Consider the following 72,089-nt stretch of genomic DNA (forward strand, 5'->3'; position numbering starts at 1 on the left):
AATTAAAAATAAAAATAATTTGTTTTTCATAGTTAAACAAACTCTTTATTAATCAATTGATCTTGGAGGGAAGGGAGTTATAATTGAAAGTCTTAGGATATAAAAGTAAATGAGTGTTTTTCTATTATTTTATCTTCTTTTCTAATCATTCATTTTATACAGTACAATCCAAACAGGTGAGATCATATATGATGAGATGTTGATCTTTAGTACATGCTTAGAATTTTTTGAAAATACTAATAAATTATTACAATTGACTTTGACACGAAAAATATGAGTATTTTGATGTTATTTGGAAATTCGGATCATAAGAAATTATTATAATTTGATTATTTCTTCGAAGAAGATGCACAAAGTGTTTAGTTATTTTGATTGAAATTCTATTAATACTCTATTAGTTAAAACTATATAATAATGTTGTCTGAGCCATAAGTCAATTAGAATACGCTAGAGTTATTAGATGTCTTGTATGTGACATGATAATTACTAACCTAATGTTGCATGCATTTAACATTAGTAAATTTAGGTTGTGTAATAGTAATTCAAATCATATTCATTGGATTGTTGTGAATGGAATATTGAAAAAATGAAATATAATTTAAGCCTACACAATTTGTCACCAATTGCTACTCTTTAAATTTTTTTTTTAATATAGCTTGGTTCTTTTTATTATTCCGAATCTCTATGCTAACTAGATATAGGCCTCCTAGCTATGTTATTCCAATGTCGAGCAAAAGTTCGAAATTAAAAAATGAAAAAAAAAGGCATGAATAGATTGAAAAAATAGTTTTAAAAGGATTTACAATTGCTACGTAGGTGACAACAAAATGATCATACATCTACTATTAGTGAAAGGATTTTTAACCTTGTTGGGAAGCTCTAGCTTAGCAAACCCAAAAATAGTAATTAAGTTGAAAGTACGGTGTAGTCCCATGAGTGGAGGGAGGGGGTGAATTGTGTATTTTAAATGTTATTACGCGAAAGCTTGATTTATTTTAAACCTTTTAAATAATCTCAATCACCACAAATCAACTAATCAGCGAACGAGTGTACCAATGAACAATCCTAAGTATATATGTAATTTGAAACACAAGTTGTATTTTACTTTCAACTGATTCAAATATCAACCCTGAATTTAAACAATGAACAAGAATATATATGAAACAAGATTCAAAAATATTAATCAAGCAAACATCCTTCTTATACTTGAACAATCAATCAACTAAAATAATGTAACCTTAGTCAATTAAATTTAATTCAAAATTTCAAAAATCATCTGATTTTCAACCAAAGTATTAAACCATCCAAAGCATTCACAAATCAATTTAATAATTCAAGGTATTTTAAACTCAATCTCAGCATTTAAAAAATTTTCCAATCAATTTAAAACATACACAGCAGTTAATAAGCAAGTTATCAGTGTAGAAAATTAAAGAGATTTAGGTAAAGAAGATGAACATGTAGATTTTTTACAAGGTTCGGTGTCTTGCCTACTATGTCCTTACCCCAAGCAACTTGTTGTGAGGATTTTCCTTACTCTCTCTGTTGGTAGGTGGAGACCCCTCTTTAGCAAGAACAACCCTTTCGCTAGGCAACAATTCTTTTGAATTTTTGAGTCTGATTCCTATTTTGATGCTGACAAAGCACAAGTATTTTATATGTGTATTTAAGTGCGTAAATAGGTTTATAATTCAGCACAAACATAAGGGAATGAAACATGGAAGGCTAAAGGACTTAAAGCTTATATAGTCTGGTGTATTCCATGAAGAATTTGAAGAGCAAAATGAAAAAGAAGACATGTTTTCACTTGTAATGCATTTTGTTTAAAATTGTCTATAATAATGCATACTTGCATGATGTGGATGAATGCTCAAACATAGACCATAGACTCACCATAGGGAACCTCAAATTTTCATGGAAAACCTGCTGCTGATAATTTCAATCTCATACACATAGGGCTGAAAGGTTTTTAGGTCAAAAACAGGGCTAAATTAAAACTTTTATTGATCTCGATTGACTGACCCTTTTCTGTTTTAAACATCTTAGCCGACCGACCATATTTTTGCCTATTTTACAAAGCCTCAGTCGACCGGCCATATTTAAAGCTTGAAAGCCCCACCCGACGGACCTTTAGATTTGACCTATTCCCAAAGTCATAGCCGATCGACTCTAATAGAACTAGGGAAGCCTAGTTGACTGGCCACAACCCCACCCGATCGGCCACTTGGACCGACAAACCAGCTTGTGAGCCTGGTCGACCAAACTACCGAAGGGCTAGAGAATTGCCTAAGGTCAGCCGACCAGGACCTTCCCTAGTCAACCGAACCTCTCGGGTTGGACCATTTTTCAGTGTTAAAACGCAAATAATCTTTCATTAAACATTTTTTAAATGCCCTTTGTGTCCCTAACAGTCATATTTTGGGAGATGTCTATAAATAGCCCCTCATAACTCATTTTTTAAGGCATGATTATCTTGCAATTCCTCTCAAATTTTAGGGCTTTATTTTACTCTCATTCTCTCATTATTTTGAAAAATCATTTTTGAAAGAGAGCATTTAATTTGGGGCATTTATTTTTATCATCAATAGCATTTACTCTATTTCAATCTTACATTTTTGAATATCATTTCTTGAGAATAAATCAAGAGTTTTTCCCATATATTTCTCTTGATAAATATTTTTGGGGAAACTCTCTTCTAGCTTGTGAATCTTTTTGCACATTCATTGCAAGATTCAAAAGCTCACTTGTGTTTATTTACAAAAATCATTTTGAACTAAAAACCCTAGCTTCCCTTGAACTATATTTTTTAATATCTTTATTTGGGAAAATCTCTCGAGGGTTTAAGATCTTTGAAAACACTTATTGCATACTTCATTTTTTAAATCAAAGATCATATACACTTATTTGTGCAAAAATCATTTGAAAGCAAAGCCCTAGGTTCTCCTACTTTTTATTGAAATATATTTTTAGAGAAATATTTATTTGTGTTTAAATCTTTAAAGTTTGTATCATATACATTTTATTCAAAGATTGCAAAAAAATTTTATTGAGAAAATTACCCTTACTCTATTGAACATTATTTCATATTATACGAGAGTGCATGTAGAGTTTCATATTGTACATCTCTACTTTTTAAGAAGCATTTATATTGTACAAAAATCTCATATCTGAGAACTGGTTTGGCGTAGCTCGATGATTGAGCTGGGGAGACTTCTCCCCGTAAGGAGAAACGATTTGGTTCTGCCCAGTAAGTGAACTAGGGAGACTCCACCCTGCAAGGAGGAACTAGTTTGTCTCAGCCTGGTAAATTGAGTTGGGGAGACTCTGCCTCATAAGGAGAAACGATTTAGCTTCGCCCGTAAGTGAGCCGGGGAGACTCTGCCCAATAAAGAGAAGTGTAAACGGTGTCGCTTCGCTTGGTTAAGTGAGCATATAGTAGAATCATTGGGTTGTTGGCCCAAGGTGGGGACATAGGTTGGTTTGGCCAAACCTCAATAAAAATATCATGTTTGAGCTTTCTCTTTCCTTATCTCTTTAACTTCCACAATTGAATGATATATTTGTTGGCCTAACCTGACTTACTAATCGTATTTTGATAATAACAAATCAAAGGTAATTTAACATGTTTTGGTGAAAGTGATGACACTTCAGGAATCAGGTCTTTAATCATGAAGCTCATTACAAGACTACAAAAGGGAATAAAAGCTTAGAGGACATGAAAGCATAAATTCCAAAGATGGCATGATGAAAGCTTAGAGAATTGAAGCTCAAAGGCAAGATGGAATAAGCAAATGACAAGCATGAAGACTCCAAGCTTAGAATATGTTTAAAGTCTTAAAAGAATCTCTATGTAAGTAATTCATTCAAATGATGATATAATTGGATTTGAAGGTTTTTTAAGAAACTCATTGACTTAGAGAACATATTTTGAAAAACCCTAGAAAATATTTTTCAACAGTATTAAATTATTTTAGGGAAAGAAAAAGAGCAAAAAGAATTTGGAAACAAAATGAAAATTCAGTTTTTTGGTCTGCCCAGGTGCCTGACAGTGTTGATCTAGGCGACTGACAAATAAAAAGAATGATTTTAAGAGAACTCGAGAGGACCCAGGCGACTGACTTGTAATGATCCAGTTGACTGACTCCTTACGGCCTTTGAAATTTTTAGTGTTTTAATGATCTAGGAGATTGACTCCTCGTACCCCGTCGACTGGCTCTTCGAGAATTCAAATTTTAAAAATAACGGAAAGTTTCCAAAATTGAGTTTTTGAATTCTTAACCTTATGAAAACTTGGGAATCACTCCAAGTGACTTGGGGAACCTGAAATACTCCTTTCTAAACATCTTAAATACCTCCCAAGACTAAGAATTCAAAACACCAAATAATACATAGCAATCAAAGCACTTTTGCGCTCAAAACTCTCAATGCTCTTTTGCTCTCAAACTCTCCGAAGTTCCCTATTGAGTTTGGCTGAGAAACTCTCACAAATTTCTGAGCATATTCTAAATTCTTTCAATCAAGAAAGAAAGCTCATGGTGATATACTTCTAAGGCTTCAAATTCTTTCTATTATTATTTTGAATTGAAGCATATAGTTGTGCTTTATTGTTGTACTAATCAGTTCTTGTTGAGAGTGTCTTTGTACACCAAATTTGTTCTTGTTTTTGTAGATAGTTCAGGTCTTTGAATCGTTGTTGGACCAAGCGTGGGGTATCATTTGGAGAGGCGAACTCTAGCCTATTGAAGGAGAGATTGTAAGGTTGCTTCTGCTTGTAAAGGAGTGTAAGGTTGATCCTACCCGTAAAGAAGTGGTATAGTGGAATCCTTAGGTATGTTGCCTAAGGCGAGGACGTAGGCAGGTATAGCCGAACCTCGTAAAACTGGTGGTGTCACTCTTTTTCCTACTTTGATTTAATTTTTTGCTCATATAAATGTGTGGTTGTATTTTAATTTTCTCCTCATATTAACTACGTGGATTGGATAATAAATAAACTAAAAAATAATTTGACTTTGGGATTGCGGAAACCAAAAAGGGAGTACGTTGGTTGATCAATACTTATTGTGGAAATCATAAAGGAGTACGTTGATTGATTAACACCCAAGACTCTTTAATTGAAAGTTTATTTAAATTCTGAGTTTTGGAAGAGTGTTGGAAATTCCAATTGTGCTTCCTATCAAGAAATCAAATTTATTAATACAAGGATTTTTATTAGCTACATACTTAAACTCTGCTATGAGTTATTCAATTGCAAAATCTTGGAAGCATTTTTGGAATCATTCCTTACTGTGAATCTTGTTTTTGGTTATCTTGGTTGGATTAAGTTAAATTGCTGAAAGGGATATTCAAATTGGTATGTTCATTCATAAAGGTTTTAACTAAATTAATTTTCCGTTAAACTTGTGATTGTATATCAACTTTGTATGTGTGTTTGCTGAACTTAAAAAGAATTAATTAAATAAGGTAATTTTTTTTAAAATCCCAATTTACCCCTCCCTTTTGGGAATGCATCTTACTTTTCAATATTTATTTTGTTGTGCATAATTTAAATATTTGCATATTTTTTATCTATGGAATTGGTGATTGCTTAGAAAGACCTTAGGTTGTGATATACTGATTGCGGGTTTTTAAATTAGGGAAAAAGTGACCTAACATTTTTAAATACCCAATTCACCCCCCTCTTGGGAATACACCATTCCTGTCAGATTTTATCCCCAAATCATCAGCTCACAATCAGCAAAAGCAATATGTGCGTATAAGTAGATTATTACGCTCATAGTAGAGCAAATTTGTGTAATATTAAAATCACTATGAACTCTTAACAACAAATTTGCAATAAAGCTTAACAATTAATCAATGGTTTTATGATTTGAAGAATGAAAAAATAAAAAGAATAAATCAGAAATCAATTTTGGGCTAAGGATTGCACATAACAGCTTTTCAAAGAATGAATCAAAGTATGATTGTTGTACTTTGGTGCCCTAATGCGCATATAATAAGCCTTCTATAACTAGGGAGAAAATCTTACTATTTGCCCCAAGTTTAAATCATGAGCTTGAGTCACCTGAACCATCAAGTCCTCTGCCTCCCAACCCTCACCCAAGAGCCCCAGCTGGATGAGCCCTCGGAGCTGCAGCCGCCGCCGCCGCTACCGTCGCCGTTGAGTCCTCTGCCTCCCGACCTTGCCTCCGGCTGCCCTCTCCTGAGTCGGGTATGGTTTTTTTTTTTGTTTTAATATTATATTTGGGTGATTTTTAAGTTTCTCAGTTGCAATCTGAGGATCTACATCATGCTATGGTTTTATTGTGTTAAATTCTTCTGATTTTTTATTTTTCTTACAATTATTTATATTTCCAGAAATCCTTTTATTTATCAAGGATTTCAATTTTCCCATGTTGTACAAATTGTAGGAAAGAGATTACTAAAATAGCTGGATTCAACAGCAAAGTTATAGAGTTGTTATTACTATTATTTAGCATTTGCTATAGAGTTAGCCATGCTATACATGGGTTTATTAATTAGTAAATTTGAAGAAAAAAATCGACAATATCAGAACCTAACATACCTGTACTACTACTACTACTACTACTACTACTACTAATAATAATAATAATAATAATAAAATTTGAGTGTTGGAAACAGATGAGAAGAGGAATGAACTAAAAAAGTTTTTGGGATACTTGCAGCCGTCAAAAGATTTAGGGGAGGTTTGTATCCTTTTGGAAAACCTTAGGCGGGTATGTGAAATTCTAAAAATCTCAGGTGGTTCCTAAAATATTTTAAGCCTCCATGGCATATCAACGTCTTTTATCCAATTAACTAACCAGAATAAGAATCAATTGAAACAAAATTTTTCGTACGCTACCTAATCTTCTGTAAATATCAAGCAAAACCGAGAAGTAAAAGAATCCTCCCTTGTGCATGCCACAGCTAGCCTTCATTATAGTTGCAGTGGTACTATCGTTACCAGCAATAGCGACACTATTAGTGTTGTTTCTAGGATTTATCCTCATCCTATCTTTTGAAAGTAAGACCAAATATTATTAAAAAAATTAGTAAATTTATATTATAATATAAAGTAAATTCGACAAAAATTAGATAAAATTATTTTTAAAATGTCTAAAAGTTTGTTTGAACTAAAAGAAAAAAATACTGTTTGGTTAAAAAATAAAATAAGCTAACATTACATATAAATATCTACATTTATAGATCATTTTGTAGTAAAAATATTCCAATATCTTAAAAGCAATACATAACACTCCTAAAAGAAAATATATTCAACCAAATTTTGTTAGATAAAATTACATTTATAAAATTTATTTTTAGGTGTGTTAAAGTTTAAACTTAAAACGAAAAATCTATTTAAATTTGATTTTAAATAGGTCAAGATTTGGACTGAAAAAATCTACTTCTTTCAATAAAATAAAATAATTGCAAAGATATTACAAATGTTAGATAAAATTTTTACCCCAAACTAGAATAGGTGAACTCCTCTGATGTCTTTTAAAATTATATTTGGGCATCTCCTCTCATCATTCCGCCAAGAATTTTCTCCTCAACAAGAAATGTAAAGAGTGATCCTCTATATACATATATGCATAACAAATATTTACTATCAATAGACATTCAGTCATACAAGTTAAACAGGCATTAGATGATAGTGTCAACGGGCCATGTTCTACACCATGTCAAAATAAAAATCTTTAGCCCATCATTTACTCCATTAGTGGCTAGGACTAGATAGCATTCTCCAATATTAAAGAGTATTTAGAAAAGGAATTATGGCACAATGAAATGAATTGTGATGCCTTGACTTTGTGCACAAGGGAAACCATTGACTTCCTATTGATCACCTATTTCATTTAATTTAATCTCCATTGTCAATTGAACTATTGAAATACATGCTTGTAATGAACGCCAACTGCATGACTGATGCAAAACATTGTGAATTACATACTGGTAGTGGATTTAGGTTCTCGCATGCTCAAACTAACTGGTATCTGCATGATGCATATTATTGTGATTTGTTTGTTTGAATATATCAAGTTTTAGTGTAGGAATTTTTTGGGATATGTCCAATTTACAGACGGCATGCTGCCGAAATTTCGTTAAAGTTTTTCCATAATGAAACTATGTACAAAGAAATGTATGCATGATCAGTTAAAACTTAAAGTCATTTTAACTCGCGCATCTCACGTGTTGAAATTCATAAGAAAAGAGGCAATCTTAGGCTTATAATTGAAAATGTAAAACACTTGGCTAAGAACAACAATCTTAAGTGTATAGTGAAAGGTCAAGAACTAAATGTCATATGAAGTAAAATGCCAAATTAATTACTGCCATTTCATGTATTCATTGAAGCTTAGACCTGTCCAAGAACGGTTACTATACATTTATACTTAATCGTACATGTGAGACAAATCAATTATTATAATTCAATTGATTATTAGTCATATTATGTTGACTAATAATCACTTGAACATGTTAAGTATATGTTTCACTTACGATTAGTAATGTTTGTATTTCAACCTTTCATGGATTGTCCAATGTGGACAGTTCAGGAAGTTGTATTTACATTGTTGTAATCGTTCATGCTTTGTCAATTGTCATTATATATTTCGAGCGTGTCACTACTTGTGTTCTCTGGGTGCATAGTGGGGTGTAGTGACAATTTATTAGTGATTGAAAACTAGCAACATGTTTACTTCCCCCATCTCGTGTACTTGGAGAGCCATGGGGAGATACTGCCAAAATTTGTAATGACTACGACGAGGGAATTTGAGCGATTGATCGCAATGTAAATGCAACATTATTCCTGAATGGGATAGGATTCGTACCCTTTAGAGTATGATGGTTGATTAAAGGATTCACGATGCGTGCGTTATAAACATTATGAGAACTAGAATAATAACACCATTTACTTGAACATGTTACAGAGTAATTAATGAACATGGATAAGAGTTGGATGAATGCTCGAGGTAGGTTTTTGCCAGAATACATGAAAGAGGTACATGATTTCATGGGGTTCGCGTGTCCTCGTGTAGACAAAGCCAGTAGAATAAGTTGTCCTTGCAAGAAATGCCAAAACATAACATTCAAACACATTGATTTGGTCCATTCAAAATTATTAGATTTTGGAATGGAGAAAAGGTACACAAGATGGGTTTTCGACGGTGAAGATTACGTAGTTCCGAGCGATGATGATAACGATGAAGAAGAGGGGGCAAATATAGTAGGTGGTGATACATGTTTGGAAGGGGTAATTGAAATGTTAGGTGACTTGCAAAGGGGAATTGCAATGGACACGGGTAATATGCCTGTGTTGCGTACTGGTGATGAATTTACTTCAGCAGGTACCGTACTTTGCAATGCTAGTACGCTGAATCGACTCAGTAAACCATTTTCTAATCTCATGAGGGATGCACATGTGCCCTTATATCCAAACTGTAAAAAGTTCTCAAAATTAGAGTTTTTGATAAAGTTGCTTCACGTAAGGACAATGCATGGGTTATCTCAGAGCACATTCAACATGCATTTAAGCCTCATTAAGGCAGCATTGCCTGATGGTGAAACACTTTCCAAGTCCTTTTATGAGGTGAGGACGTACATGCATGATTTGGGTCTCGGTTACACTCTAGTACCTGCGTGTAGGTATGATTATGCACTCTTTTATGGTGAACATGAAAATGCGAACGAGTGTCAAGAATGTGGTGAACCGAGGTATACAACTAATCAAAAGAAGGGTAGAAAGATCCCCAAAAAAATTTTGCGATATTGTCCATTAATCCCGCGGCTAAAACGATTGTATATGTGCAAAAAGACTGTTATAGATATGAGATGACATCAAGAGAAATGTCTTCAAGATGGAAACACTCTTAGCCATCCAGCGGACTCCAAAGGTTGGGTTGACTTTGATAAAATGCATCCGTAATTTGCTAGTGATTCTTGCAACATTAGACTTGGCCTTGCTTTAGATGGGTTCAATCCTTTCGGTAACATGAACAACCCGTATAGCATGTGGCCAATTATGATGATGCCATAGAATATGCCGCCATGGCGATGTATGAAAGAACCTTTCATTTATATGTCTATGCTCATTCCCGGACCGAGGGCACCTGGTAATGATATTGATGTTTACATGCGTTCGTTAATTGATGAGTTGAAAGAACTATGGGAAAAAGGAGTGGAGACATTCAATGTGGAAATTGAGACAACATTTTAGATGCATGTTGCAGTGTTGTGGACAATTAATGATTTTCCTTCTTATGGCAACCTATTAAGTTGGAGCAAAAAAGGTTACTTAGCATGCCCAGTATGTAATAAGGATGCTGGGTCCTTATCCTTGAAGCATGACCACAAGTTATGTTTTATGTGTCATCGTCGTTTTCTTCAAACTGGACATCCTTGGAGGACTCATTGCGTCAGAAGCTTTAATGGAAAACCTAAACGAAGGTTACAGCTAAAGCGACTAAGTGGGGAAGAGATATTAAACCAGCTAAGGTTGATTGGAGATGTGAAATTTGGGGAACCACCGACCAGTAGGAAAAGAAAATGCACTGAGTGGGAGTTGAATTGGATAAAGAGAAGCATCTTCTTCGAGTTTCCATAATGGAAAGATCTTCCACTATGCCACAACTTGGATGTCATGCACATCAAAAAGAACATTTGTGAGAATGTCATTGGTACATTTCTGGATATAAATGGGAAGACAAAGGACACTGCAAATTCTTGTTGGGATATAGAAGATATGGGAATACAACCTAAGTTGCACCTATTTTGTGATGAGAAAAAAATTCTCATGCCATTAGCTTTTACACATTTTCGAAAGATGAGAAGAATAAATTTTTCGAATGGTTGAAATCAATGAAGTTCCCTAATGGATATGCATCGAACATAACTCAATGCATAAACACGAAGGAAGGGAAGATGCTAGGAATGAAAATTCATGACTGTCACGTCTTTCTACAAAGGGTTCTACCCGTTTTCCTTCGTGGACACTTGATTGAAGATGTTCGCTCAGTGTTGATTGAACTATGGATCTTTTTTTGAAAATTGCGCTCCAAAAAATTGAGCATTAACGTTTTTGAAAGGTTAGAGGATGACAATCGTGATCATACTATGCAAGTTGGAGAAAATATTTCTACCAGCATTCTTTGATGTGATTGTCTACCTAGTCATCCATTTACCAAGGGAGGCCATAATTGGAGGATTGGTTCAATATCGTTGGATGTATCCTATTGAGAGGTAAATTATAAAGTCCTTATATAATGGTCTGATTTCTTTTTTTTCTTTTTTGTGTCTACAAGTCTATAATGTTATGTAAAATGCACAGGTTCTTGTCCATTTTGAAGGGGTATGTGCGCAATCTTACATTTTTCTCACTGTATCTACATGATATTGACACAAGGTTCACTTGTGAGGAGCGTAATGCAGACGTTCATGCTATTAATGCCGAAGTTGAAGAACCAAGAAGCTCTATATTTCGAGAAAATGTTTGGCCTCTCGGTGCACGAGTTTACGATTTTATTGATAGGGACGACCTAGGAAAGACTCATTTTTACGTCCTTAATAATTTTAATGAAATTGTTTCATATATCGAGTACGTGGTTCTAAACTCCTTACTTTGCATTGTATTTACATATGCATATTTATATACTTAGTTGAGATTAACAAGTACTACTATTGCATATAGCGAACATAAAGCTGAACTTATGACCCAAAATGAACGGAATGTTGACGAAAGACATAAGAAGGAATTTATCAATTGGTTTGGGAGTCGTGTAAGTAACAAATACTGCTTGAGTTAGAAGCAATGTATGTTTTCACTATTGACGGTTTATTCTTCTAAACTCCTGTTTATTTAATAGATGAAAGTCATGTATTATAATAAGGAACCAACGACAAGTAAGGATTTGTATGTGTTGGGATAAACACAGATACTTACTTTACTAGCATCAATTTTAGTAAGACATGGTATCAAAATGACCCTTTTGTGCTAGCAACACAGGCAGAACAAGTGTTTTATCTTAAAGACACAAAATTAAAGGGTGAATGGCATGTGGCCTAAAAGATTCCTCCCCAAAGTTTGTACACTATTACAGAAGTTGCAGATGGGGAGATGAGTGCCAATGAGGCTACATTCCAAGAAGATGAGCCATCTGTCACTGCAGCAAGACAATCTGCTTTCAATGTTGTCGAAGAAGGCCTCGATCTTATACCATTGCATAGGGTTGGTGCCACGGTAAAAGCCATAGAGACTGCTAATATTACAATTGAACCCTTTGTAGACGTTCACTTCATCGACAATGAGGAAACTGTGGGGAAGATGAAACAGGGGTCGAGTACTGTAGTGAAGAGGAAGACAATTTAGAAAGTGAGGATGATACCGATATTGAGGATGTGTAGGGGGTAAGCAAGTGAAGGTTGTCGCCATATATCTGACTTGTGTAAATAACTGAAAATATATTTATTAAGCATCCATATAATATTCGTACTTTTTATATTTACTTGTCTAATATTTTGTAGACATGGCACCAGGAGGCCGTCATGGTTGACTTCCTTCCATGTTATCTACTACGTCATCACACGAGGTTGATTCGGTGGCCTTCATACCAGCGGAGCACGTTGGTGGTGTTGCGGCACCATCATTTTCTGAGCCATTCGGACCTCAGCCAGACATGGATACCACAGATGCGACTGATACGTGGGGTGAGTTTCCGACCATGATGAGTAGTGTTGGTAAGGATACAATTAATTTATTTACATTTCAACTATCGATGTTAGTTATTCACATGTATGATTATAATGTTGTTCTTAATTTAACTCTACTTTCTGCATCTACATCCACGGTGAGGTCAAGCCATGGTGCGACAAAGAACATGTCGCTGAAGAAGCACCTGGACAAGACTAAGCAGTGGATTTGGGTTGACATTCCTCCAGGCTACACGACCCTGCTTAACAATTGGTGCACCTCGTGAACCCTGGAGCTTGGCATTATATGCTGACAGTATGCTCCAGTCATGGCCTTCAGCTGGTCGCAGGTGACTTAGGAGCAGCACATGGTTCTTTACATGCGCATTTTGGTAAGTAATCCAAAACCCTTTTTTTTTTTATTTTTTTTATTTTTTATTTACTTTTAATATACAAGCCAATTAAAAATTGTCTAACATTCTAATTGTATTACCATGTAGGAGGAGTTTGATATGGGCATCCTCGAGGCTGATCATGTGAAGAGCGTTGTGGACATCCAATTGTGCATTAAATTTTAGAGTTATCACTCGAAAATGCACGAGTATTTTCAAGCGATGGGAGATCAAGTAGAAGTGCGACCATATGATAAGATATCCTAAGAGGATTGGGAGGTGGTGTGTCGCTATTTTCGCGACCCACACTATCGGGTGATGTGTTTGTATTATAATCACTAATTTTTGACATTGATGTTGCTAATAAACCGTCATTACATCTTCTTTGTAGGCCATATGTGAAACAAATGCTGCGAACCGTAGCAAACTCCCTACGACGCATTGCGATGGATCGAGGTTATTCGTAAATCATCGACTGGTAATTACTATACATAAAACTATCTGACTATTACATGACTTAATACTAATGATGTCTTATATGATAATGCAGCATGATCCTGAGACTGGCGCAGAGGATCTGCTGCTGGATCTTTATCAGAGAACACACCAACAGCGATTGGGGGCACTACAAAAAATCAAGGTATTAGTGACAATTTTAAAATAGTTGCTATATGTACTGTTACTACTAACTTTTAGTGACGAATTAAAAGTTTCATCACTAATAATGGAGTATTTGTGACGGATCATAACCGTCACTAAAACTCTAATACCGTCACTATAAATTCAAGAATGATTCAACTCAAATTCGTTACTAATAGTAGGGTATTAGTGACGAATTACAAATTCGTCACTAATACTAGGCATTAGTGAAGGATTCAAATTCGTCACTAATAGTAGGGTATTAGTGAAGGATTCAAATTCATTACTAATAGTAGGGTATTAGTGACGAATTACATTAGTGAATGATTCAAATTCGTCACTAATACTAGGCATTAGTGAAAAATTCAAATTCGTCACTAATAGTAGGGTATTAGTGAAGGATTCAAATTCGTTACTAATAATAGGGTATTAGTGACGAATTACATTAGTGAAGGATTCAAATTTGTTACTAATAATAGGGTATTAGTGACGAATTACATAATAATTAAAAAAATTTAAAAACCTTTAATACTAATTTTTTTTAATCATCAATTCCTATATATCTATAATTACATTTTCGAATACATAAACCGAAACCATAATTACTACAAAATTCGTAAATCATTCAAAATTTCAAATTCAATTAAAATAAAGAAATAACATATGTTCAGATAACAAAAAAAAAATTTAAAATTTTTAAAATTCAAATACAAATACTAGTACAAATTCAAATTAAAATACAAAAATTCTATTTGTTCAAATAACAATAAAAATTACAAAGAAATAGTCAAAAGTTGCATCCGACGTTGACTGTAGTGCATGCATGCATGACATCGTTATGATGTTATGACAACCACGAACCCTACAAATTAAGAGTCATTAAAAAAAATTAGTATACAATTAGAGAGCTGGCGCTGAGTATAATCAGGAAAAATAATTATATGATATAAACAAATTCGCAAAGATTTCATAATCATGCATATTACACAATTTATACGGCAGTAATATCAATAATAAAAAAAATAATGTCAGTATTTAAAGCTAAATACTAAGTTCACATATTTCCATTGAGTTGCACACTTGAAAGGTAACCTATAAAGTCAAAGGGATGAAAGGGTCTTTGAATAACCATGAGAAGAAATACACACAACTATACTTGCAACAACTTATATATATTATATGTAATTACCTTTTAATTTTTTGAAAGGTAAAACCGAGTGAATTCATTAGTAAACAAAGCTTAAGTTAGAGGCCTGGGGATACAAAAGTGTAGGAAGACCCAAAATAGGAAACCAACAAGGCAATAAAAACAGTGAGCAACCAACAAATTAATAAAAAAATTGAAATAATTGAAAATGCCAAAGCAACCGAATTAGCCACCGATAATTTGATAATGTTCATTAACCATACGTGTAATTATTATCTTAAGATTGAGACACCTTTAGTTATGGAGGTTGTTTTATCTCTTTTTTTTTTTTTTTTTTTGTGATAGTGTTTAAAGTCTTTTAGGCATGTTTACTCATGAAAATTATTTTATAATTTTTTTTCTATGATAGTGTTTAAGACCTTTCAAATAGTTGATTAATTTTTTAAGACATGAGTTAGTTTGTTCTTCTACCCTAATCCTCCAATTAAATAAATTTATGTCTAATATTTGAGTCCTCTGTTGCCATTTTGATAAGTTTAGGTGCTTACGAAAAGATTTTAATTACGTCTTTAAAATTTTTATTAATTAATTATTTAATTTGTATTCTTCTTAATCAGTTTGTCATCCTAAAAAATAAAATAGTTTTTTGAGAAATCAGATAAGTTGAATAGAAGGGAAAATGTGCATATGACTTAAAATAGGAGAGGACTTAAAATAGGAGTCATGTTTCATTACATGCTCCTCCTTTTAGATAGATGCATTTTGAAAATTTTTTAAGGGAATTGAGAAAAATGAAAGGAAATGAAAGAATAAGTTACTAATAATTTAGGAGAAAATGATAATCCAAGCTCGCATATTTACATATATACATACAAAATAACATAGATATAAAGTTTGCTAGTAATTTCGTTGCAAAGAAAATGCTTAGAATGACTCCAATCTTTTGTAACATACATATAAACAAGAGTAAGGTTATAATGCAGAGGTTGTAACCATCATTGGCACACATGGCAGGAGAAGAGTATATATATAGGAAGTAGAGTGCACCCCACCTGCTTCAACCACTCTCTTGCCGTGACAATAGACTTTTTCCTCTCAATTAAAAAGTAAAACTAAATAAATACAAATAAAATCATTGAAACATATGCATATTACATTTACCTATCCATTTGTTAGACGAATCCAACTTAGAATTTTTCCTTATCTGCGCAATATTTTAATTAGGACTCATGGAGATGTCAATCCAATTGTTATTACTTTAACATTCATTTTATCATAATTATCGTTGTACACGATTTTTTTTTTTTGAGAAAATTTTAACGAAATTTTGGCAGCATGCCATCTGTAAATTGGACATTTTTCCATAAAACATGTACCTGATATGTTCAAATGAGTAATTTATAATTCAGTTTAAGGCACACGAGAAGCTATATCCACTACTAGCATGCAAAACATATCAACTGCATCCGCCATGCATGAGGCATTCTAGACTAGCATGCAATCATATAGCAATCAACAATTCACAACATATAATCTATCCATTAAATTTAGAATATAAATAGCAGAGAACAATGGATAGTATTGAGTTCAGTGTAGTATTGTTATTCATTTAGGCATTTGGACATGAACGTTTTGAGATGATGAGAGCATTTAATTTAAACAATTATGAAGATGATGCTTCCTCTGAGTTATGTATATATTCAACTTATGACTTTTTCAAATTTCCAAATCCTTAACCAAGTGTTTCCAATATTTTCAATGATTTAGGCTCAACAATGAATGCTTTAGGCTTACAGGACCAAAAATATATAAATGAATGCTTGTTCAAATGAACTAAGCCTATATTGCCTCATTTCTTATGATTCCTAAATTTCACTCATCCTTTCAAAAATATTTTAACATTCATTTTATCATAATTATCGTTGTACATAGTTCTTTTTTTTTGAAAAAAATGTAACGAAATTTTGGCAGCATGCCGTCTGTAAATTGGACATTTTCCCATAAAATGTGTACGTGATATGTTCAAATAAGTGATTTATAATTCAGTTCAAGGCACATGAGAACCTATATCCACTACTAACATGCAATACAGATCAACTGCATCCGCCACGCAGAAGGCATTCTAGACTAGCATGCAATCAGGTAGCAAGCAACAATTCACAATATATAATATATCCATTATATTAAAAATATAAATAGCCGAGAATAGTGGATAGTATTGAGTTCAGTATAGTATTGGTATTCATCTAAACATATATATGGACATGAATTAGCAACCACAAGCTCAGTACACATCTTTATTTAAATAAGGATTTCAGTACTTAACAATATTACACTGTCTTACATGTATGCATGATCGTAAGGTGCATGAACACACTCTTTATTCAAAACAATATGCATCAACACACTCTTTGTACATGGTTTTTTTTTTGGAAAAATTTAAACAAAAAATTTGGTGGCATGCCATCCGTAAATTGAACATATCCCAAAAAATTCCTGCACTAAAACTTGATAGATTAAAGGAAACAAATCACGATAATACGCATCATGCAGATGCCAGTTAGTTTGAGCATGTGAGAACCTAAATTCACTACCAGCATGCAATTCACAATGTACTGCATCAGTCATGTAGTTGGCGTTCAATACAAGTATGTATTTCATTATTTCAATTTACAATGGAGATTAAATTAAATGAAAGAGGTGATCAATAGGAAGTCAATGGTTCCCCTTGTGCATAAAGTCAAGGCATCATGATTCATGTCATTGTGTCATAATTCCTTTTCTAAACACTCTTTAATATTGGAGAATGCTATCTAGTCTTAGCCACTAATGGAGTAAATGATGGGCTAAAGATTTTTATTGGAGGACTAATGATCTTTGCTTCCACAAATGTAGCATCTAGCCTTCTTTATGGTGGTATTCTTTGTTGTTTTGTTTCTTTTTGATTTCATTTCCTTTTTAGGGTTCTTGTCCTATTCTTCTTTCCTTTTGTAATTTTTATATTTTATCTTCTCTTTCAAAACCAGTTGTCTATACAGAAAGGAAAGAAAAAGAAGTAGTTGCCATTCTGAAAAGAAAACAAATGTAAAATGCATATGGGTGAAAAGGGGGAAACAAAGAGAACGTCAAATGAAGAATGAATGCAGTTTTTCACACATCAAAAGAAATTTTTTAAGAATATATTGTCATTGCAAAAAATACCGTGCACAAATAATCCAAAAAAATATTTTAAGTCCTACTCTAGTCATTCTTTGCTATGTTCACCATAAATTTTCATTTGCAAAACGACAGTAGTTCATTTGAAATCATTACTTCCTAAACTTAATCCATGTATCTGCATCAGAGGAACATTTACCTCATGTAGCGGTATTTTCAAAATCTATCAGTGCAAATAATAAATATAATAACACGCAAATATAATTATTTCCAATTTTCTTTAAAGTGAATGACAGTTTTCAATTAAAATGAAAACCCATAATAGATCGATGCACTCAAATTGGTGAGAATCTTATGGATGAAAATAGATCATTTGAAAGCAAAGATTGTGCTAGCTACAGAATCCAATATTGAGTTTTAATGTCAGAGAGCATTTCTACTCAAAATTCCCATTTTTATGAAATATTGTCTCATATTCAAAATTTTGATTGAAATTTTGATAAGTTTCATTGATGCTTCAAGATTTTGATAAAATTTGAATGATATATGGACATCTAGAAGGCAATTTTATAAGATAGAATTGACCTATTTCATTAATGCTTCAAGATTTTGATAATGTTCCTTGTTTATACAAATTAAAAAAAAAAAAATCATCTCCCCAAATTTCTAGGAAAAAAGAAATCAAAATTCATTTTAGAATTTCCATAGAACAATCCACTTGAACCATATCAATCATTCTAAATGATGCTATTCTATACTACACATACTAAAATCATCAATCATAACATGAGTAGATGCACCCATTTTGCCAAACAAACAAAAATCAATCATCTGCACGCTATTTAATTGCTTCCTGCTTTAGTGTTAATATCCAAGTTTATGCTAATGAATAATAACCTCAACAATGGACATATATGGTCAACATTTAACTTAAAAGAATTCAAATTGTTCTAAATCATCATGAACTAAAGGAGCTATAACATTTCAAACATCATACTTAAATAGCTTCTATACTCAGCATTGAAAAAAAATGTTAGATGAAAAAAACCTGTCCTTACCACTTCAGCTGTTCGAGCATTTTTTATATCGCCTTGCACTTGAATAACACCTTCAATTGGAGCCATGGGTTGCAAATCAATAGCCATAATAAGGGGAAGGTCGCTATCCTCACACATTCATATTGACTATGTATGAACATATAATCTTTACTCTTAATAAATGATTGCATAAATGAAAAGAATGATCAGGACAACAATAATTTAAACTTTGAATTTTCTTTCAATAATTATAAAAATGAAGAATCACTTACATTTTATAAATTGCTTGAGAAAATTAAATGGGAATTTAAATTCACAAATTATCCTTACAATAGGTTTATGGAACATTAATTTCTAAGCACCTGAATCATGTGTTGCAACTACAGAGTAGCAAATGTAAAGAAACCTAAGGTGTAGTATCCCTCACATTTGAATTTGTAATTATGTAATGAACAAAACATAGTTGTTCCATTAAGACTAGACCAACAAAAATACCCAATTGCTCTTACCTCTTTTAGATAGAAAAAGAAAAGTTGTTATTAGAAAAAAAAAAAAAAAACAAAGGAAATGTGCAGACAGAAGGATAGGAAATAATGCATGTCAATCCTGCTGAACATCCAAATAATAGGTTTCCTTAAACACTCCACTGTGAATGCCCAATGAGATGTCATATATCATACCCTATCATAAATCTAAGATATATTCAACCCCTTTCCAGCACACATTCTTCTCCAAACAAATCCCCCCAAAAAAAGTGAACACCGAACATCTCCCCAAACAACCAGCATCCTTACTCCACTCAGACCCTTTAAAAGAAATGGCCAAAAGATCTTCTAATGTCTTTAGACAAACCCAATTTTCTCCAAGAAGTCCAAATAATCTGGTCCACATGCCCCATGTAAATGAGAAGTGCAAAAAGAAATGTGAAATAGTCTATGAACTGTTAAAGCACCAAAAATAAATATATGAAGACAGTGCCTTTCAAGATCTCCTATTTTGCAACAGATTGTTGGAACTAACTCTATTAAGAACTTACAAAATGAGATTCAATGCTCTCTTGTTCAACTGGGGCTAATGGGCGATTCGTGCCATACTTGGTTTTAATCGAATTTCTAGAAGAAGCTCTTTCCGCTTTCCTGTTGATGCCGTAGGAATTATCTCTGGAACAACCCCTGGCTGGGATAAATAGACTGATTGACTGTGATGAGGTAGCAACGATTCGGAGATAGAAATCTCTTTGTGGCAACCAAAGTGCCATCGAGTTAGCTGTTGGATGAAGATCAGTAGGTTAGGAGTTCACACCAGGAACAATTCGTTTTGATAACAAACATAGATCTGTTTAAGAAGAATAGGCAGTGATGCCGGGAAGAAAAACTCTGGAATTAAAGGCCAAGGAGATGGGGGTTAGCTAGTATTGAATAAGAAGATGCTCTTCTTCCCCCACTCCTTTGCGAATTGAGTGCACTACTTGTAATGAAGGGCGTATCCGCTTCCGGTGGAAAAAAACCTTCTTATCATAGAAAGAAGGCATACTCTTTTGTCGACCTTTATTTAAGAGAGAATAGGGCATAAGGGGGACGGCGACGAGTCACCCCACGTTTCGTTTCCCAGCTTTCGAGTGCTGCAGACTTTCAAGTGCCAGAGAGAGGACCAATTGAAAGCCCCGGGCCCGGGGCCTTCTCGTCCACCCTTTACTCTGCTTCAGCACTAGAACGAGCAACCACACTCCGTTTTTGACTTTCAAAAGTGACGAGATTTCAACCCACCAACCAATTTGCGGTAGCCGATGTCGGCTAGCAAGTTGCGGTAACAGAAAAGATACCCGGTATGGCTCCGTCTGAGGATCGATTATTGCGTAGGTAGTGAAACGACCAATCGACGGTCCTACCCTCACTCATTCCAGCGAGTAGCGACTGATTGGAGCTTTTTTAAGGCAGGTCATGGCGATCCCATTAACTTTGGGAGTCGGGGACAACAACACCTTACTTTCCTATCCTTTTCAGAACGTTAATCCACTCACCTGTCCGTGATGACCCAACCATCGCGTTAAGGTGGTGCAACTACACCTCCCGAAGAGTGTCCTTCATGTGTGATATGATATTGATCCAGTTTACGGTAGCTTTAAAGCAGGAAAGTCATCAGTCCCTCCGCTTCTTGCTGCACACGAGGACGCCGCTCTCAACTACACAGAAAAACCTTCCTACTTATCGGTCTACGAACAAAAGTGTGGTGGACACACTGATGACCACTTCTACGTAGTCTTATGATCACTCTTATCTTACTACCAATAGTGAGTGGATTCGGGAACTCATACGCCCTGTCCTTGGGCTCTCCTATCCTGCATCTGAGACTTCTATTACTTACGCTTTCAGCTTCTGATAAAGAAAGTGTTGAGACCAAGGGCCAGCTTGGATTGGGCATGCTTTCAAGCCTTTGACTGCTACCATGCTTGCCAGAGTTCTTTCTTCCCTTGGTGTGACCTTTCCTATGTTTTAGGTGGTGTTAAAGAATCCAATTGTAAAAGGCATGGGTTGACTGTATAATAGTTAGCAGGCTAAGGGGAGTTTTATTGTGAGATGCTTTGAATAGCCTTAGTTCGTACACAAGGGATGTCCTTCTTATAGAATCTTCCTTTTCACGTGCACACCTTATAAAAATAAAAGGCAGAAGAGGAAAAAGAGAATGACATAAGCCACCTACTCTTGCAAAGAGCCTAAGCGGTCCAAGCCTAGCTCGTACATTAACAGGTCGCAAATCCTCTGCTTTCCCGCAAATAGAATCGGCTTCTTTCTTGTCTGATCTTAAGGGACAAACGAATGTCCAAAGATCTGCCTTGCCTTCGACGGGGGGCATCTCAGACTGAAATGACGGGCTTTTGCCTTTGAAAGAAGATAGGCTTTCAGAATAGTGAATCCAATAGTAGAAGATATCCACGCACATAGAAGGAGCAAAGGCGGAAGTAGCAAAGGAGGAAGCAGCTGAAGAACGGCCATTTACTATTTCTGGGGGGTGTGCATGAATCTTTGCCTGATTTGATGATTGATGCCAAAAAGACGGTCTTGCCTTGTGTTAGCGGAAGGGATATATCCCCTAATCCTTGTAGAAGGAAAATGGCATTTAGGCCAATGTTCTTCTTACAAAAAGAGAAGTAGACATGAGTTAACAGAGACGGATTCGACGCTCTCCTGGCATTAGAAGTATGTGTAGCGTAAAGGCTGCTTCAATAATATGCCTGATGTCAGGATATGGTCTTTCTACAGCTATCTTGAATCAAGCATCTATCGAGAAGAGGAAGCATAGTTGGCAGTAGAAGGGAAGGTTTAGAATCCTTTGCTATTGAATTTGCTCTTACTGAAATCGGTCAGTCTGGCTTTCAACTAATCTAGTGCGATCATTTAATTGCCCCATATCTTCAAATCCCCTCACTCTTGGGACTTCCTTTCCCTAATCCGGTTATGGCAAGCGGTTTCGTATAATAAGATCAAGGCTGGACATTCATGCTCAAAAGAAGCTCTTCGAGAGTACGCTATGGGACTTTCTCCATCTAATGCCCCTAGTCTTAGTTGTGTGGGCGATTACTGTCTGACTGTACTCTTACGCTCCTCCCTCTCCCCGAGAATAAGTTCGGGTATAGCCCGGAAAGTTTCTTTCGTCGAATTAACCTCTCCCACGCCCAAATCTTTACATTAGTGGGTGGACACCTCCCCAATCCTAAAACAGGAACGAATCTTTCAATTGCAGTCGACCACAAGATAAAGAAAGCGATTGAAGCAAGCATTAGTAGTATCCCTTCCTTCATTGTGGATCCCCTCCCTTTCTTATTTAGAATATCTCTTTGGCTATCAACTCAAAGAGTAAAGCGGTGGTAAGATATGGGGGTTCTTATCCCTCTTAGAGCTTTGAACTGACCGGCCTATGATCATTTAGGGGGAATTATTATATATAGCTGGTGCGCTTGTTTGCGTCCAATCCGGGGGTGATGACCGCCGGAAGGAAGGAGCTAAAGGCAAAAAAAAAAAGTATACACTGGGGGGAACCCAGAGAAAAATCCGATATAACATCTGAATATTGAAAAGCTCCGGATATTCAGTTGTTCAATCAGCGGGTGCTTTGAAAAGCTTTATTCCCGTGTAGACATGATTTGACGAAAGGATCGATATTCGGAAGAAAGGGAATAAACAGAATCCACAGAGTCGACTGATGCATCTATACTATAGAATGCTTTAATCTTCAAAGGAAATTAGGCCTCCCAAATACGACAACGGATCAGAAAATAACTATTAGATCTAATCAAATGATTAAAGAGGGTTATACAAGAAAAAACTCTCCATGAATCCAAATCCCAAACACAACATTTTTCCTGTTTGAAAGGGGGCACTGCAACAAAGAAAGCAATGATGAGAGCTCCTCCACCTTCAAATCATGTAAGATGAAAATATTTATAATTTATCACTAGGGATTAAAAAAGAAGGGATAACGGAATTTTGGACTATGGAAAGGCAATAAAGACAAGGAAAAATACTAGGTAAGGCAGAATCACTCAACTAGATATCGTCTCAAAATCAGATGTGAGAGCTCTCATTCGATTTTAATTTAATGCAAGGAAAGAATAAAGGGTAAAGTTGTGAAATAAACCTCCAAGGACTCTCAGAACCTAGAACAACATCTAATGCCCAAATTCACATTGCAACTATTCACGTGATCTCAAAAGCCTAATATCTAAGATTACCAAATAAGTAAAGCCCATCTAAAACTCCAAACCAGCAAACAAAGTTAATTCTGACACCCTATTTGAAAACAAAAAATTAAAAAATAAAAGCAAACAACCAGTTTGGTTAATATCTCTAAAACGGAAACAAGTTATACTTAAAATTAACAAATTACAATTAAAACTAAAACCTAATTGAAATGAAGTTTGTTACTGTCCTCAAATCAATTGAGAAAAAAAAATGAGAAACAAAACAGATGCATTGTCATAACCTATTTCTACAATGTAGAGAAATAAAAACAGATAATAGAAAATAGAATGACACCAAAGAATTCCGTAGTGGCGCAGGTCGGACACCATGGAGGAAAAAATTAGAATTTATTGTTATGGTGATTGTAGACCATGGAGGAAAGAGACCGCAAAAGAGGAAGAAGAAGAAGATGCAAACCTCAACGGCGGGGGTTAGAGTAGGCAACGGCGACGGGCAAAATCTGGGTTGCGATGGCGACGAGCGATGGCAACTAGCGAGTAAACAGCGAATGGCAACAGAGAGAGGAGGATCGAGAGGGAGGGGTTGCGAGAGATTAATGGAGAGAATTTTGGGGGGGGGGGGGGAAGATGGGGAAATAAGAGATTGGGGGGAAGGGGCAATAGTGACGAATTTAAGTATTCGTCACTAATAGAATTTTTTTTTTTTTTTTTAAAAAAAATGGAAGTATTAGTGATAGTTCTCAAATCCATCACTAATAATTGGCCAATAGTGACGATTTTTTAAATTCGTCACTAATACTCTGAACAAAAAAATTCATTTTTTTTAAAAAAGCTAAGTATTAGCGACGGCTCCCAAATCCGTCACTAATAAGGGGTCAATCGTGACGAATTTCTAAATTTGTCCCTAATAATCTGGATAAAAAAGTTTATTTTATTTTTCAAAAATGAAGTATTAGTGACGACTCTCAAATCTGTCACTAATAATTGGCCAATAATGACAAATCAAAAAATTCATCATTAATACTCTGAACAAATTTTTTTTTTTTTTAATTTTTAAAAAAGGCAAGTATTAGTGACGGTTGTCAAATCCGTCACTAATAATGTGGCAATAGTGACAAATTTTTAAATTCGTCACTAATAGAAAATTTTTAATTTTATTTAAAAAAAAAGCGAATTATTAGTCATGGTTCTCAAATCCGTCACTAATAATGGGTCAATAGTGACGAATTTAAAATTCGTCACTTATACTTTGAAAATAAAAAAATTTACTTTTTTAAAAAAGGAAGTATTAGTGACGGTTCTCAAATCCGTCACTAATAAATGGTTAATAGTGACGAATTTCCAAATTCATTACTAATACTCTGAACTAAATTTTTTTTTTATTTTTTTTAAATAAAGGAAACATTAGTGACGGTTCCCAAATTCGTCACTAATATAGGGCTAATAATGACGAATCTTCAAATTTGTCACTAAAATTCTGAACTAATTTTTTTTATTTTTTAAATAAATGAAGCATTAGTGATGGTTCCCAAATCCGTTACTAATAATGGGCTAATAGTGACGAATCTCCAAATTCGTCACTAATGCTCTAAACTAAAATTTTTTTATTTTTATTTTAAATAAAAGAAGCATTAGTGATGGTATCCAAATCTGTCACTAATAGTGTCGTATTAGTGACGATTGCTGAAACCGTCACTAATACCTCACTTTTAGTGACAAAATTGAATCCATCACTAATAATTTCGTCACTATAAATCAGTTTTTTTTTTTGTAGTGGGGGAGTGGTGCGAGGGTGTGCAAGGCATGCATGCAAGTGAAAAAAAAAAAAATTTAGTTTATTACTTGATTCAAAACATCAAAGTTATATTCTTACTTATTCCTTTTTATCATTTTCATAATTGAAATTAGGCACGAATGGTCGAGGTGAGGAATGCACCTATTTGAGAGGGGAGTTAGCAAATAACTGATTTCCAGATAACTTCCTAGGTGTTTGGGGAATGAGCAGGGGGCCGAGTGAAAGGTCTTGGAAGTGGATACATTGCCCCAACATCATCATCATCCATGGGTGTGGAGGCTTGTGTGAACATGGAACGAGCGCATTGAGACGCCAAGGCTTGTGTGGAGGAGATGGCTCGATGGATGTAGATGGTGGAAATCGAGAACCAAGAATTGAAAGACACGGCCTCCACCGTTGTAGTGGAGAACCAGGAATTGAAACAGACGATGTCCACTTTTGTAGTGGAGAACCAGCAATTGAAAGACACAGTGTCCACCTTTCAAGCCCAGCTGCAAGCCATGATGAATAGGAAAGCGTAGTTCGTGCAAATGATGCGTCAATCTCGACCAAATGATGTGGGTGGCTCCTCTTATTCGAAGGTATGTAAAACTTAATTTGATTCTCAACTGTTTTATTTGGGTACTTAGCTGTTCTTTTCCTAGGCATATTTCTTTTTCTTGGCATTTCTACTTCTATTATCTGGAATTTCTGGCATAATAGAGCTACAATACTGCTGCTGCTTTTGCTGTTTTTTTTTTCCTTAATTTGATTTTCTGTTGCTTACTTCTGCTTTTGTGTTGTGGAACTTATAGCAAAAACATCACATATTATTTCTTCAAAAAATATATTCACCATAAGTTCAATATATACATAACTCAGAGGGAGCATCATCTTCATAATTCTTTAAATTAAATGTTCTCATCATCTTATAACATTCATGTCCATATGCCTAGATGAATAACAATACTACACTGAACTCAATACTATCCACTGTTCTCTGATATTTATATTCTTTAATTGATAGATTTGTTGATTCACTACAAAAAAACTGGCTTTTAATCACAAAATTATTAGTGACCGATTTCATTTCATCACTAAAGGGGGGGTATTAGTGACGAATTTGAGAACCGTCACTAATACGGAACTATTAGTGACGAAATTGAATCCGTCACTAATAATTTTGTCACTAAAAACTAAAAAAAATCGTAGGAAATAGTTTTTCGCGTAGAAATTATCCCGGAAAAGTATTTGTGACGATTTGTACAATATTAGTGACGAATAAGATCCGTCACTAAAAGATTCTTATTAGTGACGAATAAATAACCGTCACTACTATTATTTTAAAAATAAATAAAATTCTTTATTTCAGAGTATTAGTGACGAATTTGTATATTTGTCACTACTGCCCTAGTATTAATGACGGATTCGGGAACCGTCACTAATAATTCCCGTATTTAAAAATAAGTATATATATATTTTTTAGTATTAGTGATGAATTTCTTTATTCGTCACTATGTGCCTATTATTAGTGACGGATTTGGGAACCGTCACTAATACTTCCCGTATTTAAAAATAATTTCAATATTTTTGTTTTAGAGTATTAGTGATGAATTTGTATATTCGTCACTATTACCCCAGTATTAGTGACGGATTTGAAAACCGTCACTAATGCTTCCCGTATTCTAAAATAATTTCAATTTTTTTATTTCAGAGTATTAGTAACGAATATCGATATTCGTCACTATTTTCCTTATATTAGTAAGGGACGGATTTGAGGACTGTCACTAATACTTCACGTATTAAAAAAAAAAAAGAATTTTGGTTGCAGAGTATTAGTAACGAACTTATTAGTTCGTCACTATTGCCCTACTAGTAGTGACTGTTATGGATTCGTCACTAATAGTCCTTTTATTAACTTTGCCTTATCTTCCTTCTCTTCCCTCCTTTCCCTTTCCTTTCCCGTTCATCTACGCGCCTCCCCTCCTTTCCCTCATCCTTCTTTCCCCTAGCTTTCCCTCCTCCCTTCTTTCCCCTCCTTTCCTTCTGCCTCTGGCTGCCTTCAGCAGGTACCGCAGTCGCCGCCGCTGCTACCTACCACTCGCCGTCAAGTCCCTGGCCTATGGCTGCCCTCGGAGCCACAGCCCCAGCCGCGCCGCCGTAGCCCCAGCCGCGTCGGCGCAGCCCCAGCCGCGTTGCCGCTACCTGGCTAGTTAGTCATCGTCGGGTACCCCGCCTCCGGCTGTACTCGGAGCTGCACCCTTAGCCACGCCACTGCTTAAGTCCTCTGCCTCCCAACCCCAGGTGGTATGTTTTTTATTCTATTATTAAAATGTGAGCGATTTTGGGTAATGGAGGCTAGGATCCATTGGATCAAGAATTTGGTTTAGCAAATTCTTGGAATATAAGAATGAAATTTATTTTTCATTATATTTTCTCTTAATATTAAATATTGTTATAAATAAAAAGTTATTCTAATATGATTTAAATGTTCAAAAAATCAAAATACTTATAATATGTAAAATCAATTTCTTATTCATTTATTTGCCATGTATTTTATTTCTTTCTCACTTTCTATGATAATAAAGAATGAAAAAATAAATTCTTCATATTTTTCTTTCCTTTATCTAACATTTTCCAAATTTTAAACAAGTCCTTAATTTCTATGCTCTTTTTTTTTTTTATTTTAATGTTTTCCAAATTCTAAATCGCAACCAAAGCAAAAATCAAAATTTCTAAAATTTTGCTCACCATGAAATTCAACAGTTAGTTCAAAGATAGCAAATTTTTTCTACACAACAGTATATTTAGAATAGAATGATATTAAACTTCCTCAAAACATTCACAATTACACCCATTTCTGGCAATGATTAAATAAAATTCAATGGACAAAAAAAAAAAGAAAGAAAAAAAAAAAGTAACCATTCAGCTGCCACAAAGCCATTGAAACTTCACTCTGCAGAAAAATCTAAAACCCATTCGGCTGAACCAAACAACAATTGTTTTGCTTGCTCATGCCGTAGAAATTCTCCAAAGAAACTTCATAACCAAACCCGTGATACCTTTTTGTTTTCAGAGAGTAGAAAATAATGCTTTGAGTCTCACCATAAAATCTGGGAAAGTAAATTTTGTTCCCCATTTCTAGGGTTTTAGCGACTTCCTATACAGAGGACGAATCACTAATAAAGAGCATATGCTTTCCCAAACTCTTAATCTTGACCCATACCATGGCAATGCGATTTAGCCCAAAGAACTCAACCCATTTTCCCAAATGACCCACAAAAACTGATAAGAGCTTTCCATCACATTCTTCCAAGTAGCCTCCATTTGACTCAAAAACTTTGATGGGTGGTGGATGGTGACAACTACATGCAAGATATATTTATAGCATAACGCGTTTCAACTTATGATTGCAAATTAGAAACATGGATCCTCTTGGGATTCTCTTCTTGAAATGATATATGCTGCATCTTATATACCTATTAGATACTTAAACACCATTTGGATACACTAATAGTAACATCGATCAATAATTAAATTTGTTAAAAAAAGAATATACAAAATAATTAAATAGTTAGAAAAAAAACTAAAGAATGAACAGTACAATATGCTAGAAACATAAGATAATTTCACCAACCACATAGACAAACTAATTAACTTATTGAAATTTAAAGTTTGAGGAGTATGATTAGAGTTCAACTTATTTCTTCTCTATTGGGGGACAAAACTTACATAAATGGCAAAGGAAGGCCATTGTGCAAATGTCTAAAAGTTTTAAGTTGGGTTTTGGGGGAGACATATCCAAATCTTACGTTCGTATGATTTGTTTCATCTATTCGATAGCCTTCTATGATATTCATATATATTCGAAATGATTTATGCCTTTCTATGAAATTATGATTTGAGTCAAGAATCATACGATTCTAAAAGTTATGATTATACATATTGTTAGTATATTACTTGAATCTATTAAGTTTTAGTGCAGGAATTTTTTGGGAGATATTCAGTTTACAGACGGCATGCTGCCGAATTTTCATTAAAGTTTGTCCATAATAAGACTATGTACAAAGAAATTTATGCATGATCAATTAAATCTTAAAGTCATTCTAACTCGCACCTCAGCTCTCACATGTTGAAATTCGTAAGAAAAGAGACGATCTTAGGCTTACAATTAAAAATCAAAAAGACTTGGCTAATAACAACAATCTTAAGTGTACAATGAAAGGTCAAGAACTAAATGTCATATGAAGTAAAATGCCAAATTAATTACTACCATTTCATGTATTCATTGAAACTTAGACCCGTCCAAGAACGGTTACTAAATCGTACATCTGAGACAAATCAATTGTTATTTTTCAATTGATTACTAGGCATACTATGTTGACTAATAATCATTTGAACATGTTAATTATTTGTTTCACTTATGATTAGTAATGTTTGTATTTCAACCATTCCTGGATTGTTCAATGTGGACAGTTCAGGAAGTTGTATTTACATTGTTGTCATCGTTCACGCTTTGTTAATTGTCATTACATATTTTAAGCGCGTCTCTACTTGTGTTCTCTGGGAGCATAGTGGGGTGTCGTGACAATTTGTTAGTAATGGAAAACTAGTAACATGTTTACTTATCCCATCTCGTGTACTTGGAGAGACACAGGGAGATGCTATCGAAATTTATAACAACTACGACAAAGGAATTTGAGCGATTGATCGCAATTTAAATGCAGCATTCCTGAATGGGATAGGATCTGTACCCTTAGAGTATGATGGTTGATTATAGGATTCACGATGCATGCGTTATAAACATTATGAGAACCAGAATAATAATACCATTTACTTGAACATGTTACACAATAATTAATAAACATGGATAAGAGTTGGATGAACGCTCGGGGTAGGTTTTTTCCAGAATACGTGAAAGGGGTACATGATTTCATGGGGGGTTCGCGCGTCCTCGTGCAAACAAAGCCAGTAGAATAAGGTGTCCTTGCAAGAAATGACTGAACATAACATTCAAACACATTGATTTGGTCTATGCACATTTATTAGACTTTGGAATGGAGAAAAGGTACACAACATGGGTGTTCCACGGTGAAGATTACACAATTCAGAGCGATGATGATAACGATGAAGATGAGGGGGAAAATGTAGTAGGTGGGAATTGAAATGTTAGGTGACTTGAAAAGTGGGATTGCAATGGACATGGGCAATGTGCCTGTATCGCGTACTGGTGATGAATCTACTTCAACAGGTACTGTACCTTGTGATGCTAGTATGTTGAATTGACTCGGTAAACCATTTGCTAATCTCACGAGGGATGCATGGTCCCCTTATATCCAAATTGTAAAAAGTTCTCAAAATTAGAGTTTCTGATAAAGTTGCTTCACGTAAGGACAATGCATGGGTTATCTTAGAGTGCATTCAACATGCATTTAAACCTCATTAAGGCAGCACTGCCTGATGGTGAAACACTTCCCAAGTCCTTTTATGAGGCGAAGACGTATATGCGTGATTTGGGTCTCGGTTACACTCTAGCACATGCGTGTAGGTATGATTATGCACTCTTTTATGGTGAACATGAAAATGCGAATGAGTGCCCTGAATGTGGTGAACCGAGGTATGCAACTAATCAGAAAAAAGGGTAAAAAGATCCCTAAAAACATTTTATGATATTGTCCATTAATCCCACGACTGCAACGATTGTATATATGCCAAAGGATTGCTACAGATATGAGATGGCATCAAGAGAAATGTCTTCAAGATGGAAACACCCTTAGCCATCTAGCGGACTTCGAAGCTTGGGCCGATTTTGATAAAATGCATCCATGATTTTCTAGTGATCCTCGTAACATCAAACTTGGCCTTGCTTTAGATGGGTTCAATCCTTTCGGTAACATGAACAAACCGTATAACATATGGCCAGTTATGATGATGCCATACAATATGTAGCCATGGTGATGTATGAAAGAACCTTTCATTATATGTCTATGCTCATTCCCGGACCAAGGGCACCTGGTAATGATATTGATGTTTACCTACGTCCGTTAATTGAAGAGTTGAAAGAACTATGGGAAAAAGGAGTGGAGACATTTGATGTGGAAACCTGGGACAACATTTCGGATGCATGCTGCAGTGTTGTGGAAAATTAATGATTTCCCTGCTTATGGCAACCTATCAGATTGGAGCACAAAAGGTTTCTTAGCATGCCTAGTATGTAATAAGGATGCTGGGTCCTTATCCTTGAAGCATGGCCACAAGTTATTCTTTCTATGTCATCGTCATTTTCTATGAACTGAACATCTTTGGAGGACTCGTGGCATCAGAAGCTTCAATGGAAAACCTGAACGAAGGTCGCAACCAAAGTGACTAAGTGGGGAGAAAATATTAAACCAGCTAAGGTTGATCGGAGATGTGAAGTTTGGGAAACCACCGACCAGTAGAAAGAGAAAACATGCTGAGTGGGAGTTGAATTGGACAAAGAGAAGCATCTTCTTCAAGTTGCCATACCGGAAAGATCTTCTACTACACCACAACATGGATGTCATGCACATTGAAAAGAACATTTGTGAGAATGTCATTGGTACATTGCTTGATATAAATGGGAAGACAAGGGACACCACAAATGATCACCGGGATATGGAAGATATGGGAATACGGCCTAAATTGCACATATTTTGTGATGGGGACAAAATTCTCATGCCATCAGCTTGTTACGCATTTTCGAAGGATGAGAAGAATAAATTCTTCAAATGGTTGAAATCAGTGAAGTTCCCCAATGGATATGCATCGAACATAGCTCGATGCATAAACACGAAGGAAAAGAAGATGCTAGGAATGAAAAGTCATGACTGTCACATCCTTCAACAACAGGTTCTACCCATTTTCCTTTGTGGGCACTTGATTGAAGATGTTCGCTCGGTGCTGATTAAGTTGGGAATCTTTTTTCGACAGTTGTGCTAAAAAAAATTGAGCGTAAACATACTTGAATGGTTAGAGAATGACATCCTGATCATACTATGCAAGCTGGAGAAAATATTTCCATCAGCACTTTGATGTGATGGTCCACCTAGTCGTCCATTTACCAAGGGAAGCCATAATTGGGGGACATGTTTAATATCGTTGGATGTATCCTATTGAGAGGTAAATTATAAAGTCGTTGTATAATGGTCACGTGATTTCCTTATTTTTATTTTTTTTCTGTATTGTGTCTACAAGTCTACAATGTTATGTAAAATGCATAGGTTCTTGTCCACTTTGAAGGGGTACGTGTGCAATAAGGCACGATCGAAAGGTTCAATCATTGAGGCATACATTGACAGTGAATGTCTTGCATTTTGCTCAATGTATCTACATGATATTGACACAATGTTCACTTGTGAGGAGTGAAATGCAGACATTCATGCTATTAATGCTGAAGATGAAGAACCCAGGAGCTCTATATTTTGAGAAATTGTTCGGCCTCTCGGTGCACAAGTTTACGATTTCATTGATATGGACAACCTACAAAAGGCACATTTTGATGTCCTTAATAATTGTGATGAAACTGTTCCATATATCGAGTACGTGGTTCCAACCTCCTTACTTTGCATTGTATTCACATATGCATAATTATATACTTACTTGACATTAACATGTACTAATGTTGCATATAGCGAATATAAAGCTGAACTCCTGGCCCAAAATGAATGGAATGTTGATGAAAGACATAAGAAGGAATTTATCAATTGATTTGGGAGTCGTGTAAGTAACAAATACTACTTGGGTGAGAAGCAATGTATGTTTTCACTATTAACAATTTATTCTTCTAAACTTATGTTTATTTAATAGATGAAATTCATGTATTACAATAAGGAACCAACAGCAAGTAAAGATTTGTACGCGTTGGCATGTGGCCTTGATCAACGAGTTAACCGCTACAGTGGTTGCATTGTCAACAGGTTACGATTTCATACAAAGTCGCTCGACTTGCATAGAAGAACCCAAAATTGTTGGGTTGCGGTGCTAGGCATAGAAGGAGATAAAAAGATTGACTACTTTGGTGTGCTGGATGACATTATAGAGCTGAGCTATGGAGCCAACAGACTTATCCACCTATTCGAGTGTATCAAGTGGGACATTGGCAATAAAAAGATTGGGATAAACACCGATGCCTACTTTACCAGTGTCAATCTTTGCAAGATATGGTATCAAAATGACCCTTTCGTGCTTGCGATGCAGGCAGAACAAGTGTTTTACCTTAAGGACACAAAATTGAAAGGTGAATGGTATATGACCGAAAAGATTCCTCCCCAAAGTTTGTACGCTATTATAGAAGTTGCAGATGGGGAGATGAGTGCTAGTGAGACTGCATTCCAAGAAGATGAGCCATCTGTCAGTGCAGTAGCGCAATCTGCTTTAAATATTGTCGAAGAAGGCGCCGATCCTATACCATTGCATAAGGATGGTGCCATGACAGAACACGTAGGGAATTCTGACATTACAATTGAACCTTCTGTAGACGTTCACTTCATTGATGATGAGGAAACTGGTGGGGAAGATGAAACAGGGGTTGAGTACTGTAGTGAAGAGGAAGACACTTTAGAAAGTGAGGTTGATACCGATATTAAGGAAGTATCGAGTGGGTAAGCATGTTATGTTTGTCACTATTTATCAGACATGTGTAAATAACTTAAAATATATGTATTATGCATCCATCTAATGTTCGTACTTCTTCTATTTACTTGTCTAATAATTTGCAGATATGACACCTGGAGATCGACGTTGGAGACTTCCTTTCAGGCACACTACTACATCGCATGAGGATAATCCGACATCCTTGAGACCAGCGGAGCCCGTCGGTTCTGATGTGGTTGCACCATTGTCGGAGCCATCGACACCTCGGCCAGACATGGATACCACTTATGCGACTGATACGCAGGGTGAGTTGCCGACCGTGGTGAGCAATGTTGGTATGGATATAATTAATTTATTTTCATTTCAACTATTAATGATAGTTATTCACGTGTATGATTATAATGTTTTTTTTAATTTAACTCTACTTTTAGCATCTACATCCACGGTCAGGTCAGGCCATGGTGTAGCAAAGAACATGTCACTAAAGAAGCACCTAGAGAGGACAAAATAGTAGATTCAGATTAACATTCCTCCAGGATACACCACCCCACTGAATGATTGGTGCACCACGTGGACGAAGGAGCTCCATTATATGCCGACAATACGCTCGAGTCACGACCTTCAGCTTGCCACAGGTGACTTAGAAGCAGCGCATGGTTCTTTACTTGCACATTTTGCTAAGTAATCCCAAACCCTATAAAGTTCCTTTAAATTAAATGTTTTTTTTTACTTTTAATATACTAGCCAATTAACATTATCATATAACATTGTAATTGTATTACCTATATATGCATGAGGAGTTTGATATGGACATCCTCGAGGATGGCCATGTGAGTAGGGCGATCGACGTCCAATTGTGCAACAAATGTAAAAGCTATCTCTCGAAAATGCACTCCTATTTTCAAGCGATGGGAGATGAAGCAGAAGCGCGACCATACGATAAGATATCCCAAGAGAATTGGGAGGTGGTGTGTCGCCATTTGTGCGACCCACATTATTAGGTGATGTGTTTGTATTATAATCACTAATTTTTCACAATGATGTCGCTAATAAACCATCATTACATCTTTCTTGTAGGCCATATGTGAAACAAATGCTGTAAATCGCAGCAAACTCCCTACGACACATTGCGGTGGATCAAGGTTATTCGTAAATCATCGACAAGTAATTACTATATATAAAACTATCTGACCATTACATGACATAATATTAATGATGCCTTATATGATAATGTAGCATGATCCCAAGATTGGCGCAGAGGAGCCGCTGCCAAAGCTTTATTAGAGAACGCACCAATGACGATTGGGGGAGTGGTGCGAGGGTGCGCAGGATAGACATGCAAGTGAAACAAAAAATTAGTTTATTACTTGATTCAAAACACATCAAAGTTGTAGTCTTACCTATTTCTTTTTATCTTTTCATGACTGAAATTAGGGACAGATGGTGGAGCTGAGGGATGCACCTATTTTAAAGGGGAGTTAGCACATGACAGATTTTGAGATCGCTTCCCAGGTGCTTGGGCAATGAGCGGGGGGTTGGGTGAAAGGTCTTGGAAGTGTATACATTGCCCCAACAACATCATCAGCCATGGGTGCGGCGGCTCGTGCAGACATGGAGTGAGGGCATCGAGAGGTCAAGTATCGTAAGCATGAGATGGCTCGATGGATGCAAGCCATGATGGAAAGGCAAGCGGATTTCGAGGAAATTATGCGCCAATCTCGACTAGTTGATGCGGGCGGCTCCTCTCATTAGAAGGTATGTATGGTACTTATAGCTTAACATAATACTTGTTCAAAAGTATTTTATGATTTTGTTTGTGTTATAATATAGAGAATTTTTCAATGATTAACGAATACTCAAACTAGTTTAACCTACGTCACTATCTAACTACTACCCCCAAACTAGGACCATAATCATACCTTGTTGATATACCAGTCACTATAATCCACCACCACTAGCTTGCTGATACTCGTGAGGAACACCTCCTTGACCACTATAATCCACGTCCATCTTTTCCACTGTCACAACCTTATATTTCAATCTTACGACAGTCTTGAAATATGATATGCTTATTTAAATAGGGGAATTATGAAATAAGCATTCCATATTAAACCAACTAAAATATTTTTAAACTTCGATTTTAAAATGAGGACTGCTACTCCCATTGTTGTACGTTATGCTACCTGGTGTCACTTCCATGAACCATGATTGCAATTACACAAACTAGCTATTGCAAATGAGTTCATTTCTGCCAACATCCTTCTAGATTTATATTGCTCAGCCATCTTATAAGTCTCATTTCATTTGCACACACTTTTTGTAAATTGTCATAGAATAGGATAACATATTTGATGACAACATGAATACAATAGGGAGGACAAAGTATCTTCCTAGAAAGACACAAAATTAAATTAATGTTCAAAAAGTGAAACAAAAATGATCAACAATATTAGTGTCAAAGAGAGATAAAACAATAAGCATACACATACGAAGACAATGATTAGATTTAAGCACAAAAACAGAGAATAACATGTTCTGTGTAAGAATCAATAAGTCCTAAAATTAAGTTCATGGCATATCAATGACAAGCTTTCAAAAAGATAAGCAATATGAGCAATAAGCAACAAAAGAAGTCGCAAAGTTGTTTTTAATATAATTCAGAATAGTCAAATAAATCTAAGTGTTCCCATCATCATCATCAGACTCATCATCTTCTCTTTCTTCTTCATCTTCTTCTTCACGTTCATCATAATCAGCTTCTATTGGAGCCTTTCCATGTGAAGAGGAAGTGTTGGTTATATGCTGCTCAATCTGGCCAAGTCTCAAGTCTAGAGAAGCATAGTTTGCTTGAAGAGTGTTTTAGTTAGCACACATTTCTGTATGAAAGTCTATGAATTGCTAATGATAAGGCATAAACCATGAAGATGCATCAAGCAAAGGAGCTGGTTGCTGAACATGAGGTGGAGCTAGTTCAACAGCTTGTCTCAGTGGTCTCCTTCCTCTTAGAAACCAACATTGCTTATCTTATTAATATTTTCAGTGTTCATTCTATAAATGATTATCTCACTTATTTTTTGAGTATTTTTCATGTTTTGAAAGCAAAAAAATGCCGAGAACAAGTGACATTAACAATCCAACCATGGGTTTTTCTAATTATATCATTATAAGAAATTTGTTAATTATTGTAAGTTGAGCATAATATAATTAAATAATAAATTATGCAAGTAATAATTTGATTAAATAATAATTTCTATAATTTAAATTGCAAGTCAGTGGAAAGATCAAGCAATTGACTGCCTCCACAATTTTTCTTCTCTAACTAAAGATCTCTCCGACTTAAAATTAAGTTGCAAGATGAAGTAATTAAGTGCCAGTAGAAGACTAGAAGTCTACAATTTTTCTTCTCTTTTATTCATTCTTTTAAAAAATATTTCCATCCTTAACCTCTTTTAAAAAAAGTTTAATAAAATCTTATAGTTAAGTATAAAAATATCCTTTTATTATCATTAAAAATTATTGATTAGAATAATTATTACACTTTAATCCATTAACAAACCCTTTGAATCAAGAAATCAAAATTCTTCTAATAAACCTTCTTGTAAACCCATGTGAACACTTAACTAGACCATCTACCTTTGTATTATAAGCTAAAAGCATGCACAATCTCCTTCATTATGTCCCACCTTTGTGGGAAAATTATTGCACGGCTCATTAACTCAACTAGAATTTTGTAGTTGCAACATAGAATATTTACGGTCTCATAACTAGTATTTAGTACTTGTAATGCCACTAAATCTGCTTGAAGCCCTTCCATGATACAATGATGCAATTAGAATAGCATTTATTATCCATTGTAGAAAAGGATTGCCCAATATTACTGGAGTAACTCACTACTGATTTCCTTGAATATTTGCATTGTGACAATTAGGACAATTCTCATCACTCTTCTTTGGAACTCTATCTTCCCCTTCATAAATCCTTATATTTTTTTGGCCCTTAAGGTTTAACTATAGTGACTAATACTCCCCAAATAGTACTATCCATATAACAACCTCACATTATCAAACAACCTGTGTAGTACAAGCTTATGCTCTAGACCTTGCTCCTCAAAGAAACATTGTGAAACCTCTTAGTAATAAAAAAGAAGAAGATTACTTTACAAAAACATATATTTCATTATGCTGCTCGTGGAGTATTGTAGCATAACGTTTATATTTTTGAGTATACATGCTTGATGGATCTTTTGCATGCTGGATAAATTATTGCATGCTGATTGAATACTGGATAATGCATGCTGGCTGGATTGTCATATGTAGGCAATTGAATGACAATAGGCAGTTGATTGTGTGCTGACAAGTTAATAATGTATTGAGAACTGCATATTGAGTAGTTGACGTTAGGATGTTGCATGCTAATTGATGAATGGATATAGTCACAATGAAACTTGCATGCTGAGTAGTTGTTATTAGGTTGTTGTATGTTGGTTGAGTGGTATTATGTAGGATGATAAATGATGAATGAGTAAATGAACTTCATCGTTAATATAAATTGCATAAATGCATGCATGAGAACATTCATGGAAACTTAAGCTTCATCCTAGGAGAAATTGTCTTAAAAGTGTTATGATGCATGTGCATGAAACTCATTGTGTCTTGGTTGTTAAGCCTTTCCTAAAAATGATGCAAATTATATATAACTTATTTGGCTTCATAAAAATATGGTTCATGGACACCATTTGGCACAGTATTATGCTCTAGAATTTACTAAGGATTCAAATGGTTGCTTATACTGGTATTGAGTACTCAATTGAATTGATATATAATAAGTATAAGTGATTTTTTTTGTCTGAGCTAGTTTTAATGTTAAAAGAAGGAGTTTTTGAAGCAAATGATTGTTCTTGTTCTTCACACCTTTTGATGATGTCAAATGGGGGAGATTGTTTAGAAAAATTCTTAACTTTTCATCCTTGATATGCTCACCCAACTTTTGGCTTAAAAGTTGAGCTTAGAGTTTAATGTGTAACAAGTGTTTAAAGCATAAATGACTTGTTTTTGGCTCGCAAAAATCATAAGTAGAAAATCGATACTTTGGAGCAGAGTCTCTAAGCTTTGCCATACACTTGTAGCATATGGCTCATAATAACTGAAAAATTGTTTAAATGTCATTTTCAATGCTAAATGCAAACTGAACTAAGCTCGAAGGGTTTTAAACTCAAAAAATTCTAGAAGTCTTCATTTGAATATGCTTATATGGAGACATAGAGTACTTACTCTTTTTATTTATGCATACTGTGAGGGGGAGCCTTGTTAAGGAGTAAACATCAAGTTTTGCAAAAGAGCAGTGACCAAAAAATCTGTTTAAAAAATGTTCCTGTTGAATTTTTAAAAGTCTGTTCGAGTGGCAATCGCTTGCCATAGTGAAAAACAAAACAACCAGAAGATTGGTAGTCGCCTGGATTGACCACCAAGGCGCCTGACAAGGTTCAGGAAGTCGCCTGGGACCCTACTGCCTCACAAGTTTAATTCTTTTAAAATTTGGCAGTCGCCTGGTTTGACCACTTAGGCGCCTGACAATGTTCAGGTAGTCGCCTGGGACTCTACTGCCTCCCAAGTTTAATTCTTTTAAAATTTGGCAGTCGACTGCCTATATTGGGCAGTCGTCTGGCTCTAAGAATTTTCCTTATTTACTTTGAAAACTTTTCTTCATTTGAGACCTTTGTTACTTTGATTAAAAATCATATTTTAAGTTCTTTTAAAAATGTGTTTCTTAGTTTCTTTTTATTTATAAGAGCTTCAATTCAGTTTATATTGAAGTTTACATGAAGTACTTACGAAGAGACATCCTTAAAACTCTAATCTTTTGATCTTCAAGTAAATCCTTGTTTTTCCTTGATTATCATTTTCTCCTAAATTATGAGTAACTTGTTCTTTCATTTCCTTTCATTATTCTCAATTCCCTTTAAAACTTTTCAAAATGCATCTAACTAAAAGGAGGAGCGTATAATGAAACATGACTCCTATTTTAAGTCCTCTCCTATTTTAAGTCATGTGCACATTTTCCCTTCTATTCAACTTATTTGATTTCTCCAAAAATAGTTTTATTTTTTAGGATGACAAACTGATTAAGAAGAATACAAATTAAATAATTAATTAATGAAAATTTTAAAGACGTAATTAAAACCTACTCGTAAGCACCTAAGCTTATCAAAAGGGCAACAGAGGACTCAAATATTATACATAAATTTATTCAATTAGAGATTAGGGTAGAAGGATAGACTAACCTCATGTCCTAAAAAATTAATCAACTATTTGAAAAGTCTTAAACACCATCATAGAAAATAATTATAAACTTATTTTTATGACTAAACATGCCTAAAAGACTTTAACTAAAGGTGTCTCAATCTTAAGATAATAATTACACATTTGGTTAATGAACATTATCAAATTCTCAATGGCTGATTCAGTTGCTTTGGAATTTTCTATTATTGGTGTTCTCTTCAGTTTTTCTATTGATTTGTTGGCTCCTCATTGTTTTTATTACCTTGTTGGTTTCTTATTTTGGGTCTTCTTGCACTTTTATATCCTCAAGCCTCTGACTTGAGCTTTGTTTATTAATAAATTCACTCCGTTTTACCTTTCAAAAAATTAAAAGGTAATTACACATAATATATATAAGTAGTTGCAAGTATAGTTGTGTGTGTATCTTCTCATGATTATTCAAAGATCATTTCATCCCTTCGACTTTATAGGCTACCTTTCAAGTGTGCAACTCAATGGAAATATGTGAACTCAGTGTTTAGCTTTAAATACTGACATTATTTTTTTCATTATTGATATTACTACCGTACAAATTGTGTAATATGCATGATTATGAAATCTTTGTAAATTTGTTATATCATATAATTTTTTTTCCTGATTGTACTGAGTGCCAACACTCCATTTGTATACTAATTTTTTTTTTAAAGACTCTTAATTTGTAGTGTTCGCAGCTGTCATAATATCAGCACAATGTCAGGCGTGCATGCACTATAGTCGACGTCAGATGCAACTTTTGACTATTTCTTTGTAATTTTTATTTTTATTTGAACAAATGGAATTTTTGTATTTTAATTTGAATTTGTACTAGTATTTGTATTTGAAATTTGAATATTTTGAAAAATTTTTTTGTTATGTGAACATATGCTATTTCTTTATTTTAATTGACTTTGTATTTGAATTCGAAATTTTGAATGATTTACAAATTTTGTAGTAATATGGTTTCATTTTATGTATTCGAAAATGTAATTATAGATATATAGGAATTGATGATCAAACAAAATTAGTATTAAAGGTTTTTTACTTTTTTTAATTATTAGTGAAGGATTCAAATTCGTCACTAATACTAGGCATTAGTGACGAATTTGAATCCTTCACTAATGCCATACTATTAGTGACGAATTTGTAATTCAACACTAATGCCTAGCATTAGTGACAAATTTGAATCATTCACTAATGCCTAGTATTAGTGACGAATTTATAATTTGTCACTAATACCCTACTATTTATTAGTCACGAATTTGAATCCTTCACTAATGCTTAGTATTAGTGACGAATTTTTAATTCGTCACTAATACCCTACTATTAGTGACGAATTTGAGTTGAGCCGTTCTTGAATTTATAGTGACGGTATTAGAGTTTTAGTGATGGATGTCACTAAAAGTTAGTAGTAACGGTACATATAGCAACTATTTTAAAATCATCACTAATACGCATAAATTCGTCACTAATAGTATTAGTGACAAATTTATAAGTATTAGTGACAGATTTGATTTGTTACTACTACCCTAATTTTTTGTAGTGATTGTTACCTAATTGCATGCTAGTCTAGAATGTCTCCTACATGACGGATGCAGTTTTTGTGTATTGCATGCTAGTAATAGATATAGGTTCTCGTGTGTCTTGAACTGAATTATAAATGACTTATTTGAACTTATCAGGTACAGATTTTATGGGAAAATTTCTAATTTACAGACGGCATGCTACCAAAATTTTATTAAATGTTTTCCTAAAAAAAAAAACCATGTACAAAGATAATTATGTTAAAATGAATGTGAAAATATTTTTGAAAAGATGAGTGAAAGTTAGGTATTATAAGAAAGGAGGCAATGTAGGCTTAGTTCATTTAAAGAAGCATTCATTTTTATATTTTTGGTCCGGTAAGCCTAAAGCATTCATTGTCGAGCCTTAATCATTGAAAATCTTAAAAAAAATTGACCGAGGATTTGAAAATTAGAAAAGATGACCAACAGTGAGCATCAACTTGCAGTGAGCATCTAATTCTTAACAAGTAGCTAGGAATCCAATTAAAAAAACTTTAAATAAAGAGACAACATCAACCCATTGCGCTAGCTAGCTGCAGCCTGCATGGCGTGAAAACACAAGTTGGAGGGAACAAACAAAAGTAGGGATTAGGTGATGAAGTCTCTTAGCCTACTTCTTTAAAACCATCCTATTACCACATGTCTCTCCTATACACAAGCTCGCGCACACATACAAACACAACATTGTTTATTCATGAGGGGATACCTATTGTGAGGAAAACTATCCTATTCAAGTTACCATATCGTCCCTTTGTTAAATGATGTCAATAAATTGAACCAAAAGAAATTTTTTTCTATTTTTATGTCTAACTATAATAAGTGTGACTCTTTAAATGGGATTATAAATCATTTTTCGATCACTGTTTCACCTTGGTGAAGGATTTCTTTGACTCGTATCTCAAACAGTGATATAGAAGTTTAGGATATTTCCTTTCATTACTTTGGTAGCCCTAAAAAAAGAATGTATGATACTTATGGCTTAACATAGTACTTGTGCAAAAGTGTCGTTTGACATGTCCACAAAAAAGTACCTATTAAATAAATTTGTTAAAAAGTGACTATTTTTAAATTGATTTTGTGAAGCAAAGAATCATAGGATATTTCCTCTCATTAAAGATACTATTTGCTACTACTTAAAAATAGGGCTTATGGTACTTATGACTTAAATTAGTGCTTGTACAAAGAATTTTGTTTTGCATGTTCCCAAAGAAAGTACTTATTAAAAAGTTTTAACAAAAAAGAATCACTTTTATTATATATCATTTTATAATGTATTATATTAGTATTAGTGAGAAAATAATAATGCTGAATTAGATTAGCTAATTAAAATTGTTTACTTATTATATGCTTTGTGATATATTATGATAATTCGATAATGGTAATTAATACTATTAATTAAATTAATAATAATATAATTACCATTGAAATTATAATCATATTATTGTATTATGTATTGTAATACATTATTGTTAATTAGAAGACAATATTGATGGATTATATTAATTAGAAAATAATTAATTTAAATTTTAATTCAACAATAATATTGTTATTAACATAAATTAATGATCATATACTATTTTATTATGTATTGTAATATTTTTTGTTGATAAGAAAATAATAATGTTGAATCATATTAATAAACAACACTTATTTTTAGAAAATCAAATAGTACTAGTGAGTTTCAACAATTTTGTAGCTAACACTTATTTTTAGCACTCATAAAATATAACACTTTCTTTAGTCCCATATTTTTCTTAGATGGTTCCAAACAATCCCCAAGAGTGAAAGATTATATGCATGTTGTGCTCCATCTTCCTCCATACTCAAACTACTAAACCCAATTCATACATATTTAAGTTTCTTAATGAGAATAGAAACACATTGCATAGTGTCGACTCGACCTTTAGAAGCTTATATATACAAGACAACTATGAAGCGTCAACAAAAAATAAGGTTATTAGTGACGGTTTTGAATTAGTTACTATATCTGCCGTTACTAATACTTATTAGTGACAACTTTTTCAAATCGTCACTAATAATAGAGTATTAGTGACGGATTAAAACCGTCACTAAAAAATCTAAGCCCGTTACTATAAATTCTACACCAGCTCGATCAAAAATTGTCACTAAAGCCATAGTATTAGTGACAGTTTTAAATTCGTCACTAATGCTCTATTATTAGTGACGGTTTGAAAATCGTCACTTTTGCTCACAGACAACTATTAGTGGCAGTTTTCAAACCATCACTAATACTATAAAACCGTCACTAATACAATATTATTAGTGACGATTTGAAAACCTTCATTAAAACTCTTAAAAAAAAAAGGCAATTATTAGTGACGGTTTTGAAATTGTTGACCTTATAGGTCACGCCCGGTTTTGATTATGACAAATGCTCATAATATCTAATGGGTATTTGAGATTATGTGCAGGAACCTCAATTGTCAAGTTCAAGATGCACGTAAAGCAAATAAAACTTGAAGACCAATCCTTGTTTTCAGTTGTAATATATATTTCATTTGGAAAATTGGTCTGTAATAATTAATTAGGGCCTTTGGTTTGTAATAAGCTCACACACATCACATGCATGATATAATACGTAAGCTCAAACCAAATACAACCTAAAAGTGACTTTAGAGAGACCTTACACCAGACTTTTTCGGTGTCTTTAATTGGATATAAATGACCCTAGGACACACACCATTGTACCTATGTATGTTAGGCACTTGATTAGGGTTTGTGTGATTCAAAACAGGACTGAAATGCACACTTTGTACACTTTCGGTCGATCTACCTTGGCAGTTCATTTTGCCCTGGTTGACCGAAACAGGCCTGTGTCAACAATTGACCAAGGTCCTGGTCGACTAAACTAGTGTAGTTCAAAATCCCTGGTTGATCGAAACCTCCTCAGGTCAAAAAATTGACCATCTAGTCGACCGAGGGTCCTCGGGAGAAATCCCAACTGTCTGGTCGACCGAACCAATCAGTTCAAATTGGCTTGGTTGACGGAACCTCGATAAAATGGAAAATCGCCCTTTGGACTGGCACTTTTGGTCGATCGAGTCTTCAATTCAAAAGTGTCCTGGTCGACCGAATCATATGAACTCTAGTCGACCAAAATGGTTCTGGTCGACCAGACCTCTTAGGTTGCCCTGATTTTCACTATGGTTAAACATTTTTTAAACAGGATTAAAATATTTAAAATGTCATTAAACTTTCCTAATAATTCCTAATAGGTCCCCAACGATCATAATTCATGGGGTGTCTATATATACCCCTTCATTTGGAAAAATTAGTAACTTGAATAGCAAACTAAAATCCAAAATTCTCTCTTAAGCACAATATATCCTACTGCTCATACTTTCTCTAAAACCACTCAAACTTACCTTCTTCACTTCTCTATATCATCTGTAAGTGTATTGAGTGTTGATATTTAAAGGTTTGCTCTCTCATTTGTTGAGTTTTTGAATCGATTTTTTACGAGAGCATATCCTAAGTATTCTTAGGAGGCTTTGCTAATAAGCCTACCCCAAGAAGACTTGTCTTGAACTTCCGAGTGTTGCATTCTTGTTGCAATAGCTTAGGAAGTTTGTATTTGTTTTTGGCTTGCAAAAATATTTTCAAACTTACTCAAATATCTTATGGAATCTGTATTGATATATTTGTGAAAAGATATTTGTGTTTGTTACATTAATCTTTGTGGCAATATTTATTCAAGTATATATCATTTGCTGAATACAAAGATTGCATAGCTTTTGCAAACCAAGCATATACACTATATTCGTGGTTGAGACATCCTATTGATTGACATACTTGAAACTCGCTTGATATTCTGTGTGAACACGTTTGATTGAATATTTTGAGATACACAGATTGTTATTGACATTCTCACGTACTTACTACACTGATAGAAAATATATTTGAAAGTTGAACTATTTAGACCACATTGAGCTTACATATTAAATCATTTGTGATGTATATGATTGAACGCATTTGGGTACAAATCTGCTTTACTTGAAAGCACTTTTATATTGTACCATTTGATTGTAAATCTGAGTGATTCCAAGCGTGGCCTGAGGGGGCGGTAATCCAATCCGGTAAGGATTGTTGTAAAGGTTGAGGTCAACCCTGTGCTAATTGACCTAGTTGTAATAGGTGTCGCTCCACCTGGTTAAGTGAGCAAGTTATAGTGGTAATCCTTGTGCTTGTTAGCCAAGGCAGGGACGTAGGCAATTGGTCGAACCTCGATAACATTTCTGTGTGTCACTTTTACTTTACTGCTTTCTGGTGCATGTGGTTTTGATTAAAATTGCTTTACTTAATTTCTGGCATATTTACTTTACTTGCACTAGATTGTCCTTAAGGTTGTGAACATACTGTTGTTAGGTGATTGACCTAGAGTTTAAATTTAAAAATACCAATTCACCCCCCTCTTGGGATCACGGTAAACCTAACAGAAGCCTTCACTAATACTTAAATTGGACAATTAGTAGTAACGGTTTTAAAATTATCACTAATAATTTTAAATTAATTTTTTTCAAATTATTAATTCCTGTAAAAATCTGTATTACATTTTCATATGCGTAACATCAAACCATAATTGCTAAAAAATTCATAAATTATTAAAAATTCTAATTTAAATTCAAATTCAAATTTAAATAAAAAATATATATATTATACAAATTCAAATTCAAATACAAATATATTATAAAAATTCAAATTTAAATACAAATACATTATATAAAGTCAAATTCAAATAGAGAAATTTCATCTGTTCAGATAACAAAAAAAAGTCAAAAGTTGCATCCGTAGTGTATGACATCGTGCTGACGTTGTGACGGTTGCAAACCCTACAAATTAAGAAAGTAAAAAAAATTAGTATATGCTTTTTGAAAAAAATTTGCAGCATTTCTCCTATAAATATGACATTTTCCATAGAGATATACTCCAAGCCTAGGTGTTTACAATAAACAATTCACAATAATTTAACTAGTAATGAATTTTACGAGTGCACAAGAGCTTCATATAATAAGCATTAAATAATGTAACGTGTTTATGCGTCTCATAAACAATATATATCAAAATATAGTTCTATGAAAAAAAATAGACTATGATGTTTATGGTTTACATGGCTTCCATAGGACTCTAAAACAATTATAATAATCAAATAATGCAAATGAGTCCATGATTGATAGAATTTTCACTTAGCATATGCAAAAGTAAATTTAGAGATGAAATTCAAAGTTCATTTGAAGTTCACTCATTCTTTCAAAAATGCTTTAACATTCAGCACACTATAACCATATGAGCTTATGGTATATGACTATGATTATTTTGGGAAAGAGTCAACAAATATTCAGCAACATACCATCTATAAATAAAACATTTCCCAACCTGCAAGTCACAAAAGCATGCAATTCACAATATTTTTGCATCATACAAATGCCATTTAGATTAAGATATACAACAACCTAAAAGTATCTACCAACAGGTAATACACATCACTGCATCAGCCATGCATGTGGCGTTCCAATCAAGTATGCAGTTCTAGTGTCCATTACCAGCATGCAGTTCACAAGATATATCAATCCAAGCATGCAGTCCAAAAGTTAAATCATGTATTAAACTGAAGTTAGATATATACCCATTTCTAACTGCAATGAGGTCATGAATGATAGAGAAGGACGACGAGGCCGTGGATGGTGGTGGCTACATCAACGATTCTTTATCTAGTTTACCTGGAGTTTTTTTTTCAAAATTGATTTGAAATGTGATAAGCCTGCCCATGTAGACAAAATGAATTTTAGTTTTTCATTTGATAGGTTGTTTCTTATAGTTAAGGTATGATTTACATATTAATTTTATTTCTCTTGAATCTTGATGCCCTTCTTGCGGTCATACCTTAACTATAAGAGACAACCTCTCAGATGAAAGGCTAAAATTCATTTTGTCTACATGGGGAGGCTTATCGCATTTCAAATCAATTTTAAAAAGAAACTCTGGGTAAACTAGATAAAGCCCCTCCATTCATTGTATATACATTGCAAATGATATGCCCACTATCAAAAATAGAAGTTATCAAAAGTAGACCTAAAATTATATAACAAACCCTTCTCAATGACGGCAAAATCTAAGCTAAAGATAGCTAAATTATGTCTCATTGACCCTTTTTACACTTTTAGGAAACATTTGATAATGTTGTTTGGTCCTAAAGTATTATATACTATCAAACAAGGCAATCGTCTAGGGATGAAATGATGTAAACAAAAACTAAAATTTCATGAGCTCAGCCATAAAGTTAGCTACTAATGAATACATTAATGATCCTTAAAAGAATAGAGCCTGAAAAAACAATGGTCCTGCATACAAAATAAAGTAGAATTGACAGAAAAAAATATATTACCAATGCAATTTCCTTGATTTTCTTATTTCATTTTCCTTTCCTTCGTCTAGCTCATCTTCTAATTCATTTGTACCTCATGTTCAAACACGATTATATAAATTTAAAATACATTGTACCCATTATTATCAAATAGCAAAAATTTAAAAAATGCTTAAAAAATGTTTATATTTTTATGCAAGATTTGAAATTCATTCATTTCAAATTATGATCTCAAAATTGCCTTTAGACAAACCCCAATGGTATAGAAAACAAAACAAATAAAAATATTAAAAACAAAAACAGAACACACTAACCCCTTTAATTGTCAAAAATACAAAGTATCTTTCTTAAGACTTTGAGAAAATTTGCAGCAACTTCAAAAATGCAAATCAATGGCCTCGTTGCAAGCCCAAATCTCACCTCTAACCAAGTTGCAATGAACCAATTCTTATTAACCATGGAAATGGTCGAGCACCAGAGGGCGGTGGCGACGCGTAGCGATTAATTAATTACTAGGTCATTGCTTATTAATTTTCCATATTTTTTTTTGGGGGTGTCATGTCATCTGAAAGGGTTTGTCATTTTAATGGATGCAAATGTCGATTTCTGAATTTAAAACCTAGTTGACTATTTCAAGGTGGTTCATGTCTTTGTGCAATTGGTAAATCCAAGTGAATTCATGGTGACTTTTCTGTTCATTCAATCCATATTGTCTATTTATGACATTTAAATGTGATAATATAATTTTTTTTTTTGTCTTACCATTAACTCATCAAGCACCGGACTATATGTAATTAATAAAGTTTTCCATACAAGCATAGGTTAGATGTTATAGAGGCTAAGGGTCCTTCCTACATTTGGAGTTTCTCTTTTTCTTTTGATTAGGCATATAGCATTGATCTTTTCATCACCTCCCTTTTTCTTTCGATTAGGCATATAACATTGATCTTATTAAGTTTGGATTTTTCATTTAAGGTTAGGTTGAGGCTTCCCCTATACATTTCTTTGTTGAGAATGTTTTTTGTCATTTGTCTTCCCACCTTTCTAGTTTGCCCTAAATAGCTAGCATTCATCTTGTTAGGCTTTGGTTGCCTCTGGGTTGAGGTCAATGTTCAAATGACAATTTCTAACTCTCAATTTTTTTTTATATATAAACAGTTTTCCTACCAAAGTGGGTTGTGCTATTTTTGCATGAGAGGGTAGCATACAAGCATTCTACTTGAGATTTATGATTCCATCGAGAATTGGAAGGATAAATCATTGTTTCTTTGTGGGAAGAAGGGTTAGGGTGCAAATATGGACTAGGTGATCCCATGAAGCATTTTGTGACTCCATTATTTTCTTTAGAAGACAAGGAAATTAGGAAGACTTTAATAATGGCTATGCTAAGGGCCTTTGCGGAACTAAGACCCACCACTAAGCTTATTAAATTAATTAATATGGCAATCATCTTTTGGTTGGATGTTTTGTCCTTTGCATTATGTCATTCCCAAACTAAAAGAACCATTCCTTACACGCCTCTTTGCCTAGTTAAGTCAATCATGTTTATGAATTTATCTCAAGCCTTAAGCTCATTCTGACCCCAAGCCAACCTTTTGCCCCAAGTTGACATAGTTTTTGAGTCCATAGCTCATTCTAGCATAATTAAGATAAATTTGCATTCAAGCAAACCCTAAGCCATTGCTCACGTGAGCTCACAACTTGGGTCAAAAGTACATTCACATTCACATGAAAATGCCCTCTTCCACCAAAATTAACAATATTATTGTTTGTAGTATTATTTGTACAAAGTGATAATTACCTTTGTTGGAGAGAGAGAGAGAGTAAATCCAAGGTACCCTATTGTCACAAAGGAAGGGGACAATATAATTATTGTAAATAACAAAAGATATGTATTTTCTATATGCTATGTATTTTCTATATGCTAGACTTTAATGGTCACATATTATAGAAACGTTCGAACAAGAAAGATAGTATACAAAGTTTGTGTGAAATCATATTTTACCTGTTTGTCACACAGTAACTTTTCTCAATAAAATTACTTATATGTTTTTGATAAACTAATATTACACGCTTTATATATTTCAAATTAAAATAAAAATAATAAAAATAAATAAACACATATTACGTAGAAAATTAGTTTGTCATGTCTAATTGGACACATGAATTAATTACGTATATATAAACTAGTATAACTCATTTGTGCTGCTATTATAAAGTCTTATGTCAATAATTGTATCATATTTTTGTTGAGGTTACGTAAAACTCATCCTCCGAATTTTATTTAAAAAAATAAAACACGGACACACACACATTCTTACGCACAAAACATGCTACTAGCTTTCATCATCAAAGAGATTAATTAAAAGCAGTCGTCCAATCATCTCTCTCTCTCTCTCTCTCTCTCCATATATATATATATATATAATGCATTTATATTCTTTTTAATTTTTTCAAAAATTCAAATTAGTATTGTCCTTTGACCTTCTAAAAAATAATTTTATTTTCAAAAACCTCATAATTTCTCACAGATGTGTGTGGATGGTGCAGGTTTTCCACATATATCCCCTTCTTATTACATGTTAAATGAAATAATCAAAATATATACATATATAATGTAAATACTTAGTCTTAATAAATAAAAAAATTTGTAATGTATTATTAAGCAAGGGCAGGTTATTTAAATATACATAATTAAGACTAAGTATTACTATTAGAAATTAAAAAAATAAAGTGATAATATGTATTTTTGAAAGCAAAAATTTTGAGTTTAAATGTAGATTTCTATAGATTAAAATAACTTCATACAAAAACTAAATTCTGTCTAAATCTAAGCAAACCAATTAAAAATTTTCCATGCTCCCAAAAACATGGTTAGGGATTGACTATTTTAAAAACAAGAAATAACCTTAGAAATTTAATATATTGTTTAGGTTCCAGCCAAAATAGGAATAAAAATAAAAATAAACAAGGAAGAAGGACAAGGGAACAAAGCTAAGGTGTCCGACAAGAAGCTAAGGCTGTCAGTCGGCTGGGAACAATGGGAGCTAGATTGGGAAAGGGCCGGGTTCGACGGGGGTTGCAGCGGGAAACTGGGAGAGGGCGTACCAGACCGTCAGTCCACTAGGGCTCCGACGAAGCCTATGACGTCCGGCGAAGTCGAGCACACCAAGCCGAGAGAGAGCAGCGGGAGACTGGGAGAGATGATTGCGCCGCGGGGAAGAGGAGGAGCCAGGAGAATAGGAGGGAAAATATCTCGCGGATAGGGATAAGAGGTTTTGGGCATTAGTGACGGTTTCAAAATCGTCACTATTATTCTCTGTCCTTTTTTTTTTTTTTAAATGACATAGCATTAGTGACGGTCCACAATTCGTCATTAATAATGGCATAGTAGTGATGAGTTTAGAAATTATTCACTAATTAAGAACCATTGGTGACGAATTTATAAGTTCATCACGAATTTAAAAATTCGTTACTATTGGTCCCTTATTAGTGACGAATTTACAACATCGTCACTAATACTCTGAACTGAAATTTTTTTTATTTTTTTTAAATTATTAGTGACATTTTAAAATCCGTCACTAATAAGTGACCAATAGTGACGAATTCATGAATTCACCACTAATACTCTGAATGTAAAATTTTTAATTTTTTTAAAAATAGGAAGTATTAGTGACGGTTCTTGAATCCATCACTAATAATAGGCCAATAGTGACGAATTTACAAATTCGTCACTAATACTTTGAACTCAAATTTTTTATTTTTATTTTTAAAAAGTGAAGTATTAGTGATGGTTGTCAAATCCGTCACTAATAATGACCAATAGTGACGAATCTTGTAATTCGTCAGTAATACTCTGACCTAATACCCTTAACTAAATTTTTTAATATATTTATAAATATTAGTAGTGACGGTTGGTTAATCATCACTAATAAGTGACTTTTAGTGACGAATTTAATTCGTCACTAATACCATAAAATCATCGCTAATATTTTCCCAGAAAAAATTTCGCATGAAAATTAATTACCGCATAATTTTTAGTGACGAAAGTATTAGTGACGAATTTAAAACTACCACTTATAGTGTTGTATTAGTGATGGCTGATATTCTCAATTATAAGTATATAAATATCCATAGGTAGACTCACTAGAAAAAAACAGGTTTTTAGTGACGAAAATATTAGTGATGGTTTTAAACCTGTCACTAATAGTACTGTATTAGTCACGGTTTTTCAAAAGCGTCACTAATGCGTGCACTATTAGTGACGTTTTTGAAGAACCGTGACTAATACAACACTATTAGTGACAGTTTTAAAACCATCACTAATATTTTCGTCACTAAAAACCTTATTTTTGTAGTGAGTCTACCTACGGATATTCATATACTTATAATTGAGAATATTTAAATGACATATGGTAAAATGCATTCAAATATATTTAACATGGTCACCTTTAGTATACCCATTTTCTATCAAGCATAGTCATGTTTGTCTCAATGCTTCTATTTATGTGACTCAAGATTGTTCACCCTTATGAGACAAACATAACATGGACAGGGTTTTTTTTTTTCAGCTTAATTATCAATATTCAAATTATAATCTTGTGATTGAGAGTATTTAAATTAAGTACTAAAAGAAATAAGTCTCATGTTCTACTTTACTAAGTTATCTTCTCAACTTAGATTTTATGCTTATATTCATATAATAGAGATAATATTAGTGTAACACAAAATTAACTTTCAAGTGTGCAACTCAATAGAAATATGTGAACTCAGCGCTTAGCTTTAAATATTGACATTATTATTTTCATTATTGATATTACTACCGTACAAATTGTGTAATATGCATGATTATGAAATTTTTATGAATTTGTCATATCATATAATTATTTTTCCTGATTATACTAAGCGACAACTCTCCATTTGTATACTAATTTTTTTTTTATGACTCTTAATTTGTAGGGTTCGCGTCTATCATAACATCAGCACGATGTCATGCATGCATGCACTACAATCGTCGGATGTAATTTTTGATTATTTCTTTGTAATTTTTATTGTTATTTGAACAAATGGAATTTTTGTATTTTAATTTGAATTTGTACTAGTATTTGTATTTGAATTTTGAATATTTTGAAAATTTTTTTGTTATGATGTTATTTCTTTATTTTAATTGACTTTGTATTTGAATTTGAAATTTTGAAATGATTTATGAATTTTGTAGTAATTATGGTTTCAGGTTATGTATGCGAAAATGTAATTACAAATTTTTACAGGAATTGATAATTAAAAAAAATAGTATTAAAGGTTTTTTTAATTTTTTTAATTATTAATGTAGAATTCAAATTCGTCAGTAATAGTAGAGTATTAGGGACGAATTAAAAATTTGACACTAATAATAAGTATTAGTGAAGGATTAAAATTTGTCACTAATAGTGGAGTATTAGTCACTACAAAAAGACTGGCCTTTAGTGACAATTGAATCCGTCACTAAAAATTTCATCACTAAAAATCGAAAAAAGTTGAGGGAATAGTTTTTCACGCAGAAATGATCCCAGAAAAAAAATTTGCAACAATTTTTACAGTATTAGTGACGGATCTTATTCATCACCAAAAGATTCTTATTAGTGACGAATAAATAACCGTCACTACTATTATTTAAAAAAAAAAAATTTGTTTCAAAGTATTAGTGTTGAATATACAAATTTGTCACTATTGCCCCATTATTAGTGATGAATTTTGGAACCGTCACCAATAATTCCCGTATTCAAAAATAAATAAGAACATTTTGTTTTAGAGTATTAGTGACGAATTTATATATTCGTCACTATTGTGCAGTATTAGTGACAGATTTGAGAACCGTCACTAATACCTCACGTATTTAAAAATAAATAAAAATTTCTTATTTCAGAGTATTAGTGACGAATTTGTTTATTCATCACTATTGCATCAGTATTAGTGACGGATTTGGGAGTCCTCACTAATACTTCCCGTATTTAAAAATAATCCCAATATTTTTGTTTCAGAATACTAGTGAAGACATTATATGTTTGTCACAATTGCCCCAGTATTAGTAACAGATTTGAGAACCGTCACTAATGCTTCCTGTATTTTAAAATAATTTTAATTTTTTTTATTTCAGAGTATTAGTAACGAATTTGGATATTTGTCACTATTTCTCTTGTATTAGTGATGGATTTGAGGACCGTCACTAATACTTTATGTATTTTAGAAAAAAAGAATTTTGGTTGCAGAGTATTAGTGATGAATTTATTAATTTGTCACTACTAGTCCTTTTATTAACTTTGCCCTAATCTTCCTTCTCTTCCCTCCTTTCCCTCTCCTTTCTCACTTTTCCTCTGCATTCTCCCGATCCCCCTCCTTTGCCTCTTCCTTCTTTCCCCTCCTTTCCCTCCTCACTTCTTTCCCCTCCTTTCCTTCCTCCTCCGGCTACCCACAGAGCTACCCTCGCAGCTGCCCCCTCCTTTCCTTCCTCCTACGGCTACCCTTGCAGCAGCTGCCGCCGCTACCCGCCACTTGTCATCGAGTCTCTCTCTCAGTATGTCCATCTCTTTTCCTCGCCATCGGCACTGATGCTTTGATCTCTCCCCGTTGCCTTCATCGAGGAGATCAACTGCCGGAGGCCTTCAAGGTACTCTTTGGTCTCTCTCTCTCTCTCTCTCTCTCACTTTTAGTCTCTCCATATCGCTCAATATCTATGGTCTCCCTCTCCTAGTCTCGCCATCTCTTCATCACCGTCGCTGAGCTGGGTCTATCCCCGTCGCCTTGACTAAGGAGATCAACCACCAAAAGCCTTCCAACCTTCAAGCAGGTATATATGTTTCTTAGAACTCGAATTTGAGGAATTTGGTTTTCTATTTTTTTTTAGTTTTAATTTGATGCATTTTTGTAGTAGAAAGGATATTTTCCATTGTTTAGTTGATTTATTTTGCTGCTGCTAGATTGAATCATTGGATCCCATTAAAATTTAAAAGCACTATAAGTTAAATAAATTTTAAATTCAAACTTTAAAACTCAAGCATAAATTCATAGATTTATAAACTTCAAATTAACATCTTATATAAGTTTAAAAATGTCGACACATGAAATAAGAAAAAATCCATAATCCAAGTTTTAATTTTTAAAACACTAACAGTAACCAAGTCAAGTTCAAAATTGTTATTGATAAATCATTTATTTTATTTAAAATATTAACATATTATATAATATGTATTTTTAGTTTTATACATTTATAATATATCAATTTGTTTCAGTTAACCGCGTTTATTGAATGATCCAAACTAAAATCAAACCATTAGTTGGAAAAGTTGAAAACTACGAATTGAAACAGAACCGAAAAATGCTTACTCCAATTTCAGTTCAATTTTGTTATTTGGTTTGTTTCATTTTTTTTTGGGTTAAAATTTTCATTATTTTGTGTTCTTTCCTCCTATTATGATCCACCCATTTTTCTTGATTTTTACTTTTACCTTGTTGACTACCATCTTCGCCATCATCATCACCACCACCACCACCACCACCAGATCATCATCTCATCTCACGTGATTTTTATTCTATTATTCTTGCCCTGGAGAATAAAAAAAAGGAAAAAAGTGCAATATTCAATTTGTCATTGCTCAAACTCTCTCATAGGGAGCTTACCTAGATTTAGGTCAGAATTTGCATTTTTCACTTCTTGGATTCTTCAAGAAAATTGCACCCGCTTGAGAATTATTATCGAAAACAATATTATGAAGTCTAAAAAACTAAAATAGGAGGGAGAGGCATTAAATAAATGCAACTGACAAACATGACTTTATTTTAATAAGGCTCCCTAGCAGGGCTGTTGGTCAACTTGATGATTTTTAATTAGTTGTTATATGGGAATTTTGGCCCCTTTTGCTTGCCTTAAATGTCCTTTGAACTTTTGGGAGAAACATGCTCATTGCTAAGGTTGTACCATGGCATTTTTCAGTGATGGCTGATTTTGGGATAATGGGAAATGTGGAGGGTATTTTAGTAATGTGGGGTGTTGGTAAGGGTATGTATATCCTAAGGTATCTAGAACTTTACCTCGGTATTTTGTTTTGGAGTGGTGTATAGCGTGGTATTATGGGTTGTGAGCAAAAGGGACAATAGAAGAAAGAAAAAAGAATAAAGATTGTACGTAAAGTGGATGATGATAAATTAGAGGGTGTGGGGGTGATGGGGCTCGTGATTTCTTACTCTTTCGGTTGTCTCTTTGAATAGAGACAATATTCTATGATTGAATAGACTATTATAATAAAAAGATTAAATAGTTCATATTAGAAAAATATGTTATTACAATGAATCAAATGTCAATCTAACCTATAAATTCAAGAAAAAAAAGAGGATAAAAATAGTTAAACCATTTCCAAATTTTGCCATGGGAATACCTCATCTAGTTGGAATGATAAAGAATAAACAACTATTTAACTTTATTTCTAAATTTTTCACTGTATTCCATTTCATTTCTAAGAATTAACTAGTTTGCAAACCCAAAAATAACCTTAAAAGTCAGTCTTAACCAAAAGACCAATGAGCCATCCATAAGTTTCGAAGGCAGAGATTTGCTAATTCCATTCCACCTGTTTAGAATGTCATGTGGAATAAAATTCAACAGGCCCTCCTAAACACTTTTTCTCAGTCCCTCAAATAGTATGAAGTTTCTTAAACTTGGAGAATAAGTCATCGCAGAGCTCCCTAATTTGGTGAAGATTCCCAACATCACCAACACTAGTGCACGTACTACAGGGAAACTCATGCTTATGCATAATAATAAATTTGCTTCTTCTATTGATGTACACAATGGAAATTTAAACATAAATTCTTAACAAATAATTGCTCAATTGATCTTTTTTTTTTAAAAAAAATGATAAGAATAAGTTTATTGAAATCATTTAAAAATGTTTAGTCTCCTTATGAAAAAGGAGCTGTTAGAAAGAAAAAAGTTAGATTTGAGTATTTGATGAAAACAATTGTAAGGTGTTTAAAGTATATAATAACTAGAAAGAATATGGTCATTTAGGAAATATAATTGATACATTGACCGTGTTATAGTGTTAGAAAAAATTAAGGACAACAATAAGAAAAGGTAATTTGTTCGTGAAAAAATTAGCTTTTAGTTTTCAATTTTTAATTTTGTAACATCTAGAAAACTAAAAGTTGATTTTTAGAAACGAAAAAAACTATACCAAAATTAGACCTACCTTTATCTTTTAAAAAGGACAAGACAAAAGAGGGGCATCAAACTCACCATAAACAGCTTAAATGTTTACCTTATTATTTATGAATTAATATATTATAATCATATATATATATAAATTAAAATGAAGTAGTCACATGAACAAGTAACTAATAATTTTATTTGGTTTAGTAAATGAGGTTTAAAATTAAATTTATGTTGAACTTTTTTAATAAGGTGTGAATATTTTCTTGTAATTTTTTTTTGTTAAGTATGCCCCTCTGAAAAAAAATTTTGTTTTGAACTTAAATCATAGGATTTCCTCTTTACTGGCTAATGCCTCCGCGAAGAGAGCCTCAGGCAGCCTCAAAGCGGTAGAGGGTTTCGGACCCACCAAGGGGAGAGTCTTCTTCCAAGGGTCGAGCTGTACTGAGTGAGCATGAAAGGATTTCGGATGAGATGAGAGCACCAAGGGTGACTCTTGAGGATGTGCAGTTGCCCCCAGCACGTTCTGCTGCACCACGCATTAAAGAGTAGTCCTCGAATGTTACCCCAGGGCTTACAGAGGACATGCCTGCTCATTCGGTGTTGTTTCGTACAATTAGGCTGACCATGCCATATGATTACGATAATCCACCTCCGAAGGACATTCCTAACCATTTGCTGCCTCAGGCCTTTAGGCCACACCCATACAGGGAACCACCACCCTCCCCTCTTACCCCTAAAATGCATCATCTTTTGGAGGAAATGACACGGCACCGAGATGCCGCTAGAGCAGTAGCCTCATCTTGTTGCTCATGCAGTTCTGATTCTAATTCGGACTTTGATTAGGATAGACTAGATGCTTGGGATATTTTTATGCGCTTTCTCTTTTGCTTATGTACTGTGCTCATGTACCCTTGTGCTGTTATTTTATTTCTTTTTCTATTATTTGTTTTTTTATAGCATTCTATTTTACCATGCTTTTGAATGGTTGTACGCATGCTTCGATGTGTCTATCTACATTGTATTGCCTCTAAAATTAATGAAAATATATGAAACTTTTGATTTCTACCTGTGTTTGGGGAGATACTGGAACTGTATTGCTTCTTCTATTAGGACTTGATTTATCTTTTCTGCAATTTCCTAAATGCATAGACATTGAGGTCAGCTGCTCAAATATTGGTTTGAAAAATTAGCTTTTTATAGAACCATGTGCTTTGAAAACAAAGGCAATCATCTCTTCTGACAAAAAACAGCACATTTTTCTTCATCTTCACTTGTCCCCCCTTAAATTAGATTGATAATTATTGGCAGTTAGTTATTGATTATTATCTTACAAGTCTTAGCATCTTAAACTGCTCATTTTTTCTTAAACTGGAGTTACTTTTAGTTATTTCTAAAATCTGGCTATTTTTATTTCTACCTTTTATTGCATCTCCATTCACCACTTGGTCATCCCATATCCACAAGTTGCATGCATGAAATTTGTCTATGTGCATGTACATATGTTTGCAGACAATGAAACTTCAGGCATCCATCTGCCCCATTTAGTGATATGGATTTTATGGGTTTGTCTACTAAGGATGGTTAGATATTCTATTGGACTTCTATGGATGCTTCTAAATTTCCTAACCTCTGATTTATACCATTAGAGATGTTATTTGGACTATAGAGGTTTCTTTTTTGTTAGTGCGAAAATTCTTGGATTTGTTTAAATTAGGAATGTGTACATTTTGCCATTGCATATCTGTTGAGGCTTATAATTGAAAAAAAGAAAAAAAAAGACAATCTTAAGTGTACAGTGAAAGATCAAGAACTAAATGTCATATGAAGTAAAATGCCAAATTAATTACTTCCATTTCATGTATTCATTGAAACTTATACCCATCCAAGAATGAATACTATACATTTATACCTAATCATACATGTGAGACAAATCAATTGTTATATTTCAATTGATTCTTAGTCATACTATGTTGACGAATAATCACTTGAATATGTTAATTATTTGTTTTACTTACGATTAGTAATGTTTGTATTTCAACCATTCTTGGATTGTCCAATGTGGACAGTTCAGGAAGTTGTATTTACATTGTTGTCATTGTTCACGCTTTTTCAATTATCAATATATATTTCGAGTGCGTCTCTACTTGTGTTCTCTAGGTGTATAGTAGGGTGTCGTGAAAATATGTTAGTGATGCACAACTAGCAACATGTTCACTTCCCCCATCTCGTGTACTTGGAAAGACATGGGGAGATGCTACCGAAATTTATAATGACTACGATGAAAGAATTTGAGCGATTGATCGCAATGTAAATGCAACATTCTTGAATGGGATAGGATCTGTATTCTTTAGAGTATGATAGTTGATTATAGGATTCACGATGCATGCATTATAAACATTATGACAGTGTAATGAACACCATTTACTAGAACATGTTATAGGGTAATTAATGAACATGGATAAGAGTTGGATGAATGCTCGGGGTAGGTTTTTTCCAGAATATGTGAAAGGGGTACATGATTTCATAGAGTTCGCGCGTCTTCGTGCAGACAAAGCCAGTAGAATAAGGTGTCTTTGCGAGAAATTCCAGAACATAACATTCAAACACATTGATTTGGTTCATTCATATTTATTATACTTTGGAAAGGAGAAAAGGTACACAACATGGGTGTTCCACAGTGTAGATTACGCAGTTCAGAGCGATTATGATAACGATGAAGATAAGGGGGCAAATATAGTAGGTGGTGATTCCTGTTCGGAAGGGGTAATTGAAATATTAGGTGACTTGCAAAGGTGGATTGCAATGGACATGGGTGATGTGTCTGTGTTGCGTACTGGTGATGAATCTACTTCAGAAGGTCCCGTACCTTGTGATGCTAGTACGTTGAATCTATTCGGTAAACCATTTGCTAATCTTATGAGGGATGCACGGGTGCCCCTATATCCAAAATGTAAAAAGTTCTCAAAATTAGAGTTTCTGATAAAGTTGCTTCATGCAGGGACAATGCATGGGTTATCTCAAAGCGCATTCAACATGCATTTAGGCATCATTAAAGCACAGCACTGGTTGATGGTGAAACACTCCCCAAGTCTTTTTATGAGGCGAAGACATACATGCGTGAATTGGGTCTCGGTTACACTCTAATACATGCAGGTAGGTATGATTGAGCACTCTTTTATGGTGAATATGAAAATACGAACAAGTGCCCAGAATGTGGTGAACCGAGGTATACAACTAATCATAAAAAGGGTAAAAATATCCTCAAAAAAGTTTTGCAATATTGTCCATTAATCCCGCGACTGCAACGATTGTAAATGTGCAAAAAAACTGCTACAAATATGAGATGACATCAAGAGAAACGTCTTCAAGATGGAAACACCCTTAGCCATCTAGCGAACTCCCAAGCTTGGGCCAATTTTTGATAAAATGCATTTTTGGTTTGCTAGTGATCCTCGAAACATCAGACTTGGCTTTGCTTCAGATGGGTTCAATCCTTTCGGTAACATGAACAACCCGTATAGCATGTGGCCAGTTATGATGATGCCATACAATATGCCGCCATGGCGATGTATGAAAGAACCTTTCATTTATATGTCTCTGCTCATTCCAGGTTCGAGGGCACCTGTTACTGATATTGATGTTTACCTGCGTTTGTTAATTGACGAGTTGAAAGAATTATGGGAAAAGGAGTGGAGACATTCGATGTGGAAACTCGGACAACATTTCAGATGCATGCTATAGTCTTGTGGACAATCAATGATTTCCCTACTTACGATAATCTGTCAGGTTGGAGTACAAAAGGCTACTTAGCATGCCCAGTATGTAATAAGGATGCTAGGTCCTTGTCCTTGAAGCATGGCTGCAGGTTATGCTTTATGTATCATCGTCGTTTTCTACAAACTGGACATCCTTGGAGGAATCGTGGCATCAAAAGCTTCAATTGAAAACCTGAATGGAAGTCGCAGCCAAAGCGACTAAGTGGGGAAGAGATATTAAACCAGTTAAGGTTGATCAGAGATGTGAAATTTGGTAAACCACCGACCAGTAGAAAAAGAAAACACACTAAGTGGGAGTTGAATTGGACAAAGAGATGCATCTTCTTCAAATTGCCATACTAGAAAGATCTTCTACTATGCCACAACTTGGATGTCATGCACATCAAAAAGAACATTTGTGAGAATGTCATTGGTACAGTGCTTGATATAAATGGGAAGACAAAGGACACCGCAAATGCTCATCGAGAAATGGAAGATATAGGAATATGGCCAAAGTTGCACCTATTTTGTGATGGGGAAAAAATTCTCATGCCATAAGCTTGTTACACATTTTTGAAGGATGAGAAGAATAAATTCTTCGAATGGTTGAAATCAGTGAAGTTCCTCGATGGATATGTATCGAACATAGCTTGATGCAAAAACACGAAAGAAGGGAAGATGCTAGGAATGAAAAGTCATGAATATCACGTCCTTCTACAATGGGTTCTACCCGTTTTCCTTCATGGACACTTGACTGAAGATGTTCACTTGGTGCTAATTAAGCTAGGAATCTTTTTTCGGCAGTTGTGCGTAAACGTACTTGAATGGTTATAGGATGACATCGTGATCATACTATGCAAGCTGGAGAAAATATTTTCGCCAGCATTCTTCAATGTGATGGTCCACCTAGTCATCCATTTACTAAGGGAGGTCATAACTGGAGGACAGGTTCAATATCGTTGGAAGTATCCTATTGAGAGGTTAATTATAAAGTCTTTGTATAATGGTCACGTGATTTCCTTGTTTTTATTCTCGTTTTCTTTATTGTGTCTACAAGTCTATAATGTTATGTAAAATGCACGGGTTCTTATCCACTTTGAAATCTTACATAAGCAACAAGGCACGACCAAAAGGTTCAATCATCGAGGCATACATTGATAGTGAATGTCTTTCATTTTGCTTAATGTATCTACATGATATTGACACAATGTTCACTTATAAGGAGTGAAATGCAGTCGTTCATACTATTAATGCCGAAGATGAAGAACCCAGGAGCTTTATATTTCAAGAAAATGTTTGGCCTCTCAGTGCACGAGTTTATGATTTTATTGATATGGATGAACTACAAAAGACTTATTTTTACGTCCTCAATAATTGTGATGACACTGTTCCATATATTGAGTACGTGGTTCCAAACTCCTTACTTTGCATTGTATTTACATATGCATAATTATAAACTTATTTGACATTAAGATGTACTGCTGTTGCATATAACGAACATAAAGCTGAACTCCTGGCCCAAAATGAATGGAATGTTGACGAAAGACATAAGAAGGAATTTATCAATTCGTTTGGGAGTCATGTAAGTAACAAATACTGTTTGAGTGAGAAGCAATGTATGTTTTCCCTATTGACGGTTTATTCTTTTAAACACTTGTTTATTTAGTAGATGAAAGTCATGTATTTCAATAAGGAACCAACGGTAAGTAAATATTTGTACGCATTGGCATGTGGCCCCAATCAACAAGTTAACCGCTATAGAGGTTGCATTATCGATGGGTTACGATTTCATATAAAGTCCCTCGAACAGCATAGAAGAACATAAAATTGTAGGGTTGCGGTGCTAGGCAAAGAAGGAGATGAAGAAGTTGACTACTTTGGTGTGCTGGATGACATTATAAAGCTTAGCTATGAAGCAACCAGACTCGTCTAGCTATTCAAGTGTACTTGGTAGGACATCAGCAATAAAAAGACTGGGATAAACATCAATGCCCAGTTTTCCAGTGTCAATTTTGGCAAGACCTGATATCAAATAGACCCTTTCGTGCTTGCAATGCAAGCAGAACAAGTGTTTCACCTTAAAGACACCAAATTGAAAGGTGAATGGCATGTGGCCCAAAAGATTCCTTCTCGAAGTTTGTACGCTATTACAGAAGTTGTAGATGGGGAGATGAGTACCAGTGAGACTGCATTCAAGGAAGATGAGCCATCTGTTAGTGCACCAGTGCAATCTGCTTTAAATTTTGTCAAAGAAGCCGCTGATTCTACACCATTACATAGGGATGGTGCCACGGCAGAACATATAGGGACTGCGGACATTACAATTGAACCTTCTGTAGACGTTCACTTCATCGATGATGAGGAAACTGATGGGGACGATGAAACAGTGGTCAAGTACTGTAGTGAAGAGGAAGACACTTGAGAAAGTGAGGATGATATTGATATTTGGGTAAGCATGTTATGTTTGTCACTATATATCAGACATGTGTAAATAACTTAAAATATATGTATTATGCATCCATCTAATATTCGTACTTCTTATATATACTTGTCTAATAATTTGTAGATATGACACCAGGAGGTCGATGTTGGAGACTTCCTTTCAAGCACATTACTACATCGCATGAGGATGATTTGACATCCTTGAGACCGGCGGAGCCCGTCTGATACGCAGGGTGAGTTGCTGACCGTGATGAGTAGTGTTGGTATGGATATGATTAATTTATTTACATTTCAACTATTGATGATAGTTATTCACGTGTATGATTATAATGTTGTTCTTAATTTAACTATGCTTTCAGCATCTTCGTCCACGGTCAGGTCAGGTCATGGTGCAGCGAAGAACATGTCGCTGAAGAAGCACCTGGAGAGGAAAAAATAGTGGATTCGGATCGACATTCCTCCAGGATACACCGCTCCGCTAAACGATTGGTGCACCACGTGGACAAGGGAGCTCAGCATTATATGCCGACAGTATGCTTCAGTTATGGCCTTCAGTTGGCCGCAGGTGACTCAGGAGTAGCGCATGGTTCTTTACATGCACATTTTGGTAAGTAATCCCAAACCCTATAAAGTTCATTTTAATTAAATGTTTTTTTACTTTTAATATACTAGCCAATTAACAACTTTCTAACATTGTAATTATATTACCTATATAAGCAAGAGGTGTTTGATATGGACATCCTCGAGGATGACCATGTGAGTAGGGCGGTTGATATCCAATTATGTAATAAATTTAAGAGCTATCGCTCGAAAATGCGCTCCTATTTTCAAGCGATAGGAGATGAAACAGAAGCGCTGCCATACGATAAGATATTGCAAGAAGATTGAGAGGTGGTGTGTCGCCATTTCTAGGACCTATGCTATCAGGTGATGTGTTTGTATTATAATTACTAATTTTTCATTATGATGTTGCTAATAAACCGTCATTACATCTTCCTTGTAGGCCATACGTCAAACAAATGCCGCGAACCGCATCAAACTCCTTACGACAGATTGTGGTGGATCGAGGTTATTCGTAAATCATCGACATGTAATTACTATACATAAAACTATTTGACCATTCATGACATAATACTAATGATGTCTTTTATGATAATGTAGCCTGATCCCGAGACTGGCGCAAAGGAGCCACTGCCGGAGCTTTATCAGAGAACACACTAACGGCGATGGGGGGAGTGGTGCGAGGGTGCGCAAGACAGACATGTAAGTGAAAAAAAAAAGTTAGTTTATTACTTGATTCAAAACACATCAAAGTTGTAGTCTTACTTATTCCTTTTTATCATTTTCATGACTGAAATTAGACACAGATGGTCAAGCTGAGGGATGCCCCTATTTCAGAGGGGAGTCAGCATATGATAGATTTCGAGATCACTTCCTAGGTGCTTGGGCAACGAGCGGGGGGCTAGGTGAAAGGTCTTTGAAGTGGATACATCACCCCAATAACATCATTATCCATGGGTTTGGTGGCTCGTGTAGACATGGAGCGAGGGCGTCGAGAGGCCGAGTATCATGAGTAGGAGATGGCTTGACGGATGTAGATTGTGGAAATGGAGAATGCGCATTTGAAAGACATGATCTCCACCATTTAAGCCTAGTTGCAAGCCATGATGGATAGGCAAGCGCATTTCGAGGAAATTATGCGCCAATCTCGACCAAATGATGTGGGTGGCTCCTTCGATTAGAAGGTATGTATGGTACTTATAGCTTAACATAATAATTGTGCAAAAGTATTTTATGATTATGTTTGTGTTATAATATAGAGAAATTTTCAATGATTAACGAATATTCATACTAGCTCCTCTAAAGAGCTTTATACGTTATTCTAACTTGGACACTAAAAACCACTAAGCTGAGTGTTAGGGGGTGACAGTAATGGGATAAACTTTTTTTGTGGGGGGGGGGGGGGAGAATATAGCATTACATGTATTCTTTAGGAAAAGTACAAATTCAGGGAAGAACTAAAGTCTCATATTTGGGGCAATTTTTCTATTATGTAGTTATAGATAATTTGTATGAATATTGCGAAAAATTAATATTACAAACAGATATGACTTGAGAATAATATTATTTTTTGATCTTTCTTGTTTTAGAAAGTTCCATTAGTATTGCACTTTTTGGATGCATCATCCTTATGAACGGACCATCCTTATGGACATGCCTATGCATCCTCTCTGCGGATTCAACCTCCTTTTGGATGCATCCTCCTTGTGGATGCATCTTCGTTTTCGATGCAGCTTCCTTTTTAATGGACCGTCATTTTGGATGTGTGCTCCTTCAAAATGCATCCTCCTTATGGATCCATCTTGCTTTTGGATGTTGTCATTTCTAATTACTTGATATGGTTGCATGATGCGTACACACACACACACACACACACACACACACACACACACACATATATATATATATATATATATATATTATTGTTATCATAGTTGTATATCTTGTTCAGTTGGGAAATTTTCATATGATAGATATTCATCTTGTACGGATGATAGCTTTACTAGCAATTTATATTCTTAATTTAATGGATATATTATATATTGTGAAATTTTGATTGCTACATGATTGCATGCTAATCTAGAATGCCTCCTGCATGATGGATGCAATTGATGTGTATTGCATGCTAGTAGTGGATATATGTTCTCGTGTGCTTTGAACTTCTTATAAATGACTTATTTGAACCTATCAGGTGCAGGTTTTATGGGAAAATGTCCAATTTATAGATGACATGCTGCCGAAATTTGGCCAAAATATTCCCAAAAAAAAAAAAAAAACCATGTATAACGATAATTATGATAAAATGAATGTTAAAATATTTTTAAAAGTATGAGTGAAAGTTAGGAATCATAAGAAATGTGGCAATGTAGGTTAAATCATTTAAAGAAACATTCATTTATATGTTTTTGGTCCAGTAAGGCTAAAGCATTCATTGCCGAGCCTAAATCATTGAAAATATTAGAAATACTTGGTAAAGGATTTGAAAATTTGAAAAATGCATAAGTTGAATATATACTTAACTCAGAGGGAGCATAATTATTTAAATTAAACGCTCTTATCATCTTATAACGTTTATGTCCAAATGCCTAGATAAATAATGATAGTACACTGAACTCAATACTATCCACTATTATCTCCTATTGATATTATGAATTTAATAGATACATATACCACTGTTGTGAATTGTTGATTGTTACATGATTGCATGCTAGTCTAGAATGCCTCTTCCATGGCGGATGTAGTTGATGTGTATTGCATACTGATAGTAGATATAGGTTCTCGTGTGTCTTGAACTTTTTTATAAATGACTTATTTGAACCTATTAGGTGTAGGTTTTATGGGAAAATGTCCAATTTATAGACGATATGCTGTTAAAATTTTGTTAAAATTTTCCAAAAAAAAAACCATGTACAACGATAATTATAATAAAATGAATGTTAAAATATTTTTAAAAGGATGAGTGAAAGTTAGGAATCATAAGAAATGAGGCAATGTAGGTTTAGTTAATTTAAAGAAGCATTCATTTATATGTTTTCAGTCCGGTAAGCCTAAAGCATTCATTACTGAGCCTAAATCATTGAAAATATTCGAAATACTTGGTTAAGGATTTGAAAATTTGAAAAAGGCATAAGTTGAATATATACATAACTCAGAGGGAGCATCATCTTCATAATTATTTAAATTAAATGCTCTCATCATCTCATAACATTCATGTCCAAATGCCTAGATCAATAACAATACTACGCTGAACTCAATACTATCCACTGTTCTCTCCTATTTATATTCTGAATTTAATGGATACATGTACTATTCTTGTGAATTGTTGATTGCTACATGATTGCATGCTAGTTTAGAATGCCTCCTGCATGGCGGATGCAGTTGATGTGTATTGCATACTGGTAGTGGATATAGGTTCTCGTGTGCCTTGAACTTCTTATAAATGACTTATTTGAACCTATCAGGTGCCGATTTTATGGGAAAATATCCAATTTACAGACGGCATGTTGCCAAAATTTCGTTAAAATTTTGCCAAAAAAAATCATGTACAACGATAATTATGATAAAATAAATATTAAAATATTTTTGAAAGGATGAGTGACAGTTAGGAATCATAAGAAATGAGGCAATGTAGGTTTAGTTAATTTAAAGAAGCATTCATTTATATGTTTTTGGTCTGATAAGCCTAAAACATTCATTGTCGAGACTAACCTCATGTCCTAAAAAAGTAATCAACTATTTAAAAGGTCTTAAACACCATCATAGAAAAAAATTATAAAATAATTTTCATGACTAAACCTGATTAGCAAAGACTTTATCTAATTAGCAAAGACTTTAAACACTATCAAAAAAAAAAAGATAAAACAACCTCAATAAATAAAAGTGTCTCAATCTTAAGATAATAATTGCACGTATGGTTAGTGAACATTATCAAATTCTTGATTGCTGATTCAGCTGCTTTGGCTTTTTTTATTATTGGTGTTCTCTTCAGTTTTTCTGTTGATTTCTTGGCTGCTCACTATTTTTATTGCCTTGTTGGTTCTCTGTTTTGGGTCTTCCTGCACTTTTGAATCCTTAGGCCTCTGACTTGAACTTTGTCTCTTAGTGAATTCACTCAGCTTTACCTTTCAAAAAATTAAATGGTAATTAGACATAATATATATAAGTAGTTACAAGTATAGTTGTGTGTGTATCTTCTCATGGTTATTCAAATACCCTTTCATCCTTTGACTTTATAGGCTACCTTTCAAGTGTGCAACTCAATGGAAATATATGAACTCAGTGTTTAGCTTTAAATACTGACATTATTTTTTTCATTATTGATATTACTACCGTACAAGTTGTGTAATATGCATGATTATGAAATCTTTGCGAATTTGTTGTATCATATAATTATTTTTCCTGATTATACTGAGCACCAGCTCTCCTCCATTTGTATACTAATTTGTTTTTAATGACTCTTAATTTGTAGGATTCGCGGCTGTCATAACATTAGCACAATGTCATGCATGGACTGCAGTCATCACATGCAACTTTTGACTATTTCTTTGTAATTTTTATTGTTATTTGAACAAATGGACTTTTTTTATTTTAATTTGAATTTGTATTTGAATTTTGAAAATTTTAAAATAATTTTTGTTATCTGAACGTATGTTATTTATTTATTTTAAATGAATTTGTATTTAAATTCTAAATTTTGAATGATTTACAAATTTTGTAGTAATTATGGTTTCATTTTATGTATTCCAAATGTAATTACAGATTTTTATATAAGAATTTATGATTAAAAAAATTAGTATTAAAGGTTTTTTCAATTTTTCTAATTATTAGTGAAGGATTCAAATTCGTCACTAATAGCATACAAGTGAAGAATTTGAATCCTTTACTAGTGCCCTTACTATTAGTGACGAATTTGAATAATTTACTAATGCCCTTACTATTAGTGACAAATTTATAATTCGTCACTAATGCCTTGCTAATTAGTAACGAATTTGAATCCTTCACTAATGTCAGAGTATTAGTGACAAATTTGAATCTTTTACTAATGCCCTAGTATTAGTGACGAATTTGAATCCTTCACTAATGCCCTAGTATTAGTGACGAATTTGTAATTTATCACTAATACCCTAATACCCTTCTATTAGTGACGAATTTTAGTTGAGCCATTTTAGAACTTATAGTGATAGTATTACGGTTTTAGTCACAGTTATGATCCGTCACTAATACTTCATTATTAGTGACGAAATATTTAATTTGTCACTAAAAGTTAGTAGTAACGGTACATATAGCAACTATTTTAAAACTATCATTAATACTCATAAATTTGTCACTAATACTATTAGTGACGAATTTATGAGTATTAGTGACGGATTTGATCTATCACTTATACCCTGACTTTTTGTAGTGAGTGTCGATTTTTAGATTCGTCACTAATAATAAAGTATTAGTGAAGGATTCAATTCCTTCACTAATACTGTACTATTAGTGACGAATTTGTAATTTGTAACTAATACTCCACTATTAGTGACGAATTTGAATCCTTTACTAATACTTTATTATTAGTGACGAATTTGAATCCTTCACTAATACCCTACTATTAATGACGAATTTATAATTCGTCTCTAATACCTTACTATTAGTGACGAATTTGGCCTGAGCCGATGTAGAATTTATACTAGTGGTATTACTATTTTAGTGACAGTTATAATCCGTCACAAATACTCCATTATTAGTGACGAATTTAGAATTCATCACTAATAGTTAGTACTAACGATAGATGTAGCAACTATTTTAAAACCGTCACTAATACTCATAAATTTGTTACTAATAGTATTAGTGAAGAATTTTTTAGTATTAGTGACGGATTTGATTTTCACTAATACCCTGATTTTTTGTAGTGCAAGTTTAAGATCTATTAAGCGTACTAATATAGAAAAAATGTGAGTTTCATGCATACTCTTGATAGTATAAATAATTCATTCCTCTACATATATGTTCAACTGTTTATTTATTTTTCTTTAAAGTTTAGATACTAAAATATTGAAGAAACAAAATTGGTTGCTCTTGTTAATTTTTTATTTTCCAATTTTTTTTAAAACTTTTGTTTGTAAACCCTTTCTAAAAAGAGACAAAGAAAGAAATGAAAAATAATAATTTTTTGTTGACACATTTAAAAAAATAGAGCATTCCATTCCATTGTTAAAATTAGTTTTAACAAACATGAGAATGGAATTAATGTCCATTCCATTATAGCATCATTCTATCTTTGTAAGCAAATAATATAATGGGAATGATTATTTCATTTCTATCTAATTCCATTTCATTCTCTATTCTATTCTCATTCCATTCCATTCTTATTAGGTACCAAAGAGAGCATTCAATTCCAATTTCCCATGCTTTCCATAGCATCGCCAAGTCACTACTTAATTCCACTAATAGGCCAAAAATATGTCTTCTAAACTCTTGTGGTTAAGATAATTTTTTACTAAATGCACAACTTTTTTACCTCATTAATATATCACAAAACTTGAATTTCCTCAAAAAGTTGTTCTAATTGTTGTTTATTGAAAAAATAAAAGAAGTCATCCTATTTTCAGGCTTATTGAGTTTTCCAAACCCCTCTAGAAGGAAAAAATAGGTGAAAAAGGAAGAAATAACATTGGGTTCTCCATTAATAACCCTTTGCCCCTAAGAATACAAAGTCTTAAGTACTTTTTGCACCCAGAAGGAGTTGAATATGAGGCAGCCGAGACGGCTTGAGCTGATAAAGGACTACGTTTGTACCATTAGTTACCACCTAGGAAAGGCTAATGTGGTAGCTGATGCTTCAAGTCAAAAGTCAGTAGATGTGTCAATCTCGGTAATGGGAGTTCAACATAAAGTTAGTATGGACCTAGAAAGGTTGGTTATGGAGATGGCGGAAGGAAATCACTAGGCGTTCATTGCTAGCCTGATTGTGCAACCGACCTTACGGGAAAGGATCAGGACAGCTCAGATGAAATATACAGAGGTCATAGAAGTTATAAAGGGAGTGCAGAATGGATTGAAACCAGATTTTAATATCTCAGAGGACAATGTGCTGAAATTTCACACTAGGATATGCATACAAAATGATGTTGAGATTGAACGGGTCATTCTAGAGGAGGCACATCGCTCGCTCTATATAGTGCATCCAGGTAGCACGAATATGTACATGGATCTATGGGAATCTTTCTGGTGGCCCAACATGAAAGGAGAAATCACCCATTTTGTTAAGCAGTGTTTGACATGCCAGCAAGTGAAGGCCGAGCATTAGAGTCTAGCGGGACCATTACAACCACTTCTTATCCCTAAATGGAAGTGGGACCACATTTCCATGGATTTTGAGATGGGGTTGCCATCAGCGCTTTACAGACAGAATGCTATATGGTTAGTTGTTGATAGACTAACGAAGATTGCCCATTTCATCCTTGATAAAACCAATTATTCCATGGATAAGCTGGTAGAGTTTTACGTTCAAGAAATTGTTACATGGGGTGCCAGTGTTTATCGTTTCAGATAGGGATCCGTAGTTTACTTCCAGGTTTTGGAAGAGTCTACAGGAAGTGTTGGGATCTCAACTCAAGTTCAGTCACCCACAGACCGATGGTCAGTCAAAGAGGAACATCTAGATTCTAGAGGATATGTTGCGGGCATGTGTATAGGATTCCGTGGCTAGTTGCATTAAATATCAGCCGTTGGTTGAGTTCGCATACAATAAAAACTATCATACCAGTATTGGGATA

The sequence above is a fragment of the Malania oleifera genome, chromosome 1, assembly GCF_029873635.1.
Source record: "Malania oleifera isolate guangnan ecotype guangnan chromosome 1, ASM2987363v1, whole genome shotgun sequence".
Lineage (NCBI taxonomy): Eukaryota > Viridiplantae > Streptophyta > Magnoliopsida > Santalales > Ximeniaceae > Malania > Malania oleifera.